Source organism: Muntiacus reevesi, chromosome 9 (assembly GCF_963930625.1).
Source record: "Muntiacus reevesi chromosome 9, mMunRee1.1, whole genome shotgun sequence".
Classification (NCBI taxonomy): domain Eukaryota; kingdom Metazoa; phylum Chordata; class Mammalia; order Artiodactyla; family Cervidae; genus Muntiacus; species Muntiacus reevesi.
The window spans coordinates 8,376,219-8,448,307 of NC_089257.1; the positions used below are offsets into that span (position 1 = coordinate 8,376,219).

Below are 72,089 nucleotides of genomic sequence, written 5' to 3' on the forward strand. Positions count from 1 at the left end.
TTTTCCATGTTGCTTCTAATTGAAGTAGAAGCAAAAATAACAAAATTTATGACAGTAAACATATTAGCTTGGGTAGAAAGACAGAACTTGGAAACAACTTGCAGTTTACCTAAGTAAACTACTCACAGAAATAGGGAGAACTGTTTAAGGCTCTAAATTATGAAGTTGTATACTGTAAAATAAAACTCATATCTCCTGTTTCCAAAAGTGGTTTTCTTACTCTGTATCATGTATTGCTAATAATATGCCTTCTGAATATTTTTCTATCATGGAGTCCATTAATTTCTCAGATAATATACTATTATGTGTAAAACAGCTAGCCAGTGGGAGGCTGGGAAAGACTGAAGGGAAGAGGAGAAGGGGGTGACAGAGGATGCAGTGGTTAGCTAGCATCACTGACTCAATGGACACGAATTTGAGCAAACTCTTGGAGATAGTGGAGGACAAAAGAGCCTGGCAAGCTGTAGTCCATGGCGTTGCAAAGACTCGGGCAAGACATGGCAATGGAACAACAGCAAGATGGGAAGCTGGGGACCACAGGGAGCTCAGCTGAGGGCGCTGGGATGCTCTAGAGGGGGGAAGTGGAGGTGGGAGCGAGGCTCAAGAGGGAGTGTGTATGTATACACTGCTGCAGAGCAGAGGTTAACACTGCACTGTAAAGCAATAGCTCCCCAAGTGAAAAATAAACACGCGGTACCCTTGAAGTCGGAGGCTGGACCTTTCTGTCAAAGAAGGGAACTTGCTTACTTCTGTGACACATGCACACACTCACATTTTAAAAGCACAGTCCAGTTTAGAAAAAAGCCAGAATTAATTCACAACAAAGCCTTCTAAGTTATGTAAGTGAGCTGAGAAATGCTCTCTTTGGTTAACTGTGGAGTATTGATTCTTATCTGGTTTTTATTATTCCTTATAAATAAACTGTGGAGTATTGATTTTTATCTGGTTTTTAATATTCCTTATAAATAATCTTCTAAAGTAATTTTCAAAGAGGATTGCAAATTCAAGGAACTAAATGTAAGCCAAAATTCTAACACTTATATAGTAATATGCTTCTTTCTATATAACTGTCCACATCATCCTCGATACTAGTAAGTCAAATAGCTGCCTTAGAAACAATTGCTTAGACTTTTAAGCATAAAAACAACTTTTATGAATATGTATTTATAAAAGACAAGCTTTAAATTCCTGTGATATGAAAGAGGTTCTGATGAAATATCTTTCCACTGATATCTTTGAAATGGTTGAAAGAGTATCAGATTTGGATTTTGAAGACTGCAGATGTGAATAGTAGCTCTGTTTCTGATATTAGACACACAATTAAATAAAGACTTTCTGCTCCTTTGGATTTTGTGAGAAGACCAATAAGATGAAATAAGTTACATTGTTCCTTGGTTCTGTCTTATCTGTATAGAAACTGAAGTCATGTATTAGAACCAGATAAGTTACAAAAGAAGAGGGGGGAATTTTTAATGTATTGTAAGTTAATCTTGTCCTTTATCCAATCAATTAAAACAATGTGTGGGTGCTAAGTCATCCCAGTCATGTCCAGGCCTTTATGACCCTATGGGCAGTAGCTGCCTGGCTCTCTGTTCTTGGGATTCTCCAGGCAAGAATCCTGGAGTGGGTTGCTATGTTCTCCACGGAATCTTTCCGATCCAAGGATCACTCTGTGCCTCTTGTCTCCTGCATTGGCTCCTTACCACTAGCCCCAACTGGGAAGCCAAACCGTGAGTACAGTGTACCAGTTCATGTCCAACGTGGCAGACACACTGTGATGACCAAGTTTGAAAAGGCCTAGCTCCCTGTCCCCAGGACATAACATATAAAGATGCATCAGAAAATTCCAGTCCAGTGGAAAAACAGCTATTATAAAAATATTGGCAAAATACTAAGTGTTACAGGGTAGGAATATATCTATCAAACTGAAATCAGAGAATTTAGTTCAGATTTAAGGAAATAGTGATAGAACAAATAAAGATGGAAAGGGAATCATATAGAAATATGTACCATTATGGAGTCACAAAGGCAAAATTATTGAAGCACAAAGGAATTTGCACATCAAGCGTGAATAGATCAAACTGTGAAAAGATCACTGGCTTGGATTGTATAAGAAACCACCGAGACGCCGTTCAGGGGCTCCTTACTTGGAAATTCCCATTTCCTGACCTATGAATGCCGAGGCTATCAAATGCTGCATCTCTAGTTCTGACATCTACCCTTATTTTCAAATTTTTGTATGCCATATCTCCAATTCTGGACATCTGCATTTGGATATCAATTTAGTATATATAATACATAATTTAAAACTTCCACAATGCAGAAGTGTACCCTATCTTGTTAAGTGGTATCCACTTCAATGCCATTGCTCAGACAATAAATCTCACAGTGTTCTTCACTCCCTTATTCATTTCCTATGACTCATTCTTGCCTTTGGCAAATCGAGTTGTCTCTACTTTCAGAACGTATCCCTGATTTGATCATTCCTGCCCCAACTCCCGGCCTCTGCATCAGCCTCCTGAGAGTTAGGTCTACCTTTGCTCCGGCCTCTAACAGTTTGCTTTCCTGAAGCAGCCGAAACTATCGATTCTCTTTCAATCCTGTTCTGATTGTATCTCTCCTGTGCTACAGTTTAATGCATCACTTTCAACGTTTACTGTAATAAGGCAGAAATCTCCATTTTTTATTCAAAGAACCTGAGGCTTACCCCATCTCATTAATTTCCCAAAAGTCAAGCATGTTAAGTGATAAAACCAGAATTGGAATCAAAGCTTTATTTATTTCAAAATAATTTAATGTGTTACATAATAAAGTTGCACGGTTGGGAAACCCAATTCCCAATATCAGGTGTCTTTGCCACCATATGGAGGCTTGATGTGATGTGATGGGAGGCTTCTGTGTGATTGAAGACTTTTTAAGTTACTCTGAATTCATCTTTCATCCATGATGGCAAGACAGCGTGACGGGCTGCATTGTTATTGTAGAAATATTTCTCTTCACTTAGCTGTGTCTCCATTTTCTCCATGGAGTCTCTGATTATTCAGAAAACTGTTATTATTTACACTGTAGATTATTCCCTATGGAAATTTATTTTAGTAACTACTTTTCCTACTAACTTTGAAATAGAAAATATCGTTCAGTTGCTTAGTTCTTCTCATTCTGTCAAGTCTGGTGTGGCCAGACTAGAGAACTTGAAATTTTGGGAGACATTACTGTGTCTTATTTTCTTTCTTTTTTGCATTGCTTTAAGGCTAATGAAGGACCTCCCCCAAATTTTATAACATTTCTTAAAAGGGTATTATCTTTTTGCCCCAATAGAGTTGAAGACCACTGTACATTTTATCCGTTTCTAACTATATAGATCATTAAATCTTAGAACTGGAATCTGTCCAAAAGTGATTCTTGCTCAATTAAGTACACCGGGATTTTTCCACTAAATTTAAAAATTATGTTGTTGTTCAGTCGCTCAGTTGTGTCCGAGTCTTTGTGACCTGTGCAGGCAATGCCTCCCTCAATAATCCCCAGCTTCAGTTCAGCTCAGTTCAGCCTCTCCGTCGTGTTGGACTCTGTGTGATCCCATGGACTGCAGCATGCCGGCTCCCCTGTCCTTCACTGTCTCCCAGAACTTGCTCAGACTCACGTCCATTGAGTCTGTGATGGAATCCAACCTTCTCATTCTCTGTGTAGAAACACTACTAAACCGTATCACTGATTAAGGTCTGTAAGTTGTGATGAGATGGTTGGATGGCATCACCGACTTTATGGACATGATTTTGAGCAGGCTCTGGGAGTTGGTGATGGACAGGGAAGCCTGGCGTGTGGCAGTCCATGGGGTCACAAAGAGTTGGACACGACTGAGCGACTGAACTGAACTGGAGATGTGACAGTGATAGAAGGAAAAATATTTTATAACCATTTTCAGACTATTTACAGTTAAAAACAAAGTACCAGACCAGTTGTTTTGCTTCAGCAAAGATGAATTTATCATGTATTTTTCTACACGTCATTGCAAGTCTTTCTCTCTTTTTATTCAGTATTCAATATATTCTAATTTGATGTTTGGTCTATATATAAAAATTTACCACCAATTCAGATACAGTGTTTACATATTTATTCAATTATTAAATTGGATAATACTACCTATTTTAATACTGAAAATATGCTATGGCTGAGGACACTGTAATTAATAAAACAGGGTAATATCATATGAAAGTTTCTCCTTGCATGAGTATTATATTCATATAATAGATTTCACATCAGAGATGATGACAATTTAATAAAGTAGTTACAGTCTTATTCAGTCCCTTCATGGATCACAGCCTTGTCTTGACAAAGCAGTTTGCACAACTCAAGGAAGCTATAAGCCATGCCATGTAGGGCCACCCAAGATAGATGGATTATAGTGAAGAGTTCTGACAAAATATGGTCCACTGGAGGAAGAAACGGCAACCCACTCCAGCATTCCTACCCGGGGAGCCCCATGAACATATGAAAAGGCAAAAGATGGACACTAGAGGATGAGCTCCCTGCTCAGAAGGTGTCCAATATGCTACCAGGGAAGCACGGAGGGCAATTACTAACAGCTTCAGGAAGAATAAGCAGCTGGGCCAAAGCAGAAATGACACTCAACTGTAGATGCATCTGGTGGTAAAAGTAAAGTCTGACGCTGTAAGGAAAAATATCGCATAGAAACCTGGACTGTTAGGTCCATGGATCAAGGTTAATTGGATGTGATCAAGCAGAAGATGGCAAGATGGAACATAGACATCTTAGGAATCAATGAACTAAAAGGGACTTGAATTTAATTGAGATGACCATTATATCTACTACTGTGCACAAGAATCCCTTAGAAGAAATGGAGTAGCCCTCAGAGTTAGAAAAAAGAGTAAGAAATGCAGTATTTGGGCAATCTCTAAAACAGACTCATCTCAGTTTGCTTCCAAGGCAAACCATTCGACATCAGTGGAGCACAAGTCTATGTCCCAACTACTGAAGCTGAAGAAGCTGAAGCTGATTGGCTCTGTGAAGACCTACAAGACCTTCAAGGTCTAACACCAAAAAAAAGATATCCTTTTTATCACAGGGGATTGGAATGCAAAAGTAGAAAGTCAGGAGATATTCAGAATAACAGGCAAGTTTGGTCTTAGAGTACAAAATGAAAAAGGGCAAAGGCTAACAGAGTTTTGTCAAGAAAACACACTGCCCATAGCAAACACCCTTTTAAATGACCCAAGAGATGACTCTACATATGGGCATCACCATATGGTCAATATCACAATCATATTGATTCACTGCAGAACTAGACTGCAGCCATGAAGTTATAAGACAATTGCTACCTGGAGGTAAAGCTATAACATACATACAGCATATTAAAAAGCGGAGATGTCACTTTGCGGACAAATGTCCATATGGTCAAAGCTATGGTGTTTCCAGTACTCAAGTACGGATGTGAGTGTTGGATCATAAAGAAGGCTGCATGCCGAAGAATCAATGCTTTTGAACCATGGTGTTGGAGAAGACTCTCGAGACTCCCTTGGACTGCATGGAGATCAAAGAAATCAATCATACAGGAAATCAACCCTAACTATTAACTGGAAGAACTGACGCTGCAGCTGAAGCTCCAATACTTTGGTAATCTGATAGAAAGGACCAACTCATTGGAAAAGACCCTGAGGATGGGAAAGATTGAAGTCAAAAGGAGAAAAGAGGCAGCAGAAGATAAGATGGTTAGAATGCATCACTGACTCAATGGTCATGAATCTGAGAAAATCCGGGAGATAGTGGAGGACAGAGGAGCCTGGCATGCTACCATCCATGAGGTGGCAAAGAGCAGACACAGCTTAGTGACCGAACAGCAAAAACAACGTGGGCTTTCCTGGTGGCTCAATGGTGAAGACTTTGCCTGCCAATGCATAAGATGCTAGTTTGATCCCGGGTTGCACAGATCTTCTGGTGAAGGAAATGGCAACCCTCTCCACTATTCTTGCCTGGGAAATCCCATGGACAGAGGAGTCTGGCTGATGACAGTCTATGGGATTGCAAGGAGTCTGACATGACTTAGCAACTGAGTATTCACACTTAATCATTCAGATGTACATAAATCATCACTTTATTGGCATTCTGAACAACTACACTACTCTTCTCTTCATCAGATTCCTCATGGCTTTTTTCACCTCTGTGTTTCTTACTGTGTAAATAATAGGATTTAACATGGGTGTGAGGATTGCAAAGAACACAGTCACCCACTTGTCCACAGGGTACGTGGCCACAGGACGTGTGTAGGTGAACACACAAGGCAGAAAGAAGAGCACCACTACTGTAAAGTGGGCGCCACATGTAGAGAGGGCTCTGCGCCGTCCTTCAGAGCCATGGGATTTCAGGGAGCTAAGGATGACTATGTAGGAGATGAGCAGCAGGGAAAAAATGAGCAAGCACATGCCCCCACTGTTAGCTGCCACCACCATTCCAGGTATGTAGGTGTCACTGCAGGCAAGCTCCAACAGCGAGAAGAAATCACACATGAAGTGGTCGATGACGTTGGGACCACAGAAGGTCAAGTCCATGGTGAAAAGGATCTGGACTGAGGCATGCAGGACCCCCCCGACCCAGGCCACCACCACCAGGAGCTGGCAGAGCCCCTGTCGCATGACGGCCGTGTAGTGCAGAGGCTTGCAGATGGCCACATAGCGGTCGTAGGCCATGACAGTGAGGATGATGACCTCTGATGCTGCCAGGAAGTGTTCTAAAAAGACCTGAGTCATGCATCCTCGCCAGGAGATGGTTCTTCTTTGATGAAGTAAGTCAACAATCAATTTGGGGGTGGTAACAGATGTGAAGGAGGCATCTAATAAGGCCAAGTAAGTGAGAAGGAAGTACATGGGAGCAGAAAGCGCAGAGCTGAGGGAGATGGTGATGACAATGAGCAGGTTGGCCAGCACAGTGAAGAGGAAAATGAACAGAAAGATGATGAAGAGTATTTTCTGCACATGTGGATTCTGTGTGAGTCCCAGAAGAACAAATTCTGTCACATTGTTGGGAGGCCTGAAGACATCCATTCAGTAAGCAACAGCTTCCTGGGATAAAGGATGATATTCACTAATCATGAAAGGCTTGTGATCTGACTTTCTTAGAACAAAATCGTCACTGTGCAACATGCCCTTGGAATTTTTGCCCTGTACTCATTTCAATTCTTTCTTATTTTCACCATGGTATTTTGCATCTCTTCAGACATCTAGCACCTGTCAAACATCAGTAGGGCCGCATATATGTGTGATTTGCCAAGAAAACACTGGGCTTCCTACATGAGATTTGGATTCTCCTACTGGTTCCAACTCCGTTGGACTAAGTCACCTCGGTGCCCCGTGCTTCCCAAGCCCGACTCTGTGTCTATGAGGTAACAAACAGCAATTTTCAGAGGTTTCTTGTAAGCTGAAACGTGCTATACACAGGAAAGAGTTATTCTCTCTTCCATGAGAATTTATATTCCAACCCTCAGGTCAAACTGTGGAAAGAAAAAAATATGGTCAAGAAGTGTCTATCACATGGAGGGAATTTAGTGCGGTGTGTTTAAGTCCTTGGAGACGCCTGCTCGCTTGTACCTAGCAGGACCCATAAGCTGTTCATCACTTACCAGAGTGCCGGGATGTCTGCACTGCCTGAGACCTGGTGGTGATGAGTACGGGCTTGGTACTGATTGGCCACTCTCGAAGGCTAAGCATATGTCTGCTTCCCCAAACCATAAACTCAGCAGGAATGCAAGTGCTCTTGTCCTCCAAGTCTGTTTATCTGTAATCTCTCTACTTGATAAGCAACAGATAAACACTTGAAAGGAACCTACACTCCAGTGTAACGGTTTCTGACACACTCCCGAGAGTAACCATGAAAGTATTTAATTGCTTCTAAGAAAGTACACATATTGGGTCATTTTTCTTTCAAGATAGTGTGTTTGTTTATTAATTTTTTTTTATTCTTCAAACTTCTGCTCCACATACAATTTAGCATAGTCGTATTCTATAAATTTATAGCTTTAGAAGACTTGGATTGAAACAAAAACTCTTTCATAGATGTTCAACACACAAGGATCTATCAAGCATAGGAAATCCTTATTTTCAAAGCTTTAACAATAAAAATTTGACAAGGATAACAGGAAAAAATACTCTGCTAGATAAATTAGAGCAATACCTAATACACTATACAAAACACATACATAGCAATACACCAACTATCGAAGCATGTATAAAATCCATTACTTACTATTAACTCCTACTACAGATTCCTTCATCAAACAAGTATTTATTGAGCCCTTGCTGTGCACACTGATGTATGTTGCTCACATGAAATCATGAAAAGTGATGTTATTGAGTGAACTTAATCCTTGAAACTGTATCATCAAAGCGGCAGCACATCTACCCGTGACCTGCACGAGCTCCCCACCCCTTCTGTTTCTGCTCCGTGCATCCTCACGCCTTCTCCTCCGGTCTTCCCACAGCAGCCGCCTCCCATCTCTCCTGGTTACAGGGTGTGTGACTAATACAGTGTGGGGTTATAGATTTGCCAAAGAGAAGAGAAATAAACATAATGAAACATATTCCATACAGCATGTCTTTTCAGAGATAAGCAGATAGAAACATATTTTTTCAATTTTCCAGGATGGAAATTGTATGCATATGTGGGAACACGAAGCAGCAGCTTGGCTGAACTCCTCCTTTGTTAGTGAGATCTCCCAGCAGATCACAGAAGAGACGGTGTAAATAAAGTAAGAATTAGACACAATTCACAGAAGTGCTTTACAAACAACTATGAAGCAAAATAAGTTACTTTTAAAATTTTTTCTTTAGCTCCATAATACTTTTTCTAGGAATAAACCTTAATGTAAAATATTTTAAGGGAAACATCATTATGTACACATATGGTCAACATAATCATTAACAGCTGTGGAAAATTTAGAAAGGGTGTGGAAGAAAAGGATAATGGAGAAAAGGACAATTAAAATATAGTGGATCTTTTTGAATAATATGCAGCTTTTAACAGAGATGCTTTTAAAAATTTTGCAATGTGAAAAAATCATCAGCTGTAATATTAAGTGAGGAAAATTTTGGATGCATACTTAAATTGTATAGTTATTCTAACTTATCTCATTGTAGCTAATTGTATTATTAGCTCAACTAATTTAAATACATATCAATAAGAAAAAAAGATTCTAAAATATTTTTACCTCTAAATTGCTAGTACTATAGCCAACTCTACCTTTCTTGATGTTTTGCATGCTTAAGAAAGTTTGAAACCTCAGGTAAATTTGGATCAGGAGTGATGATATGATTTGCGACATACATTTATACCTGAGAATATATGATTATGTGATTTCAAAAAGAATCTCACCAATGAGAGTGTCTGACCTAGCGCCATGGCCAGGCCCCAGGCAGCTGTTAGTTCACCAGGAAAGAAGCAAAGTCATGAGATTAAAAATGCCGGCTCACTCAGTGTCTCTTGATGGCACCTTTGGATAGGTCTTAAAAGCATAACCATGCATCCTATTTGTGGGTAAAGTCTAGGAAGCTTCTTAGGTGTGGCTAATTGGAACTCATGGGTATTTCTCCACCATTAGCAGGTCTTGCTAACAACCAATTATTTCATAACAACATCAGAGAAATACTTCTATAGCATTTTTTTTTTTTAAACTTCATCAGGATGTTTCAAAAGAACAGCATGTATATTATCTATGGTGAAACAGATGACCAGCCCGGGGGGGATGCATGAGACAAGTGCTCGGGCCTGGTGCACTGGGAGGACCCAGAGGAGTCGGGTGGAGAGGGAGGTGGGAGGGGGGATCGGGATGGGAATACGTGTAACTCCATGGCTGATTCATGTCAATGTATGACAAAACCCACTGAAATGTTGTGAAGTGATTAGCCTCCAACTAATAAAAAAAATTAAAAAAAAACAAAACTTCATCTTTAAGTCTATGTGAAAACAAAGTAAAAAGTATCACTCACTCAGTCATGTCCTACTCTTTGTGACTCCATGGACTATAGCCAATCAGACTCCTCTGTCAATGAAATTCTCCAGGTAACAGTACTAGAGCAGGTTGCCATTTCCTGCTCCAGAGCATCTTCCCAACTTAGGGATTGATCCCAGGTCTCCTGCATTTGGACAGATTCTTTAAATCATAGTCACAACATAGGAACAAGTTGACCACTTATGGACTTGGATATTTGATAGAGAATGAGCTTAAATACAGAGTCTGAGTATTTGGTACTTATAAATTAAATGTTTGGGGGCACTACTATTAGATTTTTAAATATTTATTATGATATTTTATTTTGATGAGATGGTTAAATAGCATCCCCTACTCCATGGACATGCATCTGAGCAAACTCCCAGAGACAGTGAAAGATAGGAAAGCCTGGCATGCTGTAGGCAATGGAGTTACAAAGAGCCGGGACACAGCTTAGCGACTGAACAACAATTTTATTTTAACTGATCTACCATTCATGATAGGCTGCTCTGTTGGCTCAGCAGTAAAGAATCTGTCTGCCAGTGCAGGAAATGAGTTCAATCCCTGGGTCAGGAAGATCCCCTGGAGGAGGAAATAGCAACCCACTCCAGTATTTTTGCCTAGGAAATCTCATGGACAGAGGAGCCTGGAGGGCTGGAGCCCATGGGAGAGCAAAGACTAGGACACTACTTACCGACACCACTAAACAGCGTCAGCGACCACTCATGGAGCCGTGACTCCTAAATACTGTGCTCAGCTGTATGCTAGGTGACTGTTATGAACCTCATCATAAATTCAGCGCTTCATACCAGATACATTTTATGGTGCTTCTGCAAAGTAGTTGTTTTCTGCGTCAATTTTGGAATTAGATTAACATGATAATGACAAAAGTAAATCTATTTTTCAATTATATTCAGAGATAGTAAAATGTATTTGTCATTTAAATGTAATCTTATAATATCCATATAAGGTATTAAAAGTAGGAAATAATATTCAGAATTTATATAGTAAAACTAAGAAAGGGAATAGGAACACATTTACCATGAAGAAATAAGAAACCAGGTCATTAAAACCTGGGACAGGACTACTATCTTTAATGACTTTTATGACTAAAGTATTGTGATATTCATACATTGCCACCAACTGTGGGGCCCATTATAATTATCTAGTAAAAGAGTTAAAACTGATATGAAAATTATTTGGTAACAAAATTCAATTCAATCCAGGAATGCTTTTATATAAAGCCAAACTTACTAAAAGATGTTCAAATATGCTTTAATAAGAAGAAAAATAAATTGTAGATAACTCTAGATTGATTCCAGAGAATGTAGCCACTATGATCAGCATGTATCAATGAAGGAAAACATTTTAAGAAAACTAAAAACACATGACCAAACATAGTCTGACTGGACACAGTAATATTATAGTTCTGCAGTAATAGCTGTGATAGCAGACAGTTTCAATGAGGATTGTAATCTGTCTGAAGATCTATAAGGGTCGCCATGTAGAACTAGTGGTAAAGAATCTGCCTGCCGACGCAGGAGACTCAAAAGACATGGATTTGATCCCTGGGCTGGGAAGAACCTCTGGAGAAGGAAATGGCAGCCTGCTCAAGTATTCTTGCCTGGGAAATCCCATGGACAGAGGAGCCATATGGATTTTGTTGAAACATCATCATGAAAATGTCTTGGGCTATTCTTTAAACTCTGAAATGAAATCAGAATCAGATCAGAGAATCAGTATGTACCGATAAAATTATCATTCCTAGCCTCAAAAAAGTCTGAAATCCATACCCCTTGGCCCATTGAGCATCGTCCACCCTCTGCTTAAACAGAAAGGAAACATTTTTAATTGCTATGACACAAAAGAGGTTCTTACAAAATCTGATATCCTTTGAAGCGGCTTAAAGAGCATCAGATTTTAACTTAGAAGGATGCAGATCTGAATACCAGTTCTGTCTCTGAAAGCGGATGGATTACTGAACTTTTTTGAACTTTGTTGTTCTTCATCATTAAAACAGGAATGATCACAATAAAGTTAAGTCACAATAATACCTACCTTCCAGAGGTGCTGTTAGTGTCAGGTGAGAGGTATGAGAAAGACTTTCTAGTGATAAACTATGAAAATGTGAACACTATGATTGGAATAAAATCTTCATATTAGATCATTTACTCTCTGAAACTGCATTTCTGTTTAATACATTCTAATGGCGTTTCTTTAACATTCATCCTTCAGCCCTTGACAGTCAATATTCTACTCGCTGTTTCTGAGTTTTGCTTTAAATTCCATGTAAATGGATTTTATATGAATCCATATAAATGGATTCACACAGTATTGGTCTTTTTATTTTTGCTTATCCTTTTAGCATAATGCCCTTAAAGTCCCATCATGTTGTCACAAATGGCAAGATTCCCTTCTTTTGCATTACTGAATAACATTTTACTTATTTATATATATATATTTGATATTTATATTACATTACATTATTGTTTTATTTATATGTATATTTAATATGTTAGTTTATATAATATTATTCTTTTACAGCATTATTTGTATTATGCATATATAACATCTTGTTTATCCACTCATCCAACAGAGTACATTTTAATTGTTTCCAGGTGTTGGTTATCGTGAATAATGCTGCAGTGGACATGGATGCACTGATATCTTCAGATTCCTGACTTCATCACTTCTTGGCCTTTTGGCTAAAATCAAATGCAGATTCCTGACATCACGCTCTTTGGTTAATACACGAAAGTAGGATTGAAAAATTATACAGCAATCATATTGAATTGCTTGAGAAACCTCCATAATATTTTCTGTAGTGACTGAGCAAAATTATATTCCCATTACAGGAGTGCTCCATTTTCTCTACAACTTAAAAAGAATGCTGACTTCTGTGTATCTCATATAGTCGTCCTAACAGTTGTGAGGTCATACTTCATTTTTGTTATGATTTGAATTTGCCTGATTAGTGATATTGAATACCTTCTCAAATTCCTAGTTGTATAACTTCTTTGGAAAACTATCTGTTCAGTTTCTTCACTCATTTTTAAATTGAGCTATTTGTTATACTACTAAACTGCAGAAGATACACACATATTTTAGATATAAATGCCTTATGAGTATATGATTTGCAAATATTTTCTCCATTCCATAGGCATTCTTTCCAGTTTGCTGTTTCCTCCCGTGTGTAGAAGCAGTCTGGTTTAGAACTTGAGATCCTGTACTTCAGGCTGATGTCATGATGGGATGTAACTTACCTGACCTGCTGGCTTTTGTCTCCTCTGCTTGGTGGCCCTGAGCTGCCCTTTTAGGGTTCTGACCATCTCACTGGACAGACAATGTCTATATAGCCCTGTATCCACATGGAGAAGAAAAGAGCCCCAGGAGGGCCCCATCTTTTATCCATCTCTACAAAGGCATCATTCATATAAGCCCAGCAATATGCTAATGACCAGAGAGTGACCTTGGTCTGTGCCACTTGGAACAGAAGAATTGCTCAGTCATGTTCTCCCTAAATTAATTATGGCCAGATACAGAGCAGCGAATGGAAAGATACAGCCCTATGTGTGAATATATACAGGTTTGTGTGTGATCATACTAAATACATGAACACATATGCATACACAAGCACATCCCTATTGGTAGTCAGATACCAATCCATGTGCTGTCATATAGAGACCCAGGTGTTTTCACGTTTAGACACATACATGAAATTGAATTCAGACATACATATCACTGAATGTATACACACAAGTAGTCATACAGATTCACATGAGTTTGGAAATAGATATGAATATATAGTTGGATCCATACTTGTATGTTGTTGGATACTGACCAATAGATGATTGTAAAGAAATTGGCTTTAAGGTTTGTGCTCTAATACATGCCTGCAAAAGACACTAAGTCCTTTCTGACCAGCTCACTGAAAATGTGAATCAAATGTAAATAAGAAAGTCTTCTTCTCAAAATGTAGAGGAAAAAAATCAAGATTTTTATGCACTCTAATGCTGGAGATTACAAATTTTTATTTTGATGTCGATCCTTCACAATATGTGTCTTATTCTAGATGTGATAACAAAATAATAACATATATCTTTGTCCTCAAAATAAATATGCTGTGTTATACATGTTAAATGTATATTTTATGGGAAGTTTTCAAAATTTACATAATGAATCTAAAGTTTATAGGGGGAAGGGAAGATCAGGAAGGAGGGAGAGAAAGAAGAGGAGAAACTGCCCCAGAACTGAACTTTCTAGATGATGTAAAATTTGATATATTAAACAGAAAATTTTCAAATTATCTGAAATTAATAATTATATTAAAGGATTATTTCCCCTGTTTGGAGAAAATAGGCTAAGATATGTCCCCATTACAAACAAAAATAAATTCTAGGTGGGTTACAAAGTAATACTTGGAAAAGTTATTGGAAAAAAAACAAGATGTTGAAATTTATAAAGTCACTGGAAGGAAACAGAATTTCCCAAAAGCAATGTGATAGAAAAAATTTTTAAGTAGAATATTAAATTAATAGCTTAATTTTAAAATATTCATAGCTAGAACATGAGTAGCATAAAGTATTCTAGAAAATTTCAAAGAGTGAATATTTCAAGGAAACATACATATTTAATGTAGAAAAAGTTAGTCAAAATTTATCAGTAGATTCTCACTCCAAAAGATCAAGAATGCAAGTAATTGGCAAAGTGTATAGAGTGGATTGGGAAGGTCCCCTTGAGGAGGGAATGGCAACCCACAACAGTATTCTTGCCATGGACCAAGGAGACTGGTGGGCTACAGCCAATGGGGTTGCAGAGAGTCAGATATGACTGAGTGATTAGCACACATATAGAGCGGATGTTATGCATCACACATTGTGAGAGAAACAGAGAATGACGTAAGTTTCCTTGACTTCGGGGAACTTATAGATCAATAAACATAGATAGTTAATAAAGATATTTATCTCATAGCTTGAAATAAATACACAAATATGAAAATTACTTAACATCTCTCTTAACTCATTTGTATTACAATTGTATGACACCATAGACCAGAAGGATTAAATAATAAACATTTTTCACAGGTTTGGTGGCTAGGAAATCCAAGATTAAGGTGCAGACAGGTTCCATATCCAGTGAGTTCCCTGGCCTCATTCACAGACAGCCATCTTTTTCCTGTGTCGTCACATGGCAGAAGGGTTGAGAGAATTCTCTAATGTCTCTTCATAACAATTTTATGACCTAGTCATTATGCAAAGGGCCCACCTCCAATTACTCCCACATTAAACAGGAGTTAACTTATGCTTTCAGAGAGGGACAAAAACTTTAAGTCTATAGCAACATCCAAAAGTGAAGAAATAACTTACATATGTTTGAAAGAATCTTTTGATGAAGGTGAGAGAGTGAAAAAGGTGGCTTAAAGCTCAACATTCGAAAAGAAAAATCACGACATTCTGTTCCATCACTTCAAGGTAAATAAATGGGGAAACAGTGACAGACTTTATTTTCTTGGGCTCCAAAATCACTGCAAACAATGACTGTAGTCATGAAATTAAAAAACACTTGCTCCTTGAAAGAATAGCTATGACAAACATAGACGGCACATTGAAAAGATGATTTATTACTCTGCTGATAAAGTTCTGTATAATCAAAGCTATGATTTTTATAGTAGTCATGTACAGACGTGAGAGTTGGACCACAAAGAAGGTTGAGCACCAAAGAACTGATGCTTTCAAACTGTAGTGTCAGAGAAGACTCCTAATAGTCCCTTGAACTGCAAGGAGATCCAGCCAGTCCATCTGAAAGGAAATAAGTCCTCAATATTCATTGGAAGGACTAAAGCTGAAGCTGAAACCCCCATACTTTGGCCACCTGATGCAAAAAACTGACTCATTGGAAAAGAACCTGATGCTGGGAAAGATTGAAGGCGGGAGGAGAAGGGATGACAGAGGATGAGATGGTTGGATGGCATCACCAACTCGATGGACATAACTTTGAGCAAGCTCTGGGAGTTAGTGATGGACAGGGAGGCCTGGCGTGCTGAGGTCCATAGAGTTGCAAAGAATTGGACACGGCTTAGTGACTGAACAATAACAAGAAACCCTACTTGATTTTATTTGGTCAATAGCATTGGTTTGTGAAGACTTTGAGATTAACAACAACAAAAAAAAAACTCCATGTAAACGGGGTAAAAATCACGATACGAGACTGCTTATAGGCTGATTTACTAGTGAAAAGCACACACTGCACTGTATCGTTGCTGCTGCTGCTGCTAAGCCACTTCAGTCGTGTCTGACTCTGCAACCCCATAGACGGCAGCCCACCAGGCTCCCCCGTCCCTGGGATTCTCCAGGCAAGAACACTGGAGTGGGATGCCATTTCCTTCTCCAATGCGTGAAAGTGAAAAGTGAAAGTGAAGCCGCATCGTATCCGACTCTTCATGACCCCATGGACTGCAGCCCACCAGGCTCCTCCATCCATGGGATTTTCCAGGCAAGAGCACTGGAGTGGGGTGTCATTGCCTTCTCCGGCACCATATCGTTAGGTCCTCATAAAACTAGGTTGAATAAAGGAGGCAGAATAATAAGCTTCTTTGATCACATGCTTCTGACCATACTCAGTTCAGTTCAGTTCAGTCCTGTCGCTCAGTCGTGTCCGACTCTTTGCGGCCCCATGAATCGCAGCACTCCAGGCCTCCCTGTCCATCACCAACTCCCGGAGTTCACTCAGACTCATGTCCATCAAGTCGGTGACGCCATCCAGCCATCTCATCCTCTGTCACCCCCTTCTCCTCCTGCCCCCAATCCCTCCCAACATCAGGGTCTTTTCCAAGGAGTCGACTCTTCGCATGAGGTGGTCAAAGTCTTGGAGTACATACTAGAGGCAGATAATATTTGCTTTCAAGCCTGATTCAGAGGAGGATTTTATGAATGCTGTTTCTGTCAGATAAAACAATATATCCTGGCTTCCCTATTACTTAGTAATCTGTGTTTCATTGATAAGAGTGATAAGAATGACATATCTTGTCAGCATCTTTTTTAACAGTGATATCCCCCAAAATATCTGGTGTCAAGTTCCGTAGTGCATATATGAAAGGCATGGATCATAGAATATGATAAATTTACACATGGAAGGCTGAGCCTGAATCTCAAAGGTTATGGAACCACCATATGGAAAAAAGGAAAAGAGAATATTGGGAAAAAAATCAGAGTTTTTTTTTTCCAGGTATTTTAAACTATTGGAGAAAATGAATGGCTCATTTTCAAGAAAATGTAACTCCAAACAAGGATGTTAAACTTGAGGAAATAATATGACTACCCAACTGAAAAATAAGTGAGATTTGGTTATTTCTCAGCATAAAACTGTTCCTTCAGGTTATTTTTATAAACATAGCATCCTTATTAATACTACAACTCTGAAACATTCCCTAATCTTACCTTGCTAAGCAAAAGAAAAATAATATATATAAAGTATCTAGCAGATACTTGTGTGTGGTGGGACAAGCCAAAATTTTGTCATATATTTAAAAAAAATTTTTCTGAAATCTGTAATGAACTCTATTAATTCTGAAAAAGATTGTTTTATTTAAGAGAGAAAAATGAGAAAATATTCCCCTGATTAAATAAATTTACAGTATTAGTTTTAGCTTAACTCATCATATAGAACATATAGCTGTAATCTCAATAAAGATAGTTATACACCAAAAGTATACATATTTTCCACAAGAAATTGTGGAAATCATAAAAGTGTATTTCAAACTAAATATATAATTTGAACTAGGATAATATGAAAGCATTATATATATAATGACCCCTGGAACTATTTAAATAAAAAATGTTTTTCATCACAACCAAGTTATTCAATCTAAGGAGACATTTACTACAGTTAAAAAAAAAATCACAAGTGACTTTCCTGGGAAAGAGCATTTCTTCAAGAAAAAGATACATTCCCTTGCTGCCTCATTTTCTTTTTCTGATCCAGAGCTTTTTCATGGCATTTTGCATCTCTCCATTTCTCAGTGTATAGATCAGAGGGTTCAACATAGGGGTGACGATGGTGTAAAACACTGCCAAGTATTTGTCAATGGGTAAAGTGGAAGGAGGTCTCACATACAGAAAAATACAGGGCACGAAGAAGAGGACCACCACAGTGAGGTGGGAGCCACAGGTGGACCAGGCTCTGCGCCTCCCTTCCTGCCTGAGATCCTTCAGGGAGCGCAGGATGACCCCGTAGGAGAGGAGCAAGAGCGTGAGGAGGACCACACATGTTACCCCGTCACTGGCCAGCACCGTGAGGGCAATGATGTGGGTGTCAGTGCACGCGAGCTTTAACAAGGGGTACATGTCACAGACGAAGTGGTCAGTGACATTGGGGCCACAGAAGGGGAGGTCGTAAACAAAGAGAATATGGACAACAGCGTGTACAAACCCACCAGCCCAGGGCACCAGCAGCAGCAGAACACGCACTCGCTGATTCATGACTGTCAGATCATGCAAGGGCTTGCAGACGGCCACGCAGCGGTCATAGGCCGTGACCGCCAGGAGCAAAATCTCGGCACCACCAAATAAGCGCTCCGTAAAAAGCTGGGTCATGCAAGCTCGAAATGAAATGGTTTTCCTCTCGTAGAGTAAGTCTACAATCACATTTGGGGTGACCGTAGCAGAGTAAAGAGCATCCATAAGCGATAAGTAGCCAAGAAAGAAGTACGTGGGGACGTCGAGGGCGGCGCTGAGCACCACAGTCAGGGCGGTGAGCAGGTCGCCGACCACCGTCACGGTGTAGGTGAGCGAGGGCGTGACTAATAATGCTTCCTGACCCTGGGGCTCTGAGTGAGCCCAAGAGGACACACTCAGTTACACTGCTCCTTGCTTCCACAGCTGCTTCTAAACGCTCTTTCAGAGCTCAGGCAAAATTACCTGCAAATATAGTTAGTATTGATATGACTGACTTCACATCTTAAGATAATTTGTTCAGTCATTGAACAAATAAGCTATCTGGTTTATTATGTTCTGGTATTTTTCAGATATTATAATACAAGGCATATTGAAATGTTGTCCCTAAACTCGGCACTCTTACACACTAACAGGAAGGCAAGTAATTAGAGATATATGTGGGAAAAGGACTCAATATTAAAGAAATGAGCTGCCACAACTAGCTTTCCTTCTGGAAGTTAATTAAATTGTACATAAGCTAATATCTTATATAAAAATAAAAATTGATTGAAGGTTTAATAAAAAGGTAAAGCAAGATTTACTTCATATTTATTTTTCAGTTTTTAAAAAAGAAAGTTACTTTCTATACTATAGGAGTGGAAGAATCTTCTTAACCAATCACTAAATCCTCAATGGACATATTTGATAATTTCAAATTATTTAAAGAATTTAGGAAATGCTACCAAAACACAAATAGACAAAGTTAGCTTGAAGAAAGATTTACATGTTAGAGGATATGCAAAGAGTTAGTATCTAAAATTGAAAAATCTCCAAGCAATTAAATAATAAAAAATAAAATTATAAAATAAATTAAAATATTAACTAACAATTAAAGGAATAATACCCCTGAAAGACCAACAAACATATAATATGATGCTGAAGCTCACCTCTAAACAGAAAATTAGTTCTTCAAGTCACAGTTTTCTTACCATAGTATTTGCTTGATTTTTTGAAAATTAAATCAGTCAAGGTCTGCAGGTGCTATCTCATTTTTTTAATATTTTCTAACAGATTGGCAGGCTGTGTTTAGAGAACTTATAAATTGAAGCTATGATCAGATTTACAAATATCTGCTCATGAAAATATCCTCAAATCATTACTCTTGAAAATAATTTCTAAGTATAGTTTATCTTTGAGTAGGATAACTTATTCCAGATTATTAGAATATGAAATTATCCAAAAGGAATACTACAGTCAATCTTCACATACTAAATAATCACAAAGGATTCCTAACATGGTTGATGAAGAAAATTACAAAGGAAAGCTTCAAAGATTAATTCTCATCCCATCAAGTGCTCTTGCAAAATGTGAAATCTCATTCAGAATGTTGTCTCTAAATACACTTCTTGGGTCACCTGCATAAGCAGAGCTCCACTTGGTCCATGTTCTGGGCTCCGGTACCTTCTTTCTTGTCCTCCATGCACCGATGCCTTCTCTGGGAACATGGGAAGCAAGATATAGGCAGCATCACTAGACCTTGAACTGGTTCCATGTGACCAACTCTCCATGCTTTCAGGAAAACTGATTCATCTCAATCCTTCATCTCAGTTCATTTCAAGGTGTTAAGATTTTCAAAATGAATATGAATGCCCTTTTACCTAAGGAACTCTGAATCTTGATTGTGAAAGGAGAATACAAATTTTCACTGTTGGCAGGATTTATCCTGATAACAAACAAATGTTAAATCAACATTTTAATCAGAGAGAAAGAAAACTCAATTTGTGTAAGAATTTGCTGTTTGTGTTTTACAACAATAGAAGTAAAATTGTGAAATAACCTTTGTGACATTTTGATTCTGAATCACTTATTCTGTCCTATCTTCATGCAGTGTTGATGAACTCTGTGTTTCCTGAAGGATGGAGAATAATTTCACATATATACATTATCACATTTTGAGTCCATCATTTCAATTTGAGAAGAAAGCTCTCATGAAATTACTGCTACAGGCACCTCAAGTCAGGGCAAAGGACTGTACATAATTCATCTACATTTAAGTTCAGCAGATACAATGGATAAAGCATTCAGTTGGTGCATCTCCATGGATGAGTCTCAGCTAATTAAATTCATTGGGACCTTAGTCATAATTTTGCAGGTAGACTCCTTATCTCCAGAGATGTCACCAGAATAATCACTGTTAGCATGACTTATACATACCTGTCCTCTGGGGGAAAACCATAGGGAACAGCTTGAAGTCATATCACCAAAATGGAAAAGTTCAGTCTGGGCAGAAATAAAATTTATGATAAATTTCCTATTTAAATCATGTCTTTCAAATAAGCAAATATTTTTTAACTTTAAACTTTATCTTTGAAGATGATACCCAAAGTGATTTCCAAATATTATGAATATCAATTTCAGAACAAGTCATTTAGCATTTATTTCAAATGCAGATAAAGGTTGTCACATAATTTCAGACAGGCAAGTTGATAGAATCTGTGCAAGTATCAGAGTGGGGAAAGAGAAAATGTTTGTGGGACTAGTCCATTCATCTCAGAACGCTCATGGGACATTCACCAAAGTAGAAATACCCTAGGCCGGTGGTCTCCAACCTTTTTGGCACCAGCCTGGCACCAGGGACCGGTTTCATGGAAGACAATTTTTCCATAGACTGTTGGTGGAAGATAGGGGAAAGGATGGTTTCTGGGTGACTGAAGTGCATGACATTTGTTGCACTCCTGTGAGCATCTAATGCTACCACTGAGCTGACAGGAGGTGGAGCTCAAGTAGTCATGTCAGTGATGGGAGCAGCAGTAAGTACAGGTGAATTTTTGCTCACCTGCCTGCCACTCACCTCCTGCTGTGAGGCCTGGTTTCTCACAAGCCATGGATTGGGGGTTGAGGGCCTCTACTCTAGGCGATGACACAAGTTGCAATACATTTTTAAGGACTTAAATCATATATTATATATACACATATATATTTGTGTGTGTGTGTGTGTGTGTGTGTGTGTGTACACACATATATGGCATCCCAGCTATGGCTAGTGATAAAGAATCCACCTATCAATGTAGGAGATGTAAGAGATCTGAGTTTGATCCTTGTGTCTGGAAGATCTCCTGGAGTGAGAAATGGCAACCAGTTCCAGTATTCGTGCCTGGAAAATTGCATGGGCAGAGGAGCCTGGAAGGCTACAGTTCAGGGTAGCAAAAGAGTTGGAAACGGCTGAGCATCTGCACCTACAGTTGCATATATATATACATATATATATATATACATATATATATATGGACGAGGGGTTTCCTCTGTTGCAGCCTAACTGGTATTTTGAGCGAGCGGACGATAGGGAGCGTCTCCGAGTGTACCGCTAGACTCAAATGGCTGGCCTGTGGGCTGCAGCAAGAAAGCCGACAAATCTGGCAAAGGTAAATTTAGTAAGGCAAGAGGCCACTGAGAGCCCGTCAGCCTTCCTAGAGAGGCTGATGGAAGCCTTCAGGCAATATACACCCATGGACCCCCAGGCTGAGGAGTCACGCGCTGCAATCCTGTTAGCGTTTGTAAATCAGGCAGCCCCAGATATTAGGACAAAAGATAGAGGGATTGGGAGAACAGACGATACAGGATTTACTGAAAGCAGCTGAAAAGGTATTTAATAATAGGGAGACCCCAGAAGAAAGGGAAGAATGAATTCGACGGGAGGAAAGGGAATTAGCTGACAAGATCAGGAAGGAAAATAGAGAATATAGAACGAGGGAAAACCAGAAGAACCGGAGGGAGCTAGCCCAGATTCTTTTTGCGGGGATAAAAGCCAGAACAGAACTGAGGGAACCTTGAGACCCCTGGACAGGAGAAAAACAGAATCCAAAAAGGCAGGACCTAAAGAAAGATCAGTGCACCTACTGCAGAGAACAGGGGCACTGGAAAAACGAGTGCCCTAAGAGGGACCTGAGGAGAGGAACGACCCAGAGAGAGAGAATCTCCCCTGGAACTCGAGTTCTATATGCGGGGGAAGACAGTGACTAGGGGAGTCAAGATTGGGCACCCCTCCCCGAGTCCTGAGTATATGTTGGATAATTGCAGTCATGAGGAACTGGAAAATTCTGCTGAAGATTAACAATATTGCAGATACCAGAGCCCAGACCCCCCGCCAGGTGAGAGAGTTTCTGGGGACTGTTGGATATTGCAGACTGTGAATCCTGTGGTTTGGCCAAAGGATGGGCCCCAACCCTCATTGGCTGCTCCCTGCAGGGGCTCTGCAAGTTTGGCTTTTATGAAGTACAGCATGATGAAGTTTGCCTGCTTTGAATGTACTGTTGCCAATTCCATGGTGTCTGTGTTGAATAAAGAGAAGAGTAGCAGTGCCTCTCAGGTCCTCAAGAGACTTGGATTTAGAGGTGTATGGAAGGGACTCTTTGCCCGCATCATCATGATCGGCACTCTGACTGCACTACAGTGGTTTATCTATGATTCTGTGAAGGTCTACTTCAGACTCCCTCGCCCTCCTCCCCCTGAGATGCCAGAGTCTGTGAAGAAGAAGCTTGGGTACGCTCAGTAGATAAATGAAAGCAAATATGGACTGAATCTGCGTGTTGATCAGTGATTGAGGAAAATACAACTGGATCCAGACTTGCAAAGCATGCCCGCTGATGAGGACAGGGAAAAAGCAGCACACGGGAATGAGGTACCGAGGGGAAGCGCCAGGGCAACACTGGGAGATAGATTTCACTGAGGTAAGGCCAGGCAAGTACGGGTATCGCTATATGTTGGTTCTGATAGATACCTTCTGGGGGTGGGTGGAAGCCTTCCCTGCTAACGGAGAGCTTAGAGGAGATAGTGCCTAGGTACGGGCTGCCAGTGACTATGGCCTCTGATAACGGACCTGCCTTTGTGAGTCAGGGGCTGGCCCAAGCTCTGGGGATGAAATGGAAATTACATTGTGAATATAATCCCCAGAACTCAGGACAGGTTGAGAGAACAAAGTTGCCAATAGAGACTGGCGGGGACTGGGTGACCCTCCTTCCCTTCGCACTCTTTTGGGCGCGTAACACCCCTTATAAGCTGCCCTTTTGAGATTCTGTATGGAAGACCCCCTCCTGTGCATTAGAACCTAGATGGAAATGCCCTTATGTTGTTCCCCTTACCACTCCTATTGCTGTCAAGGTCGACGGGATTGGACCCTGGGTTCACTGCAATCACGTGCGGCAAGCCACACCGGAAGAACAGGAAAAAGTGCGAGGAGAATGGAAGGCGAGTCCTCACCCGTCAAATCCTTTGAAACTGAAACTCGTCCACCGGGAGGTCTCCTAACTCTCCTGCTGATTGCAGGAGCTGGAGCTGTGTGACCTCTTGTGATGGGCCCCGGGAATGGGACGTAAGAAACAGAGATTTGATAGCCCCGAGTGTGGCGCAATCCGCAGGGCCAAGTACCTCAGATATGGGTGCAATTTAACCAAGCTTCACTATCTCTGCAAGGCCAAGGGCTTTCCTCCCTACGAGCCGCTGTAGATGACTTGATTTTTCTCCAACAGGGTAGGGTCTGCGAGGTTTCTATGCGGACCATACAGGAGTGGTAAGAGAATCAATCAGTCACTTAGAGAAGTCTTTGACTTCCTTGTCTGAGGTGGCCCTGATTAGAAAGAGAGAACAGGAAGCCCAGCAGAGATGGTTTGAGTCTTGGTTTCAGCACTCCCCCTGGCTGACTACCTTAACTTCCACCCTCCTGGGTCCACTTATAGTGTCAGTGGCCCAAGATGGAAAAGAGGAAGATTCCTCTACTTGAACAACAGATGGGGGGAATGTGAGGTGAGCAGAAGTAACGCAGCTTAGATTAGGAGTAGGCCTTCCTACCTGGTAAGATTATCAGGCCACCTAGATACAACCAATTAGCCAATTAGGACCAATTAGCTTTCACTTAATACTGACTGCTGTTTGCCAATTAGGAAGTTAGGAATGGGGCGGAAACCCCCAGGAAAGTCCCACCCGCGTGAAAATATTGACCAATGAAATTGCTTTGCAAACTTGTAACCAATCCGCTTAAACCAACCACCAACCACGCCTATAAATCTGTGTAACAGCTTGGGCTCGGGCTCTCTGACCCGCACCACTGCGTTGGTTGCAGGCAGAGAGTCCTGGCTCGAGTCAGTAATAAACCTCCCTCTCTGTGAGTTGCATTGTCTTGGAGGCCTTCTCTGTTCCCGTTCGGGGATTCAGACATCGGGCATAACACTATTTAGCCCAGTACTCCTCCACTGGGAAGTGATCTCCCCTGTAATATACAACTTTGTAAGCCAGTGGGGATTCCTTTTCAGAGAACCAGGGGGCTTTGGAAAACAGTGACTTCAGCCTTAAAAGTCACATCCAGTCTAGTATGAAATAGAAATCTGAAAAGGGCTTGAGTCAGATTGAATTGCTCATAATGAACAGAGCATCCCAGAAATATAAGAGAAAATTGAGCCTCACTTTGGGGACATAGACACTGGTCGCAACAGTTTTGGGTAGCTATCCTGTGATAATGACATGATGCTGGCAAGCATCATATTGAAACCCTCCCTCTAGCAATTCTGTGGTGGGTGCAAACATCACTCACCAGCCAGGTGGCGCCAATGTTGAGAAGCCCCAGGGCAAGTAGCTAACAGAGCAAAGGCAGAGCGCCACCCATCTGCCCTTAGACCCGCTACCTCGCTACCTCAGAACACCTTGAGTCCACACCTGACCTGGGGCCCTCCCACCAGGTAGCCAGCAGCAGCCCCACACCAGCCTCCTTTCCAATTTTTCGGGGGTGAAGTTTTCTATCACCTAATCTGGGGCTCTCTAACTCTTTCAAGATGATTATTACAACTGTGTCACATCGAACTACAGAATCGTTTCCATTATAAAGGATTCTAAAACGTTCCTCATTCAGAAAACTAAGGACTAAATTCTTTCTCATTGCGTAGCAATTAGTACTCTCAAATTTCTTGTTTTTGATTTAGAAATATTAGGGATTATAGCCTTCTTTCTTCTCCTAAATCCAAATGGATAAAATATCAGTTTACAATGTAGCTTGTCAATTACAACCTGCTTATTAATACAGTTGAGCACACTCTGGGAAGTCCCCTGAGAATGAAGTCTCTCAGTTTTACTGCATACGATCCTTACAGGTGGTGGGCCATGCTCTGTTCTTGGATGAACTTTACTATCATTCTAAATTTACTCCATGGTCTTGCCTACTGTTTTAGATATGAGTTAAGGCAGTATTCTTCAATCTTTTTTTTTCCACTATTGCCTCTAAAAGGTGCTTTTTTGCTTTTGTAGATATTATATTCCCTTAATAACCTTCCCTTCTAAAATAATCATACCATAAATATACTATCTATTCATGTGCTTTATGTACATCTATGTGTGTATATATATATACATATATATATATATATATAGTAAAAAATGATCATCCCCTAAGAAATTACTTTTTTCTCATTGATAAAAGATATTATCCCCACTTCAAACACATGTTTTTAAATAATCTACTTTAAAAAAGTAATAGCATGTGTGATTATATTTCTATCAAAGTGAAATCCTAGGTGGGATTTACACAACTACACAAATATGTATCTAATTCTTCTCTCCTGTATCACACTCCTATAAAATGCCTTTTTTAAAATTTTCACCATTACTAACAAAATTATACTTTTCATTTATTTGTTTACTTGCTTATTATCCATCTATTCCCCCACTGGAATTTTACTTCCACATAAACACAGCCTTTGTTTGTATCATTCAACGGTGTATATGGAGCTCCCATAACTCTCTGGCACATTGTATTCACTGAACATTACTTTTTCCATTAATTAAAGAAGTCAAATTTTCCCAAAGTCCTTTTTTTTATCAGCAATACATGTTAACACCATGAAACCCTTTTTTTCAGTAATAAATGCTAACACTACAGTATAATAATGGAAGCATTCCAACAGAAAGAGCACCTATTTAGCTCTTCAAGGTTCTACCTCATGCCCAAACCAAGTATCAATTTCCTCAGTGACTGAGTTGCTCTACTTTCTTCTAAACATCTCTTTTACCCATGTGTCACTTCCTGTGAAATATGAAAACTGAATTTTATTTCTTGATCCAATTACATCCCTCTTTTCATAAAACCCCTGAAGGGAAACATGGTTGCAGAAAAGAGACCATCAGATGCTTTTGCTTCACACAAGATTACCCCAAAGCATGCAAATAACTCAGGAAATGAAGTTCAACAGAGAGATGGAGAGAAGAAAGCCCCACCATCCAAAAAAATAAATAAATAAGGGAAGAATACCTCAAAGACAATTTTCACAGTGTGACCACGGGCATAGATTAGCACCGTGGGTATCCCCACTTTCTGAAAGTTCACCTTAGCCACATGACTTTTATGAAGGCCTACATTAGTACTTATTTTCACTAAATTTTTTTTTAATCCAAAGGGGATTTTTCATTTTACTTAAAAAAATCATTTTAATATTACAGAGCTATTAAAAATATTTTTTCCATTTTCTAATAGAAGAACAGTTAATTTGCAACATTGTGTTAGATTCAATTGCTGAAAAAAGTGATTCAGTTATATATATATATATATATATATATATACATTTTTTCAGATTCCTTTCCATTGCAAGTAAACTTTGCCATAGTAATGTTTGTCTTTTGTAATAGTGAAGTGGCATAACTTGAACTTTCATGAAACGAATTAACTTTTACTGCTGAAATACACTGCTACATGTGAGACAAGTCTGCAACATATTTGACACCATCTTCATTTTTTATATTATTTTTTAAATTAATTTGTTTATTTGAATTGGAGGCTAATTACTTTACAATAGTGTAGTGGCTTTTGCCATACTTTGACATGAATCAGCCATGGGTGTACATGTGTTCTGCATCCTGAATCCCCCTCCCACCTCCCTCCCCATTCCATCCTTCTGGGTCATCCCAGTGCACCAGTTCTGAGCACCCTGTCTCATGCATCAGCCTGGACTTGTGATCTGTTTCACATATGATAATATACATGTTTCAATGCTATTTTCTCAAATCTTCCCACCCTCACCTTCTCCCACAAGGTCCAAAAAGACGGTTCTATACATCTGTGTCTCTTTTACTGTCTCGCATATAGGGTCATCATTACCATCTTTGTAAATTCCATATATATGTGTTAGTATACTGTATTGGTGTTTTTATTTCTGTCTAACTTCACTCTGTATAATAGGCTCCAGTTTCATCCACCTCATTAGAACTAATTCAAATGCATTCTTTATAATGGCCGAGTAATATTCCATGGTGTATATGTACCACAGCTTCCTTATCCATTCGTCTGCTGATGGGCATCTAGGTTGCTTCCATGTCCTGGCTATTATAAACAGTGCTGCGATGAACATTGGGGTGCACGTGTCTCTTTCAGATATGGTTTCCTTGGTGTGTATGCCCAGGAGTGGGATTGCTGGGTCATATGGCAGTTCTATTTCCAGTTTTTTAAGGAATCTCCAAACTCTTCTCCATAGCGCCTGTACTAGCTTGCATTCCCACCAACAGTGTAAGAGGGTTCCCTTTTCTTCACACCCTCTCCAGCATTTATTGCTTGTAGACTTTTGGATAGCAGTCATTCTGACTGGCGTGTAATGGTACCTCCTTGTGGTTTTGATTTGCATTTCTCTGATAATGAGTGATGTTGAGCATCTTTTCATGTGTTTGTTAGCCATCTGTATGTCTTCTTTGGAGAAATGTCTGCTTAGTTCTTTGGCCCATTTTTTGATTGGGTCATTTATTTTTCTGGAATTAAGCTGCAGGAGCTGCTTGTATATATTTTTGAGGTTAATTCTTTGTCAGTTGCTTCGTTTGCTATTATTTTCTCCCATTTTAAAGGCTTTTCACCTTACTTATAGTTTCCTTTGTTGTGCAAAAGCTTTTAAGTTTAATTAGGTCCCATTTGTTTATTTTTGCTTTTATTTCCATTACCCTGAGAGGTGGGTCATAGAGGATCCTCTGTGATTTATGTCAGAGAGTGTTTTGCCTGTGTTTTCTCTAGGAGTTTTATAGTTTCTGGTCTTACATTTAGATCTTTAATCCATTTTGAGTTTATTTGTGTATTTGACACCGTCTTCTTAAAGGACAAAGTGGATCATTAAGACTGCAGATAAATTTACCTATACACCTGGTGTGCTGCAATCCATGGGGTCATACAGTCAGACACAACTGAGCGACTGAACTGAACTGAACTGATACACCTACACACACAACAGACAACCCTGTCTCATTTGAAAGCAGTAAGACTGGGTTTTAAAGACCTGGACTGGAAGCTTGTAGCTGAAACTTTTGAAAGGATGATACATCCCAGTGTAATAGTTTCTAACACACTAATGGAGGAAGGGCATGTGAGGTGAGACAAGTAAATTAGTAAACCTCTCTTGGCTTCAGTTTGCTTCTGTAAAATGGGCGGAATAGGGCTTCCAGTTGTCTCCGTGGTAAAGAATTGGCTTGTCAATGCAGGAGGCACAGGTTCAATCTCTGGGTCAGGAAGATCCCTTGGAGAAGGGAATGGCTACCCACTCCAGTATTCTTGCCTGGGAAATCCCACGGACAGAGAAGCCTGGTGGGCTGCAGTCCATGGGGTTGCAAAAGAGCTGGACATGATTTAACAACTAAACAACAGCAACAAAATGGGATTAATGATAATGGAACCACCAGCTTAGTACATGACAAAATCAGCTGAAACAAAGATGCTTGACAGATAATATTAATAAAAGTTTCAATTAATGTAAATATATATGTATCAGATGTATAGATCTAGAGCTTTGGGATCTACCCATATGATTTTCTATTGAAATTTAATAAAAGATGCTTACCCTTCTAGTTTCAAATGGCTCCTCAAGTCTTGAGACATAAAAAGAAACATTTCCTTCATGTTCAAGGAAAGCTATGAGTCATGAAGATACTTTATAAAATAAGAGCAAATAAAGAATAATTTCAAAGTTTCTGGCTTAATTTTTGTGCGAAAAAAAAGAAATAGTTTGTGAGTTATCATTATCTCTTTTCCTAGGTGTTTCCTCTTGCTGATTTTTGAAAATTAATAGAAAATTCAACCCTGATTCTTAAACTTCCCCAACTCTCCCTGCCATGCATGTATCTAAGTATATCTGTTCCTTACTGGCTGGACCATAGGCTATGCAAAAACAAGGTTTCTGACATGAAGGTCATATGAAAAAATCAATTTCATCCAAGTAACTTATCTGAATAATGTTTAAAAATTAATAATAAGACACTGGAAGAATATACTCTACAATAAATAAACTAGGGGCTTATTGTTGATATTCTTCCCATTGGCTATTCTGAAACTGTGAGTATGAATATACAAGTCTTGGCAAAGTATTTGAAAAAGTTGTCAAAATGCCTATTTTCTAGGCCATTTTTGTCAATAATCTGCAAAATTTGCTAATTTACTTTCACAATTTGCAGCATGTATAATCCTTCCTATATATGTATATAATCGTCACTTTCTTGGTATCATGGACAGCCTAAGGTACTCTCTTCTTCATCAGACTCCTCACGGCATTTTTCACCTCTGTGTTTCTCACTGTGTAAATGATAGGGTTTAACATGGGTGTGAGGATTGCAAAGAACACAGTCACCCACTTGTCCACAGGGTACGTGGCCACAGGACGCGTGTAGGTGAACACACAAGGCAGAAAGAAGAGCACCACTACTGTAAAGTGGGCGCCACATGTAGAGAGGGCTCTGCGCCGTCCTTCAGAGCCATGGGATTTCAGGGAGCTCAGGATGGCTATGTAGGAGATGAGCAGCAGGGAAAAAATGAGCAAGCACACATGCCCCCGCTGTTGGCTGCCACCACCATTCCAGGTATGTAGGTGTCACTGCAGGCAAGCTCCAACAGCGAGAAGAAATCACACATGAAGTGGTCGATGACGCTGGCACCACAGAAGGTCAAGTCCATGGTGAAAAGGATCTGCACTGAGGCATGCAGGACCCCCCCGACCCAGGCCACCACCACCAGGAGCTGGCAGAGCCCCTGCCGCATGACGGCCGTGTAGTACAGAGGCTTGCAGACGGCCACGTAGTGGTCGTAGGCCATGACGGTGAGGATGATGACCTCTGATGCTGCCAGGAAGTGCTCCAAAAAGATCTGAGTCAGGCAGGCACCCCAAGAGATGGATCTCCTCTGAAACAGCAGGTCAATGATCAATTTAGGCGTGGTGACTGAGGTGAAGGAGGCATCTAATAAGGCCAAGTAAGTGAGAAAGAAGTACATGGGAGCAGAAAGTGTAGGGCTGAGGGGGACGGTGATGACTATGAGCAGATTGGACAAAACAGTGAATAAAAAAATGAACAGAAAGACAATGAAGAGTATTTTCTGCAAGTGTGGATTCTGTGTGAGTCCCAGGAGAACAAATTCAGTCACATTGTTGGGAGGCCTGAGGACATCCATTCAGCAAGGAACAGCTTCCTGGGGCCTGACTCACCTACAAAGGAACAAAGAATCATATTCGTTATCACCAAAGAATTGTGTTCTAACGTTTACAACAAAATAGTGCAATCACTGTAACTGTGGAGTATACCCTTGACACTTTGTCCCAGTACTTGTTTCAATTTTTCCTTCTTTCCTCCATCAAGCTTTCCATCTCTTCAGATACCTAGCACCAGTCACCTGTAAACCACCTGTAGGGCAAATTTGATGTGTAATTTACTGAAAAAACACTGGACTGTCTAATTGAGATCTGAATTCTCCTTCTTGTTCTGACCCCAATGGACTTTGCTGCATCATCTCAGTTCTTCAGGCCCTTCACTGTGTCCGTGAGATTACAAATCGTAATTCTCAGATGTGTTTTACAGGCTGAGAACTGCTGTACATACATAAGAGTTATTCCTTTTTCCGTGATGGAATTTCAGTTTGACATCTCGACTCCTAACTTTGGAAAGAAAAAACATGATCAAGAAATCAGGGAGTTTAGGGAAATAGATATAAGTCCTTGGTGAAACATCCTCTCTGGTACCTATCAGAACACATAAACTGCTCAGCTGTGTTTCCTCACTGTCCCACTAGAATGCCTGGAATAATGTCCGCAGTGCCTGAAACCGATCAGATAATGAGTAAACATTTGGTATTAAATTGTCATTCTCCAAAAGTAAAGATATGCTTGCTTCACCGAAGCATAAACTCAGCAGAAGCTCAAACGCCCTTGTCCTCCAGCTCTGTCGATCTACAATCTCTACTGTGTGAGAAACTGGAAGTGAAGCTGCACTCCAGTTTAGAGTTTCTGTATCATGCATCGAACCTGGACTAAAATAAATAAGCTAATTAATAACAAAAAAGAGTTTCTGAACACTCTCCAGAGTCAGCATGAAAATATTCAAATGTCTCTAGAAAAGTGCATGTTATGGATCATTTTACTTTAAAGATAGTTTGCGTATATGTTAATCGATTATTTTATTTTTCAAAACTCTGCTCCACATATAATTTAATATACATATTCCGCATATTCATTGCTTCAGAGTGTGTGTGTGTGTGTGTGTGTGTGTGTGTGTGTGTGTGTGTGTGAGTTGCTCAGTTGTGTCCGACTCTTTGCAACCCCACGAACTGTAACCTGCCAGACCTCAGGCTCCTCTGTCCATGATAGTCTCCAGGCAAGAATACTAAAGTGAGTCGCCATCCCCTTCTCCAGGGAATCTTCCCAAACCAGGGATTGAACCCAGGTCTCCTGCATTGCAAGCAGTTTCTTTACCAGTTGAGCTACCAGAGAAACCCATAACTTAATTTTAGTTAAAAAAAAAAAAACAAAAACTCAATTCATACAGGTGTTCAACACACAAAGATCTTTCAAGTAAAGGAAATACTTTCAAGTAAATAAGAATTTAATATGAAGAACAGGAATAATTTGCTAGAGAGACAGGTAATGCACCATACATATACGTGTATATGCACCGACTACCACAAACACATATAAAATCAATTACTTGCTATTTATTCCTACAAGTTCACTCAGTCAACAAACATTTACTGGACACTTACTATGAATTTAATGTATGCTTATTCATACAAAGTCATAAATGGTGTTGCTATTAAACGCCCTTAGTGCCTGACCTACCATACCAAAGAGCGGCGGCTCGCCCGTCCACAGCAGGAACGACCTTCCGGGTCCTTTATGTCTCTGCTCCGTGCATCCCCACGCCGTCTTCTCCCATCTTCCGACAGCATCCACCGTTCCTGCTTACACGACAGTGCGTGACTAACACAACAAGAAATTCGCGGTTTTAAATTTGCCAAGGACAAGAGAAATAGACGCAATTAAATATATTTCATAAAGCATATGTTTTCAAAGATAAATGAATAAAAAACTGTATTTTTAATTATCTAAGGTGAAACATTTATGCATACGTGGAAACAAAATGCACCGATGTCACAGCATTTCCTCCTTCTTTAGCGGGATCCCCCAGCAGATAAAGAGGGTAGTGTAAATAAAGTAAGAATTAAACACAGTTTATGAAAGTATTTTAGAAACAACTATGAAAAAATATAAATTATTTTTTTTTCATTTTTTCTTTGGCTCTGTGATACTTCTTTTAGGAATAAACTCTAATGTGAAATATTTTTAAAAGAGAAAAATCACTATGTACAAATTTGTCCAATGCTATTAATAAGAACTGTGGAAAATTTAGAAATAGCATGGAATGTTCAACACTGGGGAATAAGATAATTAAAATTCCTTTTAATTCTACATCTATTTGAATAACATATAGTACATCTTTTTGAATAATATATACTTTTTAAGAGTGATGCTTTTAAAAATTGTGCAATGTCATAAAAACTTCTAAAGTTGTAATATTAAGTGAGGGAAATTTTGGATGCATATTTGACTTACAAATTTATTCTAACTTATGTAATTGCAACTAATTATATTATTAATTCAATTAATTTAAATATATGAAAGGAGAAAGTGTTAGTCACTCCATTATGTCCAACTCTTTGCAACCCCATGGACTGTAGCCTTCCAGGCTCTTCTGTCCATGGAATTCTCCAGACAAGAATACTGGAATGGGTAGCCATTCCCTTCTGCAGGGGATGTTCCCTACTCATCGCATTCACATCTCCTCCATTAGCAGGCAGATTCTTTACCCTCTGAGCCACCAGGGAAGCCCATTTAAGTATACATCAATAAGAAATAAACAACTCCAAAATATTCTTAGTTCTAAATTGGTAGTACTATAGCTGAGTCTACCTTTCTTGTTATTTTGTATGCTGAAAAAAGGAATTTAAATCTAAGGTAAGCTTGGATGAGGGTTGATTGTGTGATTTGTAATATGTATTTAAACCTGAGAATGTATGATTATATGATTTCTAAAATAATAATCTCACCTAAGAAAGTGTCTGACATACCTCCATGGCTAGGCCCCAGGCAGCTGTTAGTTGCTCAGGAAAGAAGTAAAACCCACAAGATAAAAATGTCAACCAACTCAGCTGCAGTAAGTGTCTCTTGATTTATAAATCGTAACTTTGTAGAAGCCCTAACAGCACTACCATATATCCTATTGGTTGGCAAAATCTATGAAATTTCTTCGCTGTGACTAATTGGAACTCATGGGTATTTCCCTATCATTAACAGGTCTTGCCAAAAAACCAATTATTTCAAATAAGGTGACAACATCAGAGAGGAACTTAAACAGTGCTCCTCTCTAATTTTAAACTTCATCCATAAGTCTATATGAAAACAAAACACCATCTCAAAAGAGAAAAAGTTGACCACTTACAAACTTGGATTGTGTGTGTGTGTGTGTGTGTTCAGTGGTGTCTGACTCTTTGTGATCCCCATGGACTACAGCCTGCCAGGGACCAAAACTGTATCGCTTGCATTTGCTTCATTGTCAGGCAAATTCTTTACCACAGGGTAACCTGGGAAGCCATAAACTGGATATTTGATAATAAATGAGCTTAAGTATGGAGTCTGAATATTTGATACCATATAAATTAAACACTTAGATGTGTGTTTTATTTTTAATTTTTATTTTGATATTTTATTTTTAATTGAGCTACTGTCATGTTAATCACAATTTATAAATATTGTTTCCATATGTACGTTAAGTGATAATTATGAACCCCTTTGTAACATTAGCACTTCATAATAGAAAAAGTTTATAGTACTTCCTCAAAATGCTTATTTTTTGTGCCAATTCTGTAATTAGATTAACATGTTTATGATGACAGTAATTCCATTCTTCAGTTATATTAAAAAATGGTAAAATGCATTTTACATTTAAATTTAGTCCTATAATATCTTTATGGAATGTTAAAAATGAGCAATGACATACACAGTTTATAACAAGGAAGCATGAAAAAGTGGATAGGGACACCATTTACCAAGGGAAGGTGACGAATCACATCATTAAATCCTGGGTCAGGACTTTTGTCTTTAAGTTATGTTTTACAACTAAACAGACATGACATGTTTATGCTACCGCCAGGTTTAAGACTCTTTGCAATTATCTACAAAAAGAAATAAATGCTGAAGTTTGAAATTATTCTGTAAATACATTGAATTCAATTCAACCGAATTCAATGTATTGATATTCCTATATATAGCTACACTTACTCAAAATATTCAAATATGCTTTCTTTAAAGAGAAACATAAATTGCTCAGTGATGCGATTCCAATAGATCCTTCTGACCCTCCACTGTGGACTCAATAGCAGGGAGATGAAGAGGACCGTGACTGAGAGACCATGGCAGCCTCCTTTAAAAAAAAAAAAGAGAGAGAAACATAAATTGGACATAACTGTCGATGGGTTCCGGAGAATATAATCACTGTGAGCAGCATGCATCATGAAGGAAAAGTGATTATGAGAACTGAAACCATGTGACTAAACCTATTAATAGGTTGGCTGGATATTTTATTATTATGGTTCTGCAATAATATTTGTGAAGGCGGATGCCAAAAAACACTTTGAATGAGGATTTGAACCTATCTAAAGAACTATGATAAATATGGATTTTGCTGAAATATTATGTAAGTATCTTGAACTCTTCTTTCAGCTCTGAAATTAAAGTGTGAGATTAGAGAATTAGCATGCACTGAAAAAGTCATCATTCTGAACCTCAAAATAGACTGAGATCTACTCACTGTGGTCCATTAAGGGGTCACCCAGTTTCCACTTAAGTAGCTAACATACTGGGCAAAGAGATTGCCTTGGAACCCCTAGGTCTCTTTAGCCCAGCTCCAAAAGCCCTAGAGAAGCATAAAAGGGAAAGAGGGTGGAAAGTGAAAGTGCTAGGCACTCAGGCATGTCTGATTCTTACAGCCCCATGAACTGTAGTCCCCAGGCTGCTCTGTTTATGGAATTCTCCAGGCAAAAATACTGAAGTGGGTTACCACTCCCTTTTCCAGGGGATCTTCCTGACCCAGGTATCAAACTCAGGTCTCCCACACTGCAAGCAGATTCTTTACCACCTGAGTCACAGGGAATTACATCTAAATCAGTGAAGATTGCCCATGAAAATAATTTTTCAAAAGAAGAGTTTTTGGAGCTATTCCAGAAAAGATTGTCTCCAGAATACAGATCCAAAACCCCTGGATTTTTGGTGGTTTAAAACCCTGGAGAGACAGCAACACGGATTCTCAAACTTGAAGGGTAAACTAGAATGAAACAAAAAATGTTATGTACGGATCATATCATAGTTCATCAGAAAATAGTTGAGGTATGTTTTGATGTTTGATAGTTTCAGGGACTAATTTTACAAAACCCAATACCTGCCAGAATAATCTTATGGGCAACCTCATGCATTTCAATAGATAGAGAAACATGTTTTCAAACGCTAAAGCACTCACGACAGAGCTCACGTTTTATTGTTGTTGTTCAGTCACTAAGTCGTGTCCAACTCTTTGTGACCCCATGGTGTTAGCCCAAACCAAAATCCTTTGATCCCAGAAGGGCATCTAGGTTGTTTACCAGAAATTGAAAAGTTCTGGGCTGTGGCTTCATAAATCTTTCAATATTTCTTCAAATTGAAGTAGAAGCAAATATGACAACATTTGCTGAGCACCGAAGAATTGATGTTTTGAACTGTGGTGTTGGAGAAGACTCTTGAGAGTCCCTTGGACTGCAAGGAGATCCAACCAGTCCATCCTAAAGGAGATCCGTCCTGGGTGTTCATTGGAAGGACTGATGCTGAAGCTGAAACTCCAATATTTTGGCCACCTGATGCGAAGAGCTGACTCATTGGAAAAGACCCAGATACTGGGAAAGATTGAGGGCAGGAGGAAAAGGGGACGACAGTGGATGAGATGGTTGGATGGCATCACCGACTCAATGGACATGAGTTTGGGTAAACTCCGGGAGTTGGTGGTGGACAGGGAGGCCTGGCGTGCTGTGATTCACGGGGTCGCAAAGAGTCGGACACGACTGAGCGACTGAACTGATTTGAACTGAACTGAATGACATTTTTTAACTCTCATCCTCCAGCCCTTGGCATTCAACATTCTTCTCTCTGCATCTGAGTTTGCTTTTGTTTTCTTTTTTTAGTTTCACATATAAGTGAGATCATAGAGTATCTGTCTTTCTATTTCTGCTTATTTCACTTGGCATAGTGCCATTAAAGTTCCTTTATGTTTTCACAAATTTCAGAATTCCCTTCTTTTACATTGCTAAATGAAAGTCTTTTATATATATACATGTGTATATATATATATATCATATTTCTTTTATCCATTCTTTTTTTTTTTGAAGGGGGGCAAGAATACTGGAGTGAGTTCCCATTCCCTTCTCCAGGAATAGCTTCCCAACTCAGAGATCGAACCCGGGTCGCCCACATTGTAGGGAGACACTTTACCATCTGAGCCACAAGGGAAGTATATGTACACACACACACACACACACACACACACACACACACACATATATATATATCTCATATTTCTTTTATCCATTCATCTTTCAATGTTCACTTAGTTGTATCCAGATCTTGGCTATTGTGAATAATGCTGCAATGAACATGGGAGTAGAGATGACCTTTCAGATTCCTGATTTCATATTCTTGAATATACACTCAAAAGCGTGATTGCATAATACAATGATTTTGTTTTTAATTGCCTGAAAACCCTCCCTAATGTTCACTATAGTGAATGAAAAAAATTATATTCCCATTAATAGTATAGTTCCATTTTTCTCTACATCCTCACCAAACTTTTTTGTCTCATATAAATCTCATATGGCCATCCTAACAGATGAAAGGCGATCTCCTTGTGTGTTATGAGTTGCATTTCTCTGGTGATTAGCGATGCTGAGCACCTTCTCATGTTCCTCTGCCCATTCCTATATTTTCATTGGAGAAATATCTATTCAGTTCCTTTCCCATTTATTTTCTTATTATATTTTTTCCATTTATTTTTATTCGTAGGAGGCTAATTACTTTATAATATTGTAGTGGTTTTTGCCATACATTGACATGAATCAGTCATGGATTTACATGTATTCCCCATCCCAATCCCCCCTCCCACCTCCCTCCCCACATCATCCTTCTGGGTCTTCCCAGTGCACCAGCCCCGAACACTTGTCTCATGCATTCAACCTGGGCTAGTGATCTGTTTCACTACAGATAATATACATGTTTTGATGCCGTTCTCTTGAAACATCCCACCCCAGTTCGATTTCTGGGTCAGGAAGATCCCCTGGAGAAGGGTTAGGCTTCTCACTCCAGTATTCTTGGGCTTCCCTTGTGACTCAGCTGGTGAAGAATCCACCTGCATTCCAGGAGACCTGGGTTCAATCCCAGGGTCAGGAAGATCCCCTGGAGAAGGGAAAACCTAAGCATATTCAGCAATGACATGCTAAACATGTTTTTATGGAAATGTTCAAAAAAGTGGTTAAAGTGTATGAAATCACTTGAAGGAAATGGAATTTTTCAAAAGTAATATGGTAATAGAAATGTAAAAGCAAAAAATATTAAAATAACACATTTATTTTAAAACACTCATAATTATAACAGTTGGAAAATTAAGATTCGGTTTTATTCTACATAAAATTTCATTCCTTTAGATTATTTTTATAAACATGGCCTTGTTATTAAATTTAAATCTTTGAAACATTCTTCTTCAATCTTAAGATGGTAAGCAACAGAAACAAAATGATGTATAAATAATCTTGCAGTAGAAAAATTGTATCTATACTTCAAATATTAATAAGTATGTTTGTGTGTGGAGGAATTTATATTTTTAATTATTTTTTCTGAAATCTGTAATGTAATAAACCCTATTATTCTGAAAAATATTGCATTATTTTAGAGAGAAATATGGTAAAATCTTCCCCTAATCTAATAAATTAACAGTGTTAACTATATAGCTTAACTCATCATATAGAACATAAATCTATAGTCTGAAAGAAACATTTTTTTACCCCAAAACTATATGTACTTCCCCCAAGAAATCATGGAAATCATAAAAATGCATTTCAAACAAATATGTATTTTGAACTAGGAAATTTTGAAAATATTAAAGTATATTTTGATCATTCAAATTATTCAATAAGAGATGTTTTTCATCATACCCAAGTTATTTAGCCTGAGAAGATACTACAGTTAAAAAATCACATGTTGTTTTCCTGAGAAGAGCAATTTTTCATTGAAAATCGGTGACATATTTCCCTACGGCCTCATTTTCGTCTTCTGTTCCAGAGCTTTTTCATGGCATTTTGCATCTCTCCATTTCTCAGTGTATAGATCAGAGGGTTCAACATTGGGGTGACGATGGTGTAAAACACTGCCAAGTATTTATCAATGGGTAAAGTGGAAGGAGGTCTCACATACAGAAAAATACAGGGCACGAAGAAGAGGACCACCACAGTGACGTGGGAGCCACAGGTGGACCAGGCTCTGCGCCTCCCTTCCTGACTGAGATCCTTCAGGGAGCGCAGGATGACCCCGTAGGAGAGGAGCAAGAGCGTGAAGAGGACCACGCAGATGGCCCCATCATTAGCCAGCACCGTGAAGCCAATTATGCGGATGTCAGTGCAGGCCAGTTTTAACAAGGGGTACATGTCACATCCGAAGTGGTCAATGACATTGGGGCCACAGAAGGGGAGACTGTAAACAAAGAGAATATGAACGATAGCATGTACAAACCCCCCAGTCCAGGCTAACAGCAGTAACAGAACACATACCCGTTGATTCATCACTGTCATATAATGCAGAGGCTTGCAGATGGCCACGTAGCGGTCATAGGCCATGAGTACCAGGAGCAAAATCTCAGCACCACCAAATAAGTGCTCTGTAAAAAGCTGGGTCATGCATGCTTGGAATGAAATGGTTTTCTTTGCGCAGGATAAGTCTATAATCATATTTGGGGTGACTGTAGTAGAATAAACAGCATCCATAAATGATAAGTTGCCAAGAAAGAAGTACATGGGGATGCCAAGCGCTGGGCTGGACACCACGGTCAGGACAATGAGGAGATTGCCCGCCATGGTCACGATGTAGATGAGCAAGAAGATGACAGATAGTATCTTCTGACCCTGGGGGCTCTGAGTGAGCCCCAAGAGGACAAACTCAGTTACATTGTTCCTTTGTTCCATAGGTCTTTCTGCATCTTTTATTCAGAGTTCAGGATGACATTTTCTATCAATATAATTCTTATGACTGACTTCCTGACATGTCATGGTAATTTGTTCATTCATTCAACAAATGAGCAGTATGGTTCTTATACTTTCAGATATTATTAATAAGATCAAGGCTTATTAAAACATCATCATTAATCTCAAAATCTTGCACACTAATAGAGAGGCAATTAATTAGAGACATTTGTGGGAAAAGGACACATCATTAAATAAAGGAGGTGTCACTATTAGCTTTCCATCTGGAAGTTAATTACTGTACGTATACCTAATATCTATTAAAAATAAAAAAAATTGATTAAAAGTTTAATAAAAATGTAAAGCAAGATTTACTTTATATTTACTATCCATTTCATAAAGGAGGTACACTTCTTCATTCTAGGGTTGAAAGAATATTCTTAACCAATCCTTGAAATCTCAAATAGGTTTTTTGACAATTTCATGTTTTTTAAGGATTTAGGAAATGATACCAAAACAGCAATAGATGAAATGTTCGAAGAAAGACTTACATATTGGATGATACAGAGAGTTATCATCTAATGAAGAAAAGGTAAACATAAAAGTATGAAATGTGGAATAAAATATCAACAAAAAAATAACATAAGACTGCTTCTAAATGGCCAACAAATATGATAGGAGGCCTAAACCCACCTGTGAACAAAAAAATAGGACTTTAAGTCACGGTTTACTTATTACAGTATTTGTTCGAATTCTCGAGGGTCACTCAGTCAAGGTTTATAGATGTTACCTCATCTTTTAATTAACACACAATGTTAGAGAATATACAAATTAAAACTATTATCAGAGTTATATATCTCTACCCATGGAACTATCCCAAGATCATTACCTTTGAAATTAATTTCTAAGGATATTTTACCTTCAAGTAGGTAACTTTATTCCAAATCATTAGTAATGAAATTATTCAAAAGAAGTATTACAGAATAGAATCAATCTATTGAATCAACATATTTAATAATCATAAAGGTGTTCTAACATGACTTATTATGAAAAGCACAAAGGAAAACTCTAAAAGACTGAATTCTAACCCCATGCTGGGCTTCCCTGAAGGCTCAGTGGGCAAAGAATCAGTCTTCTATGCAGGATACACAGGAGATGCAGGTTCAGTTTCCAGGTCAGGAAGATCCTTCTGAGGAGGAAATGGCAACCCACTCTAGAATTCTTGCCTAGAAAATCCCATGGACAGAGGAGCCCGGTGGGCTATAATCCGAAGGGTCCCAAAGAGTTGGACACGACTGAGCAAGTAAGAAATCTATTAGCCTCCAACTAATAAAAATAAGTGAAAAAAAAAAAAAAAAAAGAAAGAAAGCTCACCTCACCAACATACTCTTACAAAATTGAAAAAGACTCATTCAGAATTTTATTTCTAAATATGCTTCTAAAATATTTGTTTCTAAATGTGCTTCTAAAATATTTGTTTCTAAAATATGCTACCTGTCTATGAAGAAAGCTGCTCAATCCATGTTCTGGGCCCTGGTTCCTTCTTGCTTGTCCTTCACGCACTGATGCTGTCTCTGGTAATGCAGAGAGTGAGATTCATGCAGCCTCACAGCACCTTGAACTGCTTCCTGTGGCCAATGCTTTACATGCTTGCAGAAAATCAAAACCATCTTAGTTATTTTTTAAAAATTACTTTTCAAATTACTGAGATTTTCGAAATGAATATGAATGTCTGTTTCCTAAGGAACTCTGAATCTTGATTGTGAACAGAAACTCAGAATGTTCACTTTTGGCTGGATTTGTCCTGATAACAAACGGATATTAAATCAGTATGTTAATCAGACAGAGAGAAAAAACTTCAAACTGTGTGTAAATTGTTTATAATAAAATATTTTCTGTTTGCACTTGTAGGAGTCAAAGTGAAATAGTGAAATAGCTGTTGCAACATTTTGATTCTTAATCACTTACTGTCCTGTCTTCACACAGTGTTGTTGAACTTTAGTGTTCCTGAAGGACGAATAATTTCATATACACACTTCATTATGTTCTGAGTCCATCATTTCAGTTCCAGAAGAAGCCAGGCATGTGATTACTGTTGTAGACAAATGATCCGCAGGTCCTGGCAAAGAGCCGTAAGCACTTTGTCTACATTTAAGTGCAGCACATACAGCTGAGTCATTTGATCCCTGCGTCTCCAAGTATGATTCTGTCTAATTAAATTCACTGGGACCTTAGTCATAATTTTGAGGGTAGATCTCCAGAGATGGTACAAGAACAATCACCGTGTGGAACAAGACTTATAAAATTCTGCCCTCTGGAAAAAAGTCATGAAAAGCAAATTTAGGTCTTATCACCAAAAGAAAAAATCAAATCTGGACAGAAATGAAATATGTGAAAACTTCCTTGTGAAATTATGTTCTTCAAAACAAGCAAATCTTTTTAAGTTTAAGCTTTATCTTTGAAGATGATATCTGAACCAATTCCCAATCATGAATGTTAATTTCAGAACAAGTCATTTAAACCTTATTTCAAATGCAGATAAAAGGTGTCACATTATATCAGATACACAATTGATAGAAACAGTTTTATCAGTTTTAGTATCATACTAGGAAAAGAAAAAAGTATTTGTGGGACTGTTCCATTCATCTCAAAGTGCTCACAGGGCATCCACCAAAGTAGGAAATACCTAAGGCCATGACACAATTTGCAATATATTTCTAAGAACTTAAATCATAAAGCACATATGTACTTTAAACAGAAATTTATAACACAAGTGTAATATTTTTCAATTATTTAGCCTAAAATCACTCATGACTATTTTCAAAAATATGTTTTCAAGAGAAACATTATGATATACATGTATATAAAAACTATATGAAAAATATTTATAAAAGATATATATATATTAATATACATAAAAGACTATATATAATACATTGAAATGTGTATAAATTAAATGGATGCAGCTAATTGTGTGATTAGAGAGAACTTTATAGATTTAAATGCAAATATTAGAAAACAATAGATACTTTAAAGAATGAACTAAACTTCTGTCTCAAAATGTTAAAAAAGAAAATTTAGAATAAACATAAATAACATTGTAGTGCGGAAAGTGTTGAAAGACATACATCATTAGAAGAGTAATTCATATAAAGTAAAGAATACCAGGAATCAATCCTTTTGAACATTGAATAAATTATAATTTCTAGCCAAATGGACTAATGAAAAATAAGAGAAAAAACAAATTATCAGAATCAAGATTGAAAAGAGGGCCATCATTGCAGATTCCACAAATTTTGTGGACAAAAGACTACAAAAATGATATGATAAAAGAATGTATGCCAGTTAACTTGCCAAGAAAAGAAAACAGACCATTGCTATGAAAAACACAATGGTCTAAACACACATTGAGAAATAGTTTAAAACTGGGATAATCTAAGTGCAAATAAATTGAATGTTTAGAGTCCTACCATTCTCCTGCAAGATAGTTCATTCCCATCTAGCTTTAATCAATTAATTTTGCATGGCAACTAATCAAGAAATAACATGTTACACAACACTTTCATAGAAGTAATGGAACAATGTACTTCCTAATGCATTTTATGCACCCAGCATAGCCCTTGTACCAGCATGACTCAAGGGCATCAAGTGGAAATAATTAGATTAATAGCTCACATTAGCAAAGACACAAAATTTTGAACAAAATACTTGTTTTGATTCCTTTGGGTGTTTTCTCTGAGGATTTTTTTTTAAATATATTGCTGATACAAGTCTTGAAGCTGGTCCTGGGATATGCTCAGTCTAGAACTAGTCATGTCCCACAGCTAATGAAAATTTTCCTAAATATTAAACCAACAGCACTGCCCCCCACTCCTGTAAATATGAGGTTTTCTAGCTAATGAGAGTAGGCTCTCTTCCTGGTCTAGTTTGAGAACCAAGCACTTTTCTCTCTAATTCATCTGGGTAAATCTTTCCCCAGCCCCAGGTATTTTCTTCAGATGCACACACAGATCAGTTCTTTGATGAATACTTGAGATGGATCCTCTTAGCTTTGCATAATTTTCTCTCTCTCTCTCTCTTTCTCACACTCTTCCTCTCCAGGACTATAGATGTATTTTCTGCGTTAGTGTCCTTGAGTGTGAATTTCAGATTCTCAACTCGGAGGCAGTGTCAGGATCTTTGGAGATATCTCTCTCTCTGCCACAACGTGGAAAATTTTTCTCATTTTTACTGTTGTTCAGTGTCTCAGTATGTCCAACTCTTTGTGACTCCATGGACCACAGCAGCCAGGCTTCCTCGTCCTTCACCATCTCCCAGAGTTTGCTCAAACCCATGTCCATTGATGATGGTGATGCCATCCAACCATCTCATCCTCTGTTGCTTCCTTCCTCCTGCCCTCCATCTTTCCCAGCATCAAGGTCCTTTTCAATGAATCGGCTCTTCACATCAGGTGGCTAAAGTATTGGACTTTCAGCTTCAACATCAGTCCTTCCAATGACTATTCAGGGTTGATTTCCTTTAGGATTGACTGGTTTCATCTCCTCGCTGTCCAAGGGACTCTCAAAAGTCTTCTCCAACACCATAGATTGAAAATATCTAATCTTTGGTGCATAGCTTTCTCCATGGTCCAACTCACATTTGTACATGACTACTGGACAAACCATAGCTTTGACTCTACAGATCTTTGTCGGCAAATTTATGTCTCTGCTTTTTAATATGCTGTCTAGATTTGTCATAGTTTTCTTCCAAGGAGCAAGTGTCTTTTAATTTCATGGCTGTGGTCACCATCTGCAGTGATGGTCACCATCTGGAACCAAGAAAATAAAGTCTGTCACAGTTTCCATTTTTTTCCCCCCATCTATTTGCCATGTAGATGCTAAGCAATACCAAAAATAGAATTATCAGCATCTGAGAATCCTGGGTAAGTCCCAGTAGAATGAATTCAGTCACATTCATTCTGTCTTCCTTCATTTCAATGCTGATGATGAATTCAGAAGTGGGGACTTTACCTAAAAATAGTTTCCTGACAGATTAGGGGAGAACGGCAGGAGTAATGACCTATGCCACTTGACACTGCTGCCGATCACAGAGCTGCAGCGTCTGTCTACTGTCTTTTCCCTTCACTGTCGACTCTGTTCTCCCTTCACCTTCCACTAACTCCTCAACTGATTTTAGAGGCTTAGCTAAAGGTATAGCCTAGAATTTTACCCCTCAATGTCTAATCACATCTTCAATCTACCCAAAATGCAGGTCAGGCTCCTGCAGTTTCTTGCTTACTGTCACAATATGAGTTGCAAGAGGTAGCCAAGTGTTAATAGGTCACCTGAAATGCAAAAATATTCTGCCCTGTCTCCACAGTGGTTTAGTCCTTGTTGTATGTATCCGATGATCAAGGTCAATTACTTCTGCCAGAGTCATATGAAGAGTCTTTTCTCTGAGTTGTTTCAGATAGCAATCCTTCTAGGTGCCAGGTAAGTCAGATATATAAGTCAAGACAAATCAGACAAGAAAACAAGAAAAGAACTCCTTTATGCCATAATTGATCCAATATATCAACTAACTGTGAAGCTTGGTTTTTTTGAAGTTTGCAGTTATATTAGCCAATCAACAAATACCCTTAAATTTCAAAAGCATTTCAGTTAACCTTTCTGTCGCTTACAACCAAAAGTATACTACAGAAAAATCCTATGATCCTGGCTGAATTTATAAGTCTTATTACTCATTTACATTATATCTATCTTTGAATCAGTACAACATGATTTTAATTGTAACATTATAAATTGTGTTGTCACTAGAACGACTCATTACTCTTTCAAAATTGAGCTGCCAGGACTTCCTTGGTGGCCCAGTGGTTAACATTCCGCTTTCCAAAGCAGTAGACACAGGTTCAACACCTGATTGGGGAACTGAGATCTCACATGCCTCAGGGCAACTCAGCCCATGTGACACAACTAAGACCAGATGCAGTCAGAAACATAGATTTTTTAAATTTAGTTGCTATTTGCATAATGTTATGCTTTCAGATGAACTTTGGAAACATAGGAATGTCAGCAATCATTTACTTTTATGTAGAAAAGACTACACTATTGTTTTATCATTCCCCCCCCCCCCAGGAATATATACTAAGTATACTGTCAAAAATTTTTTAAAGAATTTTAGGTAGGACCATAATCAAAATAACTTAGTTCAAAGTAACTTAATTAAAGGCCAAAGATCCCTACATAGGTTGTAGGTAAATTACAAAAGATCATTAATTGCTTAAGACGGATTTATCTTGAGATAGACATTTAATTCTGCTTTGGACTTCACTTAGCCAGCAATCCGAAGTAACACTGAAAACACTATTAAGCTATTGGAGAGAGTTTTGTGGGAAGTAGGAAAAAATAGCTTTATTTACTTTGCTGGGCAAAGGCGGGCAGAGCAGCCCTCAAAACTTTGTGTCTCTACTTGGAGAGGATAGTGAGAAGTTTTATAGCAATGGTTCAAAAAACTGTGATCAGCTAGTGGACATCATTCTGATTGGTTGGTGATGAGGTAAGCGGGAGTCAGCATCACGAACTTTCTGGTTCCAGCTGGTCTAGGGTCAAGTGCATGTGGGCAGTATACCACTGTAAACTTCTCCCACCTGGTGGGGGGTTTCAGTATCTGCAGAACAGCTCAAAGATGTTGTGTGTGTCCCTTGATGGGGAATTAGGATCTTCCCCAAGACTGACTATCATTTCCTTGACTGTTTGCTTTTCCCTTGTCTCACACCCTCTTCCTAACCTAATTAACAACTACTTGAACCTTCCATTTGGAACTCAGGGAAGGTCAAGGACGTTGAATGAAATCAGTTTTCTGTAATCAAAGAAATGAGAAGCATGTAAAGATTTTTATGCCCAGGAGCCCCACACAGCTTTGCTCAGTATCAATTCCCCCTTTTCTCTGATATTCATCAATCTTGAGGAGAAAAAGTGTTGGACAAAAATGGAATAATCATTTTGGATGGAGACATTAGCCACACTTAGCAGAGGAACCCGGTTTTATGGGAAATGGCTTTTAATTTCCCCTTAGGCTAACCTTCCCTAAATCTTTCAGGGAATGGGGGGACAAAGGCTCTGGCTACTTCCCCCTGAAATGGGGCGTAGTTTTGCTTCAACCCATGGAATGAATATCAGGTTGAAATATTCCTGACTTCCAAGTTGAGTTTGGTATGATTAAGAACTCAATCACTTGGGGATTTAGGAGAATAAGTCTATCTGGACCTGACACTCAAGGGAGGCTTGCAGCCAGGTAGCCAGTTGTTTACCTTTATCTAAGTAGGTTTTAACTTCTGATGTGGTGTGTGTGTGAGTGTGTGTATTTATATATATATATATATATATAAAACAGGAGTCATTGGCCACTACATATGTCTCCTCTTTTTTGTTAATATCTGATCTAAAACAATTTTAGTGTAGAAGATCTTAATAGTTATAAGAGGATACCTTGAAATCATAAGGTTGTAGCTACCAGTGACCAGTACCATCCCCTAATCTGACACAGCTCAGAAAATTTAAGTTCTTAGGAACACAGGAATGTGTCTGAAATCCATAATAGCCATCTAATTTTACCTTGGATATCTGAACTACAGTTATCCCATTTTGACATTCAAATTTATTTTCTTCCAAATGGCCGAAGCAGATGTTACTGTTAATGATTTCAGTGCTTTTCTAGACGTGAGAAGATGTGAGATTTGTGGCTCATAAAGTCTTCTGAAAGGAGACTATCTATCTGAAGGCCTATTCTGCCAGCTTTTCTCAGGGCACACGGTGCCTCATTCCAAATCTCTTCCCTGAACTCCTTTCAGGGAGTTTTGAGGGTCAGTGGCTGTGGTGACCATTGACTTAATCCTTGCAGAAGCTGACAGCAAGTGCCAGTTTCCAGTTAGCAAGGCTCCTTCAGGATCTTAAATTCAGATATTGTATTGGGGATATTTTATGACTATTTCAACCCACAGTGCTAGAAATATTCATTCAAAGATCTGAAAATTTCGCTGACAGGCCACTCGGTGTGCTATTGGACTAGGGCTTATTAACAGTAGCCCAGAGTCTCCAGTTTTTGAAGCAAACAGGCAGAGGGAAAAGGAAAACATCTCAAGTCTACTCACAGAGGCATACTTTACCAAATTGCTGCAAATAATAACCAACAATATAAAGAGGAAGGAAATCCCATTATCTGGAAAGCAACAGATTAAAATCAACACTATTCTAGACAAAATGCATAACAATTATTAACATATTCACTAGTTCACTTAGTAACTATATATTGTCAGATATAGACCTGTGTGTGTTCTCATATAGACACATGCAAGCAGTTGAATAGATACCTAAATAACATTGAATATGTAGTTACAAGTTGTCATAGAGATTCACATGAGATTGGATACAGATCTGAGAGTGTGGTAGGATACATACTTGTGTACTGCTGGACATAGGCCTAGGAATGTTTGGATAATCCCAAAAAAATGCAATGCCACAGAGTGTTCAAACTACTGCACAATTGCACTCATCCCACACACTAGCAACGTGATTCTCAAAATTCTCCAAGCCAGGCTTCAACAGTACGTGAACCACAAGCTTCCCAATATTCAAGCTGGATTTAGAAAAGGGAGAGGAACCAGAGATCAAACAGCCAACATCTACTGGATTATTGAAAAGCTAGTGAGTTCCAGAGAGACATCTACTTCTGCTTTATGGACTACACCAAAGTATTTGACTGTGTGGATCACAACAAACTGTGGAAAATACTTCAAGAGATGGGAATATCATACCACCTTATCTGCCTCCTGAGAAATATGTTTGCAGGTCAAGAAGCAATAGTTAGAACCAGACATGGAACAACAGGCTGGTTCCAAATCAGAAAAGGAGTACATCAAGGCTGTATATTATCATCCTGCTTATTTAACTAGTTCGGAGTACATCATGTGAAATGCCGGGCTGGGTGAAGCACAGGCTGGAATCAAGATTGCTGGGAGAAATATCAATAACCTCAGATACTCAGATGACACCACCCTTATGGCAGAATGGAAAGAACTAAAGAGCTTCTTGATAAAAGAGAAGAGTGAAAAAGTTGGCTTAAAGCTCAACATTCAGAAAACTAAGATCATAGCATCTGGTCCCATCACTTCATGGGAAATAGATGGGGAAACAATGGAAATAGTGACAGACTTTATTTTGGTGAATTTTGAAATCACTGCAGATGGTGACTGCAACCATGAACTTAAAAGACGCTAGCCCCTTGGAAGAAAAGCTATGACCAACCTAGACAGCATATTAAAAAGCAGAAACATTACTTTGCCAACAAAGGTCCGTCTAGTCTAAGCTACAGTTTTTCCAGCAGTCATGTATGGATGTAGGGTTGGACTCTAAAGAAAACTGAGTGCCAAAGAATTGATGCTTCTGAACTGTGGTGTTGGAGAAGACTCTTGAGAGTCCCTTGAATGCAAGGAGATCAAACCAGTCTATCCTCAAGGACTTCAGATCTAAATATTCATTGGAAGGACTGATGTTGAAGCTGAAACTCCAATACTTTGGCCAACTGATGTGAAAAACTGACTCTTCGGAAAAGACCCTGATGCTGGGAAAGATTGAAGTCAGGAGGAGAAGGGGACGACAGAGGATGAAATGGTTGGATGGCATCACTGACTCAATGGACATGAGTCTGAGTAAACTCCAGGAGTTATTGATGGACAGGGAAGCTTGACCTGCTGAAATTCATGGGGATTACAATGAGTCGGACACGACTGAGTGACTGACCTGAACTGACTGATGTGCCTGTGACCTTTAGAAATGAGTTATAATTTACACCAGAAAAAGACACTGAGTCTTCTCTGAGCTGTTCGCTGAAAACATGTCAGTAAATCAAATGCAAATAAGAGAGTCATCCTTTTCTATAAGAAAATGAAAAGACAAGATTTGTATACACTCTATGGAGATACTTACAAATTTTTGTTGAGACATCAGTGAATACTTTATGATATGTGTCTTATTCTGGATGAGAAAATATTACTATTAAAACATGTAATTTTCATCAAAGTAAATATATAGTGTCACAGCAAGCTATATATACTTTTATGGGAAGTTTGCAAACTTTTCAAAATGAGCCTGATGTTTAGAGCAGGAGGAGAAGGTCGCAAAGGAGAGTGATGAGGAGGAGCAAGTTCCTCAGAATTCATCCTTCTAAATGGTGTAATAACCTCACATAGTAAAAAGAAAATTGTCAAATAAACTGAAATTAATGATTATGTTGATAGATTATTTTACCTGTTTGGGAAAAATAGGCTTAAATATTTACCTATCACAAATAAAAGTAAATTATAGATTGTTAATGAATAATTAAATTTTTCATTTCTTTTATTGAGGGGTAATTGACTTACAATGCTTTAGTTTTTGCTACATAGCAAAGTGACTCCATTATACATATACATATACACACACATTTTCTTTTTCATATATTTTATATGGTGTTTTATCGCTTTATCACAGGACATTGAATATTGTTCCCTGTGCCATACGGTAGGACCTTGTTGCCTATACAATGCAAAAATCATCTCCATCTGCTAATCCTAAACTTAATCCATCCCTCTCCCCAGATAACCCCTTGGCGACGACAAGTCAGCTCTCTGTGTCTTTAGTCTGTGTCTATTCTGTAGAAAAATTTATTTGTGTTCTATTTATATTCCACATATGAATGATATTGTATGCTATCTATCTTTCTTTCTCTGACTTACTTTGGAATGATACTTTCTCGGTCCATCCATGTTTCTTCAAATGGCATTATACATTCAGTTGTTTTTTTAAAAAAAGAGGTTGAACCTTAAAAATAATTGCTAGGAAATGAAAGTTTTCAAAAGCAATGTGGTAGAAGAAATAAAAAGGAAAAATATGAAAATAAAAGCTATATATAAAACACTTAAAATTTAACATAAACAATAGAATAAATGTTTATAAGAGATGTCAAAGAATAGTATTATTTGTAAGTATATTTGATGTAAAAAGAGTTAATCATAACCTTTTAGTAAAGATTCTCACTCCAATAGACCAATAATTCTGATAATTAACAAAATCTATAGAGTGGATTCTATGCCCCATATGCTGTGCAAGGCATAGAAAATATAAAGACAGAACAATGTCCCTGACTTCAGGAAGCTTATAAACTAAGGAACATAGAGAGCTAGCAAATATTTTTTATCTTATTACTTGAAATAATACACAAGTTTGAAAATTGACGAAACATATGTCTTGGTATACATGGCTTGCTTTCATGGAACATCATAGACTAGAAGATTAAGCAACATGTATTTACTTTTCAGTGGTTTGGTGGCTAGGAAATCCAAGATTAAGGTGCTGACAGATTCCAAATCTGGTGAGGTTCTGTCCCTAGGTCACATACAGCCTTTTTTCTTTTTTTTGACTGTGTCCTCACATGCCAGAGTTACGTGAACTCTCTGATGTTTCTTTATAAGGGTATCAATCCCACTCATCAGGGTGAAGCTTTGTGACCTACTCATTACCCAAAGGGCCCCCTCCCAATACCATCACATTAGAAGGGATTTAACTTATGATTTTGGAGAGGGAAATAAACTTTCAGTCTATAGCAACATCCCAAAGTGGAGAAATAAATTGCATAAGTTCTAGTAAACCCAAAGGCTTGTTATTATTTCGTGATTAGTATTTTATTTGAGAAGACCTTGAGATAATAAAGGGCTTCCCTGAAGGCTCAGATGGTAGAGAATCTGTGTGTAACTCAGGAGACACGGGTTTGATCCCGGGGTCAGGACGTTCCCCTGGAGAAGGGAATGGCAACCCACTCCAGTATTCTTGCCTGGAGAATCCCAAGGACAGAGGAGCCTGGCGGGCTCCAGTCCACGGGGTCGGAAAGAGTCGGACACGACTGAGTGACTAGCACTTTCACTGAGGTATGAGAAATCTTCAGGTAACAGGCATGAAATTCAGGACATGAGGCTTCTCACGCAGCGTGCTGCTGCTGCTGCTGCTAAGTCGCTTCATTCGTGTCCGACCCTGTGCGACCCCATAGACGGCAGCCCACCAGGCTCCCGTCCCTGGGATACCCCAGGCAAGAACACCGGAGTGGGGTGCCATGGCCTTCTCCAGCGCATGGAAGTGAAAAGGAAAAGTGAAGGCGTTCAGTCGGGTCCTACTCTCAGCGACCCCGTGGACTGCAGCCCACCAGGCTCCGCCGTCCCTGGGATTCTCCAGGCAAGAGAACTGGACTGGGGTGCATGGCCTTCTCCAGCGCATGGAAGTGAAAAGTGAAAGTGAAGGCGCTCAGTCGGGTCCTACTCTCAGCGACCCCATGGACTGCAGCCCACCAGGCTCCTCCGTCCATGGGATTCTCCAGGCAAGAGAACTGGACTGGGGTGCATGGCCTTCTCTGCTCACACCGTGTGATTTACTAGTAAAAAACACTCATCACCCCATAGGCTTAGCCCGTCATGAAACCAGAGTAAACAAGAGAGGCAAAAGGATAATCTTCTTGGACCACATGCACTGACCATATTAGAGGCAGATAATATTTTGTTTCAAGCCTAATTCAGAGGAGGATTTTATGAATGCTGTTTCTGTCAAATAAAACAAGATATTCTGGCATCTGTATTACCTAGCAATCTCTATTATATTAATAAGAGAGATAATAATGGTATATATTGTCAGAATCTTTCTTAACAATGAAATAACCCCAAATATTTAGGTGTCAAGTTCCAAACTGAATATTTAAAGTGTACGGATGATAGACTGTGCTAAATTTACACATGAGAGAGACCAGTGTGCCTGGGTCTCCACAGAAGGTTATGTAAGCAGAAAAGGTGACCAGGATACTGAAAATGCAGCAGGGGTTTTACCAGGTACTCTATAGTATCCGGAAAGCAGAATGAGCCACCTTTATGAAGATGTAACCCCAAACAAAGCTGACAAAAACGAGGCAATAATGTGATTACCCAGGTGGAATACTGAGTAAGGTTTGTTTATTTTTCTGTATAAAACTTTAGTCTTTCAGATTATTTTTTACAAACATAACCTCCTTAATAATATTATGACTGAAACGTTCTTCTTTGACATTAACATGCTAAACAATAGAAATAAAATAATGTGCCTAAAGAATCTCATAGATAGAGAAATAAGAAATCTACTTCAAATGTTAATATGGAATGTCTTTGTGTATGGAGGAATAAACCAAGTTTTTAATCATATTTTTTAAATTATTTTTCCTGAAATCTGTAATGAGCTCTATTCTGAAGAAGATTACATTTTTGAAGAGAAAAACATGAGAAAACCTTTCCCTAATTAAATAAATTTGCAGTATTAGCTGAGTATAACTCATCATATAGAACATAAATCTATTGCTTCAATAGGATATTTTATACCCCCAAACTGTATACATTTTCCTCCAAAATTGCAGAAATCATAAAAATGTGTTTCAAACTAAATATATAGTTTGCATTAGGAAATATGAAATGTTTATAAGCTTATTTTGATCATTGGAAGTATTCAAATGATAAACCTTTTTCATCATACCCAAGTTATTTAAACTGAGGAGACACTTATTACAGTTTAAAAAAAAAATCACACATGACTTTCCTTGCTCATTGAAAGAGCAATTGTTTGTTGAAAATAAGTAATATATTTTGCAGCTGCTTCATCGCTTTTTTCTGATCCATAGCTTTTTCATGGCATTTTGCATCTCTCCATTTCTCAGAGTATAGATCAGAGGGTTCAGCATAGGGGTGATAATGGTGTAAAACACAGCGAAGTATTTATCAATGGGTAAGGTAACAGGAGGTCTCAGATACGTGAAAATACAGGGCACGAAGAAGAGGACCACCACTGTAATGTGGGAGCCACAGGTGGACAAGGCTTTACGCTTCCCTTCCTGACTGAGATTCTTCAAGGAGCGCAGAATGACCCCATAGGAGATGAGTAAGAGTGTAAAAATGGTCACACAGATCACCCCATCATTGGCAGCTACTGTGAGGGCAGTAATGTGGGTGTCAGTGCAGGCAAGTTTTAACAAAGGGTACGTATCACACCCGAAGTGGTCAATGACATTAGGGCCACAGAACAGAAGGTTGTAAAAAAAAATAATATGAAGTAGAGCATGTAAAAACCCACCAACCCAAGCCAATAGCAGCATCAGAAAACACACTCTGTGATTCATGATTGTCAAATAATGCAAGGGTTTGCAGATGGCCAGGTGGCGGTCATAGGCCATGAAAACCAGGAGGAAAACCTCAGCACCACTAAACAGATGCTCTGTAAAAAGCTGGGTCATGCAAGCTTGAAATGAAATGGTTTTCTTCTCATAGAGTAAGTCTATAATTGTCTTTGGGGTGATTGAAGTAGAATAAAAGGCATCCATAAATGATAAGTAGCCAAGAAAGAAGTACATAGGGGCATCTAATGTTGGGCTGAGTACCACAGTCCAGACAATGAGCAGGTTGCCCGCCATGGTCACAGTGTAAATGAGCAAGAACACGACAAATAAAATTTCCTGCCCCTCGACACTCTGAGTGAGCCCCAAGAGGACAAACTCAGTTACATTTTTCCTTTTTTCCATAGGTTCTTCTGTATGTCTTATTCCAGAGTTCAGGACAGCATTATCTATAAATACAATTATTAAAAGTGACTTCCTAAAATTTTACAATAATTTGTTTTTTATTCAACAAACAGTCCTTGTGGTTTATTATGTTTGGGTACTTTCAGATATTATAATACAAGGCTGATTAAATCATTTTCCTTGACAACAAACTAACAGATAGGCAAGTAAATTAAAAAAAAAAGAAATGTGGGAAAAGAACACTAAATAAGTGAAGCCCTGCAACTAATTTTCTATCTAGAATCTTTAAATTGTACATATAACTAATATCTCAGACAAAAATAAAAGCTGATTAAAGTTTTAAAAAGAAGTAAAGCAAGATTTAATGTCCATTTCATGAAAGAGGTGACTTTCCTCCTTCTAGGGTTGGAAGAAACTTCTTAACCAATCAATTAATCTCAAACAAATATATCTGAAAATTTCAAATATTTTAAGAACTTAGGAAAGTATAACCAAACACCAATGGACAAAATAGTTTGAACATACACATGTTAGATGACATGCACAGAGTTATTATCAAAAGTAAAGATCTGTAAGCAACTAACTAACAAAGGATAAAAATATGAAATAAATTAAAATATCAACAAACAGAGGAAAAATGCCTCTAAATGACCAACAAACATATGATCAGATGCTCAAGCTCATCTGTAAATAGAAAAGTAGAACTTGAAGTCACAGCTTGCTTAGTACAGTATTTGCTTGAGTTGTTGGAAGTCAATCCGTCAAGATATATGGATGCTACCTCATCATTTAATTTTAACAGATTAGCATGCTATATTTAGAGAACATAAAAATTGAAAGTAGGGTCAGAGTTATAAAAACCTGAAATGAAAATACTACCAAATCATTAACCTTGAAATTAATTTCTAAGAGTATTTTCTGGAAGGTAAATTTTCTTCAGATCATTAGAATATGAAATTATCCAAAAGTTGTATCACCAAATAGAATCAATTTTTACATATTTGATAATCATGAAGGAATCTTAACATGGCTGATTATGAAAATCACAAAGGAAAACTCTTAAAGAATTGAATTCTCACTCCACCAATGTACTCTTACAAAACAGAAAGCCTTGTTAAGAATTTTGTGTCTGAATACACTTCCTGGGTTACCTGCAGAAGATGAAAGTTATTCAATCCATGTTCTGAGCTCTGGTGCCATCTCTTTAGTCCTTCATGCACTGATGCCATCTCTGGCAAAATAATGAGCAAGGTACATTCAGCATCACTGGATTTTGAGTCAGTCTTGCAGGAAGTGTAATTCATCTCAGACATTCAGAAAAAAAAAATACTTTTCAATTATTGGAACTTTCAAAATGAATATGAATGTCCTGTTACCTAAGGAACTCTGAATCTTGATTGTGAAAGGAAGCTCAAAATGTTTACTATCATCAGAATTTGTCCTGATAACAAACAAATGTTAAATTACCATTTTAATCAGAGAAAGAGAGAGAGAGAGAAAACTTCAAATTATGTAAGGATTGATCAAAGTAAAAAAAAATTAACTTGCTCCTTGTGTCTATACCGGTGAACATGAAATGGACTTTGCAAAATTTTGATTCTCACTTATATTGTTTGAAACAGCGTTGTTGAATTTTGGGTTTCTTGAAGGATGGGAATGATTTCATATAGGCACTTTATCATGTTCTGAGCTCATCATTTTAATTCTAGTAGAAGTCTCTCATGTGATTGCTACTGCAGACAAACACTCCTCAGGTTAAAGGCAAAGGGCTGTCAACACTTGGTCTATATTTAACTGCAGTACATACAGGTGAGGCATTCAGTAGGTCCATCTCCATGGGTGATTTTTGTCTAATTAAATTCATTGGAACATTAATCATAATTTTGAGGGTAGAGTCGTTATCTCCAGAGATGTTGCCAGAACAATCACCATGTGGAACAGGACTTATAGAATCCTGCCCTCTGGGGGAAAAAGCATAAAGTGTAAATTGAGACCATATCACCAAAAGGGAAAATAAAATCTGGACAGAAATGAAATTTGTAAAAACTCTCTAGCTTAAATCAAACCTCAAAAATAGGCAAATATTCTTCTAAGTTTAAGCTTCATCTTTGAAGATAATATCTGAATTTATTTCCAAATATTATTAATGCTAACTTCAGAATAAGTTATTTAAGGTTTATTTCAAAAGCAGATAGTGGTTGTCATATGATTTCAGACAGACAAGTTGATAGACTCTGTTTTAGTATCAAAATGGTGAAAGAGAAAACATTTGTGGGGTCACTCCGTTTATCTCAAAGTCCTCACGTGGACTTTGCCAAAGTAGAAAGCGCCCCAGGCTGTGACGGAAGCTGCTGTGCATTTTTAAGGATTTAAACCATAGAGCACATGTCTATACCTACATCATATATGTATATAGCATATATGCAAACATATACATATAAATAAAAGGAAAATAAAACATTTTTCATTTACAAATTAAGCAATACGAGCCTAAAATTACCTGTGTAAATCTTCAGACATTTTCTACAGAAAGATAATGATACACATTATATAAAATAATCTATATTAAAGATGTCCAAAAAGCAGGACTTTCCAGGTGGTGCTAGTGGTAAAGAATTTGCCTCCCAGTACAAGAGTTGCAAGAGAGGCAGGTTTGATCCCTGGGTCAGGAATATCCCCTGGACTGAAAGACAGCGACCTGCCCCAGTATCGTTGCCTGGGAAATCTCATTGACCAAGGAGTTGCTGGGCTACAGTGCATGGGTCCATGGGGTCACAAGGAGTCAAACACGACCGAACACACATATCTAGATAAAATATATATATATGTATCCATATATGTATACACACACACATAAAGGATAATATAATATGTATATATCAGCTGGATGCAACTAAAAGAGTGCTTAGAAAGAAATGTAGTTTTCTTTATATGCAAATATTAGAAAACAATAAATATTTTAAGAAATGAGCTCAGCTTTTGTCTCAAGATACTAGAAAAGAAAAATTAAAATAAACCTAGAGAGCACTGTAGTTGGAAACAGTATTGAGAACACAGACATCATGTAAAGAGGAATTCATTAAAAATAATAAATCTATTTAAAACCAATAATTAGGTCTTTGAACTTTAAATTGATACATTTCTAGCGAAATATACTAAGGAAAAAAAGAAAAGAAAAAATACATCAGAATCAGGATTGAAGAGAGGGGGATCCCCTGATGGTCCAATAGTTAATAATCCCCCTTACAGAATAGGGGCTGTGTGCGCAGTCGCTCAGTCGTGTCCGACTCTGTGCGACCCCATGGACTGGAGCCCGCCAGACCCCTCTGTCCATGGGATTCTCCAGGCAAGAATGCTGGAGTGGGCTGCCATGCCCTACTCCAGGGAATCTTCCCCACCCAGGGATGGAACCCAGGTCTCCCACATCGCAGGCAAATTCTTTACCGTCTGAGCCACCAGGGGATCCCCACAGTGTAGGGGATCTGGGTTCAATCCCTAGTTGGGGAACTAAGACCCCACACGTGTGTTTGTGCTAGTTGCTCAGCCACGTCCAACTCTTTGAGACACCATGGACTGTAGCCCACACGGCACCTCTGTCCCTGGGGTTTTCCAGGCAAGAATCCTGGAGTGGATTTGGAGCAGATGAGTTCCCGCTGCAACTTCTGAACCTGTGCGCTCAGAGAGTTGACACGCTGCTAAGACTGATCCTGCGTGAGGCAACAGACATCCTGAAGGTGGAACTAAGACTGGATGCAGGGATATAAATGAAATTTTGAAATAAATAAATAAAATGGTTAAAACGGTAGATTTTAAACAAATATTGAAGAAAGAGCCATCACTCTCGATTCTAGAGATCTTAAAAAGATGATACGATGATATTACAAATGAATTCACAGATGTATACTTGCCAAGAAAAGAAATATGAAGCACTGCTATGAAAAAGACAACTTTCTAATCACACAGAGCGAAACAACTAAAAGCTGGGATAGTCTAACATCTAAATAAATCAATGTTCAGAATTACTTTCCCCCTCAAAACATCATTCTCATGTGGCTTTCATCAATCAGTTCTATAACAACTAATCCACAAATGGTACCAATCTTACACAAACACTTTCACAGAAGGGAGAAAATAACGTGCCCCCAGACTAACCCTTCCCAGAGAAAGAAACAAGGGCATCACAAGGAAAACAGTGAGATCGATTTCTCATGTTAGCAAACACACAGAATCCTGAACATAGTTCTTATTTTGATTCCCTTGGATACTTTCTTTTGGGATTATTTTTTAACTTGTTAATATGGTTTTTGAGTCACATCTGGAGAAGGGCTCAATCTAGGACTAATCATGTCTCACTACTGATGTAAAATCTTTCTGAGTATTCAACCGACAGCACTGTCCTTGTGAACAATGAGGTTTCCCAGCTGGTGAGAATAAACACTATTCCAGGCCTAATGTGAGCTCCAAGTCCTCTTTGTAATCCATCTGGGTAAATCTCCCTCCAGCCTCAGGTATTTTCCTCAAATGCAAGGACAGATTAGTACACTGATGAAACCTGAGTAATGAACAATCTTTCTCTCTCTCTCCCACAGCCCCCTCAAGACTCCAGAACTAAAGTTGTATCCTCTGCATATTTTACTCTCATAAACTGCCTGGGTGTCCTCAGACCCTGAACCTCCTATCTTCAACTCAGAAAGCCTATTGGGATTTTTTTTTTTTTTTAATGTATCCCTCTCCGTACGACAACATGAGACATTTTAAAAGTAATAAACAGGGAAACACTTGGAACTCAACTAAATTTCCATCTCTCAGTGATCACTGCCACTTAATTCTTATATCTAGTACCTCAAACAGAGAAGGCAATGGCACCCCACTCCAGTACTCTTGCCTGGACAATCCCATGGATGGAGGAGCCTAGTCAGCTGCAGCCCATGGGGTCGCTAAGAGTTGGACACGACTTTCACTTTTCACTTTCATGCACTGGAGAAGGAAATGGCAACCCACTCCAGTGTTCTTGCCTGGAGAATCCCAGGGACAGAAGAGCCTGGTGGGCTGCCATCTATGGGGTCACACAGTCGGCCACGACTGAAGTGACTTAGCAGCAGCAGCAGCAGCAGCAGCAGTACCTCAAAAATAATTATTTTCTATTTTTTCTGAATCTGTTTGCTTGTTTCTTTAAAAGTTTACATACATATTTACAGTAATTTTAATCATAAGTTAATATGGCTGGAAACAGGCAAAATATCTCTTAATCAAAAAAAGGCTAAAAGGACTGTGATACATCCACAAAATGGAATGCTAATTGGCAATAAAATGAATAAACAATTGATAAACACAAGGATGTGCATAAATCTCAAATACATAATGCTATGAGAAAAATCCATATTTAAAAGAGTACAGAATAGGCATAATCTTTACACAGAAAATATAGACAACTGAACCAAAATTGCTGGATCTAATAAATAAATCCAACAAATTTTCAAGGCACAAAGTCAACCTGCAAAAGTGAGTTATATTTGCATATTTCACAATAAAATATATAAAAATAAAATTAAGAAACTAATCCCACTTAAAATAGTATCAATAAGAATAACATACCTAGGAATAAAGTAAATAATGGAAGTAAAAGTCTGGTACGCTGAAAAGTATATGACATCAATGAAGGAAATTAAAGGAACAAAGAAGGATGCCCAATTGTCATGAATTGGAGTAAGAAAGAAACATATTGTTAAAGTGGCCACACTATCCAAACCAAATGGAAAAGATCAGCAGTCAAAGAAAATATATGCAGTTAATGTATAAGCAGTTCATGGAAAGGGAATATAAATGCCTTGAAACATGTGAAAAGATGCCCAAACAGATGACATTCTGACAATAACTATAAACATCAAAATTTAAATACATAAAATAACTGACTCAACAATTCCACTTCTTGGAACTCATAAAGACAAAATTTAAAAAAACTTCATCACAGAATTATTAAACATTGAAAAAAAACTGAAGAAAACATGAAAATGACCAGATGCATCAATTTTAGTGTAGCTGCATGAAGAGTTAAGTAGTAGGAACTAACTAGACTGAGTTAGGATCTAAGTAAACTGGCATGCACAGATCTCCAGGAGGCTGTGCAGTAAAATGAAAAATGTATACACTGAAGCAGAAACACCAACACATAAATGAAAACATGCTTGTATTTGCAGATTATAAATTGAGAAATCTGAGAAAGAGAATATAGTGACTGCATCTGAAAGGACTAGAAGAATCTGGGTTATGATGGGGATAAGTTTTATTCTACATGATTTCATTTTGCATGAGTTCCATTATTAGAATAGAATTTTTTCTTATTTGAAAAATTAAAATAAATATTATGCTAAAATTTCATATGAACACAAATGAAACTGAGGAAAAAACACTATCCACACAATATATTTTAACTAGTACAATAAATAGAAAGAAGATAAAAAATAAGAATCTAACAATAAAAACAAGAATAAGAAAAAATAAAAGTAAATACAAATTAATTTAAAATTAGTAACTATAAAAATTTCATTGACTAATTTGTGACATATTATTTATTTACTCCCTAGTTTAAATGTATGCTACCTTTCAAGATTCAATGATAAACTGTTAGTCAGTTTACATACCATCAGGGAATTGCTATTAATAAATAGCATGAACACATAATTTAATTATAATTGTCACTAATCTGTTAAAGAAATGGAAAGTATGTATCAAATTTATGAAGACGTCTACATTCTTAGGAGATTGGCCCTAATGCTAATTCACTAACTTCATAATGGATAATGCACTGATTTAAAACTTGGTCTGCCTTTTTTACTCTCCAGAGCTTATTAATATAGCATTAGTCATTTCAGAATTTCTTAGACTGTAGATTAATGAGTTCAGTATGAGAATTATGACTGTATAAGAGACACTCAATTATTTTTTAACAGGAAAGGTCTTACCAGGTCTTCCATATATAAAACTACAAGAACAAAGAAGCAGACAACCACAGAGATGTGGGAACCGCAGATGTGAAGGGCTTTCTGCCCCGCTCCTGACTCGGGTTCTTCGGAAAGTGCGGGATGACTCCATAGGCGGTCAATAAGAGCAGAAACACAAAAGTGCAGACCAGCCCTCCATTGGCCAGTACTGAGAGGCCAATATCTAGGTGTTAGTAAGTATCAGTTTCAATAAGGGTCCACGTTACACATAAAGTGATCAGTGACTCTGGGGCCACAGAGCGGGAGCCCATAGATGGTGCTGAGCTGCATTACTGAGTGCAGGAGACCTCCAACCCAGGACGCCACCAGCAGTAAAACACATACCACAGCCCCAGGCATGTATGTCTACGAGTTCAAGGTTACTGAGAGTTTTAGTTATGATAATGTACAGGTGGACCACCACTGTCAAAATATAAAAAGAAACAGTGAGGCGCAAGGGGACAAAATAAGAAATACTGTTCCTTGGTTCCATCTAGTCTTAACAGGAGCTGAGTTCACATGTTAGAAGCAGTTAACCTACAAAACAAGGGGAAACACTTTTACATGCATTATCAGTTCAGTTCAGTTCAGTTACTCAGACATGTCCGACTCTTTGTGACCCCATGAACTGCAGCATGCCAGGCCTCCCTGTCCATCACCAACTCCCGGAATCCACCCAAACCCATGTCCATTGTGTCAATGATGCCATCCAATCATCTCATCTTCTGTCGTCCCCTTTTCCTTCTGCCTTCAATCTTTCCCAGAATCAGGGACTTTTCCATTGAGTCAGCTCTTCCCATCAGGTGGCCAAAGTATTGGAGTTTCAGCTTCAACCATCAGTCCTTCCAATGAACACCCAGGACTGATCTCCCCTAGGATGGACTGGTTGGATCTCCTTGCAGTCTAAGGGACTCTCAAGTGTCTTCTCCAGCACCACAGTTCAAAAGAATCAATTCTTCAGTGCTCAGCTTTCTTTAGAGCCCAACTGTCACATCCAAATATGACCACTGGAAAAACCATAGCTTTGACTAGACGGATCTTTGTTGGCAAAATAATGTTTCTGCTTTTTAATATGCTATCTAGGTTGGTCATAACTTTCCTTCCAAGGAGCAAGCATCTTTTAATTTAATGGCTGCAATCACCATCTGCAGTGATTTTGGAGCCCAAAAAAATAAAGTTAGCCACTGTTTCCACTCTCTCCCCATCTATTTCCCATGAAGTGATGGGACCAGATGCCATGATCTTAGTTTTCTGAATGTTGAGCTTTAAGCCAAGTTTTTCACTCTCCTCTTTCACTTTCATCAAGACACTCTTGAGTTCTTCTTCACTTTCTACCATAAGGGTGGTGTCATCTACATATCTGAGGTTATTGATATTTCTCCAAGAAATCTTGATTCCAGCTTGCGCTTCCTCCGGCCCAGAGTTTCTCATGATGTACTCTGCATATAATTTAATAAGGGTGACAATATACAGACTTGACGTACTTCTTTTCATATTTGGAAACAGTCTGTTGTTCCATGTCCAGTTCTGAATATTTAGAACAACTTTTATTATAAGTTCAAATAGCTGGAAACAGCCAAAATATCTGTTAACTGAGAAAAAAATAAACTGTGGTACATCCATAAATCAAAATATTACTCAGCAATCACATGAATAACTTACTGATGAACACATTGACATGCATAAACCTCATATTCATGTTACTAAGAGCAAGTAGCCATATCTAACAGAGTACAGAGGAGACAATCTTACATATAGAAAATGCGAATAATTGCACCAACCCTGTTGGAACTACTAAACAAATCAATAGTGCTTCAAAATATAAATATAAATGTTAACTCTGTGGCATAACAAAGGGAAAAAGCTCTATAGAAATAGCACTTTTATAGTTCTTCAAGGTGCTACCCATGCCAAACAGAATATCAATTACTTCAGTGATTGTGCTCAGTCGCTCAGTTGGGTCTGACTCTTTGTGACCCCATGGACTGAAGCCCGCCAGGCTCCTCTGTCCATGAGCTTTCCCAGGCAGAATACTGGAGTGGGTTGCCATTTCCTTTTCCCAGGGATTTTTCTGACCCAGGGACCGAACAGTCTCTCTTGCATCTCCTGTATCAGCAAGTGAATTCTTTTCCACTGCACCACCTGGCAAGCCCGATTTAATTCACAGCAGAGGTAAAAATTAGTAAGAATACATTGCATACATGAAGGCAAGTCACTGTTCTTGAGCTTCTTTGAGATCTCACGGTGGATAAATGAGAGTCATGTTACTGAAGGACAGGAAGTTAGGTTGGGAGGTTGACATAGGGAAATGGGGTGACCACAAAAGCGTTCAGCGAAAGCGAATCACGGGCAGTTAGAACGGCAGGGGAACTTGAGGCCCAGGGCATAGACGCATAGGTCCAAGTCAGGGACAGACAGGCACAGGCCGGTGAGGAGGGAGCTGAGATCCCAGGAGAGGTCTCTGGCCAGAAGCTGAGTTGAAAAGAGGTTGGACGATTGGAGGCCCAGGGAAGAAGCGGAAGTGAAAAGCACAGGGCACCCGGAACCGGAAGCACCTAGAGGAGCAAGCGAGCACGTGAGACTGTGGACCGCAAGGTTCCCATCCTGGGGCCCAGAAGGACGGCACTGCGGGCACGCGGGCAGGGCGCGGAAGGCCGCCCTCGGGGAGAGGACTCGAGACTCCGGAGGCGGGACGCGGTGCCGGCGAACGAGACCTACTCCTAGCTCCGCACAGACACGGCCGGACAGCCCTCTTCAACCCATCAGGTCGCCAGCCAGGGCGGTAACCTCTCAGGGCTGGTTCCTGAAGGGAGAGGCTGCAGGATCCAGCCGGTACTCTGTCCGGAAGGTCTCCGCGGGGGCCGGCTCCCACCGCTGTGTGCCCGCAGCTTCCGTTCAGCAGATGCTGGCTGCTCCAGGTTGTTTGTTTCCCCTCTGAACACCTTTTTTACCAAAGTGCCCCTTCCTTTGAAAGGCAGCCTTTGAATTTCATTTCTTGCGCCTATTGTACCCCACTTTTCATGATGTCCATGAAGGATAATACATCTGCCAAAAAGAGATCAGCAGATGATTTTCCTTGACACAAATGGAATCAGGAGTGTGTGACAAACCTGGGAAATTGAGATCAACAGAGAGATGAAGGGAAGAAATCTCCCCTCCAAAGAAAAATAGAAAAATGCTTCAAAGACAGTCTTCACAATGTGGCCAATGATCAGACCTGTGTTTTGATATTTCCCCAACAAGGAGTGAGAAAGTGGGAAGTGATATTTTCCCATCGTGAAGTGGGATGAGTAGAGGAAGCAATCTAAAAGACGTCATATTCTTACTTAACTTTATTGAGTCACTTTTGTCTTTTATAAAATGGGTAGAAATCTATTTACCAATACTTGTTCCTACAGTAATAATGTATGTAAAGAGCCTGTCAAGATGTATGCCTCATAGTTTGTATTCAACAGTAGTTAGCTCACTTCCCTCACTAACACCTAACATTTTTACCAAATGATATTCCAGATTAAATCAAATATGTTTATATAACAGATCCAAACATTATCTCTCACTGATTTTTAGGAGAAGCACACTTATTCCCTAAATATATATTTTTAATGAATGAAAAATAGTCACATGGTAGTTTATCCTCAGGACAGATTTTTGAGGATGTGTAAAGGAAGATCTTAAAGGAACTTTAAATTTACTGACAATCTAGTAAAATTGCATCCACTGTGAATGCCAGACTGCTTACATTTACTTTTTCGGTTCTCATACCTTCCAAGTGTTCTGTTCACAATTTATAATTTGTGTTGCATTAATCTTACTCCTTCACTGAGCCTCTGATATAGCCCCTAAGATATAATCATTGGCCTTAGTTTTTTTCTCTTTAAATGCTCTCATTGCTCTAGAGTAGAAACCACATTTATTCAAGACTTGACTTATCCTTGAAGAAAAATGAAACTGAAAGTTTAGTTACTCAGTGGTGTCCAAATCTTTGCGATTCCCTGGATCATAGCCTGCCAGGCTCCTCTGTCCACGGGATTCTCCAGGTAAAAGTGCTGGAGTGGGTAGCTATTCCCCATCTGCAGGGGATCTTCCTGATCTAGGAATACGAACTCAGGTCTCCAATATTGCAGGCAGACTCTTTACCATCTGAGCCACCAGGGAAGCCCATGAATACTGGAGTCGGGAGCCTATCCCTTTCCCAGGGGATCTTCCTGACTCAGGAATTAGCTGGTGTCACCTGCATCAGGTAATTCTTTACCTGCTGAGCTCTCAGGGTATATGGATGTATACATACTTTTTCAGATTCTCTGTCTTTATAGGTTTCCATTACTATACTCATGTTGGTCTTTGTAAAAGTGAAGTGGCATAACAAACCTTCAAAAAGAGAATAAACTCGCACTGCAGAAATATGTTGTCACCTATGAGACAAGGCTAAGCACACTGACACCATCTACTTGGAGGACAGAGTCAGTAATTAAGACTGCAGATCATTTTCCCATCTGTAGGCCTAAGCATAAAACAGACAACTCTGCTTTATTTGAAAGAGAGTAAGACTGAGCTTTAAAGACCTGGATTGATATTTTGTAGGTGAAACTGTTGACAGGAAACTGCATTCCAGTGTAATATTCCTGACATACTTTAGGGGGAAACACATGTATGTATGAGTCAAGTAAATTAGTAAGTTAATAAACCTCTATTTGCTTCTCTTTCTACCTAACAGATAATAAACCATTCATGTAATGTAAATATATGTATCTGACCTACAGAACAATAGTTTGGAACCTACCCATATGCTTTTTTTGTTGAGATTTATAAAAAGATGTGTACGTTGTTTCAACTGGTTCCTGAAGTCTTGGTATGGAAAATGAAAGTATTTCCTTTATACACACACAAAAAAATGTGAGTCATAAAGGTGTTTAACAAAATAGAGCAAATTAAGAATACTTTCAAATTTTCTGAATTATTCTTTGTTAAGAAGATAATTAGAGATAGTGAATTATTCTGTCCTCCACAGTGGCTCAGAGGTAAAAGAATCTGCCTGCAATATAGGAGACACAGGAGACATGAATTCAGTCCCTGGGTCGGGAAGATAAGTTGAAGGAAGAAATGGCAACCAACCTCAGTATTCCTGCCTGGAAAATTCCATGGACAGAGGAGCCTGGCAAGCTAAATTCCATGAGGTCTCAGAGAGTTGGACACGACTGAGGGACTAACATACACCAAGAGTGAGTTATTCTTTCCTTTTGATTCGTTCATAGTGCAGAAAAAACTCCAGCTGCTATTCCTTTCCTCCATTGTCCCTTCTCTACGTATCTACCTAAGAATTTCTATCCCTTATTTGCTTTACATCAGGTGAAGCAAAAATAGAGGTTCTGAGATCAAAGTCCTATGGACAAGCCAATTTCATCCAATTAACATATATGAAGAATTTGGTAAGTAGCTAAGGTAATGAAGAAAAACTTCCTTTGTTTTTTCCATTGCTTATTCTGAATCTAATAACACAAACATGGAAACCTCAGGAAAATATATTGAAGCTTACCAAAATGCCTAAAATGTGTGTAGTCAATATTAAACAATCAACAAATGCTAACTTCTGGGCCTTATATTTTTGTCAATGATGGAAAAAATTCTTCATTGTCTTCCACAACTTACAACACAAATAATCTTCCCTGTGTATATAAATCATTATTCTCTTGGCATCATGAACAGCCTAAGTCACTCTCTTCTTTAACAAACTCCTCATGGCATTTTTCACTTCTGTGTTTCTCACTGTGTAAATGATAGGATTTAACAAGGGGGTGAGGATTCCATAAAACACTGTCACCAACTTGTCTGCAGGGTAAGTGGCCACAGGGCGTGTGTAAGTGAATACACATGGTCCAAAAAAGAGCATCACTACTGTAAAGTGGGAGCCACACGTAGAGAGGGCTTTGCATCGTCCTTCAGAACTATAGGATTTCAGGGAGCTCAGGATGACAATGTAGGAGATGAGGAGCAGAAAAAAAATGAGCAAGGCCATGCCCCCAGTGTTAGTTGCCACCACCATTCCAAGCCTGTAGGTGTCGCTGCAGGAAATTTCCAATAGCGAGTAGTAATCACACATGAAGTGATCAATGACGTTGGGACCACAGAAGGCCAAGTCTCCTGTGAAAAGCATCTGCACTGAGGCATGCAGGATCCCCCCAGTCCAGGCCACCGCCACCAGGAGCTGGCAGAGCCCCTGCCGCATGACGGCCGTGTAGTGCAGAGGCTTGCAGATGGCCACGTAGCGGTCATAGGCCATGGCAGTGAGGACGATGACCTCTGATGCTCCCAGAAAGTGCTCCATGAAGAGCTGAGTCAGGCAGCCTCCCCAGGAGATGGTTCTCCTCTGGAACAGCAGGTCAAAAGTCATTTTAGGGGTGCTGACGGAGGTCAAGGAGGCATCCAGCAAGGACAGATGGGTGAGAAAGAAGTACATGGGAGCGGACAGTGTGGGGCTGAGGCAGATGGTGGTGACGATGAAAAGATTGGCCAAGACGGTGAACAGGAAAATGAAGAGAAAGACAGCGAAGAACAATTTCTGCAGGTGTGGATCCTGTGTGAGTCCCAGGAGGACAAATTCAGTCACATTGTTGGGAGGCCTGAAGAAATGCATCTAGAAGGTAGCACGTTCCTGGGGCCTCAGTTATCTACAAAGGAGTAAAGAATGATGCTTATTCATCATGAAAGGATTGTGTTCTAAATGGAAAAAAATAAAAAGCAGAATGATCCATTCCCTGTAACTCTGGAGCATTTCCTCAGCACTTTTGCCCCAATACTTGGTTTCAAGTCTTTGTTTTCCCCATGATACTTTTCACCTCTCCAGACATGTGGCGCCTGTCCTTTGTGAAACTCCTCCACAGCAATATTTTATGTGTAATTTGCTGAGACAACACTGGACTGGCTACATGACATCTGATTCTCATCCTGGTTCTCACTCGTGTGACCCTGCAAAGCTATCAGTGTCCCACGCTTCTGAGTTTTCCTCTGTGTCTGTGAGATTGCACATTATAATTCTCAGATGTACCTTTTTAAGTTTACAATTGCTTCAAAGAATTAATAATTTTTCCCACTTCCATGAGGATTTCCATTTGAATTCTCCGCTCTAAAGTGGAAGGAAAGGCACCATCAATAAGTATGTGTTACAAGAAGGGAGTTTAGGAAAATGTATATTAGTCATTGGTGATACACTCTTCCTGATATCAACCAGAACACATAAACTACTCCATTGTTTTCCCGCTTACCTCTAGTGCCTGGCATGATGTCTGCAGGGCCTGAATCCTATTGCATGGGTGCTCAGGCGTGTCCCACTCTTTTGTAACCCATGGACTGTACCTGCCCACCAGTCTCCTCTGTCCATGGAATTTTCCAGGCTAGAATACTAGAGTGGGATTACCATTTCCTACTCCAGGGGATCTTCCCGACCCAGGCATTGAACCTGTATCTCCTGCATCTCTGCATTGGAATATAGACTTGTTACTCCTGCAACACCTGGAAAGCCCCTGAAACCTGTTAGGTGATGGGTAAGTACTTAGTGAATTGCCTTTTGCCATGAGTAATGTATAACTCCTTCCCCTGTTCATACACCTATGATAAATTCAAGTGCTCTGTTTATCATTAACCTCTACTTTATGAGAACCATAAATAGATATTTGAAAGCAAGCTGCACCCCAGTTTAATAGTTCCTCACACACTGTTAATTGTGTGGAATAAAGATGAATATATCTAGCTATCTCTAGGAAAGAGTATGTTACTGGGTTGTTTTACCTTCAGTGTAATTATGGTGTCTGTTTATTGTTATTCTTTAGTCTTCAAAATTATGTTCCACGTACAATTTGACATAGTTAAATTCAGTAAATTTACAGCTTCTGTAGATGTGGATAAACAACTCTTGCCTAGGTGTTAAGTACACAAAGACCTTTCATGCAGAGGACATCCTTATTTTCAAAGTTCTTAAAGTAAAAATTTGATGTGAAGAACAGAAAGAAATAGATTGATAGGTAAGATAGAAAGTTAATGTGCTACACATACAACATGTATACACAGACTTAACACAAACGCATATGAAATCTTTTACTTAAGTACCTATCACAGGTTTGCTCATTGAACAAATATTGATCACTTACTGTGTATGTTAATGTATGTTTGCTTACACAATGTCATGGAGAGTGTCCTAGTTAAATGCCTTTAATGCCTGAAATTTCATTACCAAAGAGAGACAAGGCATCCATCCACAGTAAGAATGGAATTCTCACTCCTTTATGTTTCTGCTACATATAGTACTGTGTCTTCTTCTCCCATCTTCACATAGCATTTATCTTCCTGGTCCTAGGTTACCACTTTACCATTAATAACAGAATGAAAAATTGGGGGAACATACATTTTCCAGAGAAAAGAGAAAACATAAACATAAAATGTATTCTGCAAAACATATGTCTTCTTTACAAAGATAAATGGATAAAATCTTTTATTTTTCAATTATCCAGAGGAAAATTTTATACTTATGTAAAAATGTACAGCAGCTCCATTGCATTGTATTCTTTTCAGGTGGGATTCCCCAAACAGAACATGAAAGGATATAGTATACAGAAAATAAGAGTTAGATCTACTTAAAAATGTTTTTGAAATAAATATTTTTTTAAAAATCACTTTTTCATTTTTCTTTGGCTCCACAATATTCACTTTAGGAATAAACCCTGACAAAAAATACTTTTAAAGGACAAAAATAATTTATAATTATGTTCAACACAAATATTAAGAGCTGCAGAAACTTAGAAACAACACAGAGTGTTCAAAATTGGAGAAATGGATGATTAAATGTAGGGCATCACTTTGATTACTGTGTAGATTTTAAAAGTTGTGCAGTGTCACTGGAAGAGTCTCAATTTGTAATATAAAGTGGAGAAAACCTGGATGCAAATTTGAATTACATAATTATTTTATTTTAATTCTGACTAGTGTATTACCTAAACTACATTTAAATATATATCCATAAGAAAAAAAGACAAACTTTTTTATTTCTAAAGTGAAATTATATATATATATATATGTCTATCTTTCTTAAAAATTTATGCTGACAATGAGCTTTCAATGTCAGGTGAAGATAAGCAGTGATTACATGATTTATAAGGTCAATTTAAACCCAAGAATCTATGATTATGCAATTTCCTGGGGAAAAAAAACCTCACCTGCACTCACCTATGTGTGACATGGATCCGTGGCCAGTGCCTCAGGAAGCTCTTAGTTCACCAAGAAAAAAGTGAAGTTGTAAGATTTTAAAATGTCAACTAGCTCAGCTACAATAAGTATCTTTGTTAATTTATACATGATATCTTTGGATGAACCTTAAAAGTATGACCATATATATTGTTTGTAGGGAAATCTGTAGTTTCCTGGCTGTGGCTAATAGGACCCCAGGGGTATTCGACCGTCATTAGCAGACCTTGTCAAGTACTCAATTATTTCATATAAGCTAACTAAAGAGCGCAGGAGAACTTATATAGAACTCATCTTTAATTTTGAATGCCTCTTGTGTCTACAAGAAGGCAAAACACTAGAACAAGAGCAAGAAAATAGTTGAGTACTTATGAATTTAGATATTTGATAACATATGAGTTTACTATGAGGTCTTAATATTTAGTATTATACAAATTAAACATCTAAGTGGGTAACTGATTTTTAAATTTTATTATAATAATTATTTTTAAATTGATCTACTGTTCATGATAATCATAATTTTAAAATTTTGCTTCCAGATATACATTCATTTATAATTATAAGTCCTACTGCAGTATTGTCACTTCTCATCAGGTAAAGTGCACAGTTCTTCTTCGAATTCTTTCCTGTGTCAATTCTGGAATTAGATTAGCATGATAATGTTGAAGATAATTCTATTCTTCAGTTATATAGAAAGATGTTGAAATGCATTTATTTCAGTCATTTAAATTAATTGTACAATATTTATATGGAATACAAAAAAATGGGCTTCCCTCATAGCTCAGTTGGTAAAAATATCTGCCTGCAATGCAGGAGACCAGGGTTCAATCCCTGGACTGGGAGGATCCCCTGGAGAAGGAAATGGCAACCCACACCAGTATTCTTGCCTAGAGAATCCCTTGGACAGAAGATCCTGGCAGGCTATAGTCCATGGGATCACAAGAGTCAGACACAACTTAGCGACTAAACCACCACCACAAAAAATGGACAATAATATCCACAATTTATAACAGGAAAATATAAGACAGGAAAGAAGAATGTCATTTGCCAAGGAGAAATAAGAAGCCAGGAGA

At 38.6% G+C, this 72,089-nt stretch overlaps 5 protein-coding genes, 1 non-coding gene and 1 pseudogene across 6 annotated transcripts; 1 reads left to right on the plus strand and 6 right to left on the minus strand.

The window, feature by feature from the left end:
* Nucleotides 1–6,128: 6,128 nt before the first annotated feature.
* On the minus strand, nucleotides 6,129–7,055 carry LOC136175476 (olfactory receptor 4C3D-like). The gene has a single exon (XM_065945758.1). It carries the CDS (start codon nucleotides 7,053–7,055, stop codon nucleotides 6,129–6,131), a length of 927 nt encoding a protein of 308 aa, XP_065801830.1.
* Nucleotides 7,056–17,952: 10,897 nt separating this feature from the next.
* Nucleotides 17,953–20,125, minus strand: LOC136175477 (olfactory receptor 4A15-like). Its single transcript, XM_065945760.1, has 2 exons — nucleotides 20,107–20,125; nucleotides 17,953–18,818 (listed from the first exon to the last, which is right to left on the minus strand). Exons 1-2 carry the CDS (start codon nucleotides 20,123–20,125, stop codon nucleotides 17,953–17,955), a joined length of 885 nt encoding a protein of 294 aa, XP_065801832.1.
* Nucleotides 20,126–30,161: 10,036 nt separating this feature from the next.
* On the minus strand, nucleotides 30,162–31,090 carry LOC136175478 (olfactory receptor 4C3D-like; annotated as a pseudogene).
* Nucleotides 31,091–35,289: 4,199 nt separating this feature from the next.
* Nucleotides 35,290–35,375, plus strand: LOC136176125 (small nucleolar RNA SNORD62). Its single transcript, XR_010664501.1, has one exon. It is a non-coding gene; the product is annotated as a small nucleolar RNA SNORD62 (small nucleolar RNA).
* A 3,923-nt stretch (nucleotides 35,376–39,298) lies between these two features.
* Nucleotides 39,299–40,216, minus strand: LOC136174653 (olfactory receptor 4A15-like). The gene has a single exon (XM_065944829.1). It carries the CDS (start codon nucleotides 40,214–40,216, stop codon nucleotides 39,299–39,301), a length of 918 nt encoding a protein of 305 aa, XP_065800901.1.
* A 13,671-nt stretch (nucleotides 40,217–53,887) lies between these two features.
* LOC136175064 (olfactory receptor 4A15-like) lies at nucleotides 53,888–54,805 on the minus strand. Its single transcript, XM_065945377.1, has one exon. It carries the CDS (start codon nucleotides 54,803–54,805, stop codon nucleotides 53,888–53,890), a length of 918 nt encoding a protein of 305 aa, XP_065801449.1.
* A 12,684-nt stretch (nucleotides 54,806–67,489) lies between these two features.
* LOC136175479 (olfactory receptor 4C15-like) lies at nucleotides 67,490–68,173 on the minus strand. The gene has a single exon (XM_065945761.1). It carries the CDS (start codon nucleotides 68,171–68,173, stop codon nucleotides 67,490–67,492), a length of 684 nt encoding a protein of 227 aa, XP_065801833.1.
* Between the last annotated feature and the right edge of the window lie 3,916 nt (nucleotides 68,174–72,089).

What these genes read in the sequence shown, in the direction of transcription:
- LOC136175476 (XM_065945758.1), bottom strand. Translation starts at nt 7,055, where the DNA reads ATGGATGTCTTCAGGCCTCCCAACAATGTGACAGAATTTGTTCTTCTG.
- LOC136174653 (XM_065944829.1), bottom strand. Translation starts at nt 40,216, where the DNA reads ATGGAACAAAGGAACAATGTAACTGAGTTTGTCCTCTTGGGGCTCACT.
- LOC136175064 (XM_065945377.1), bottom strand. Translation starts at nt 54,805, where the DNA reads ATGGAAAAAAGGAAAAATGTAACTGAGTTTGTCCTCTTGGGGCTCACT.
- LOC136175479 (XM_065945761.1), bottom strand. Translation starts at nt 68,173, where the DNA reads ATGACTTTTGACCTGCTGTTCCAGAGGAGAACCATCTCCTGGGGAGGC.